Raw genomic sequence first — 72,089 nt, 5'->3', positions numbered from 1 at the left:
CAGCCAGACCAACAGTTCAGGAGCTTTAACCCCTTGTGAGCTGTCAGTATGGCTGAGGTCAGTGATATCAGCAGCAGTCACTTGTCTCACCATCTATAAATGTGTGCCCTCTTTTTCCTGCACTCTATATGGTGATATGTGACCCCCACCACTGCATATAGAGATCCGTGACCCGCTGTACACTGTTTAGAGTGATCCGTGCTAACAGTAGCCCACGAGTGCCTCCGGAAGTCCGCTCCGGCCTCATCCACTTTAATGGGAACACGTCGGAGATGCGGCCGCAGCATGGCAAACATGCCAAAAGGCGGCCGGACAAAAAACATAGCGTATTGGGCGTCAGTGTATGTGAATGGGGCCAGAGCGGACTTCCGGCGGCACTTGTGGTCTAGCGTTAGCACGGATCCGGCAGGAGAACAGACCCTGCTAACGCTAGTGTGAAAGTAGCCTTAGTCGTGTGATGATAGACAGGAGGCTCCTCTCTATGTCAGCAGATCGATTTGCACAAATTTATTCATCAGAGTTCTTGTGCAACAAAGATCTGTCCCCCCTCCCCCGCTCAACAGCCCTCCTCCTCCGGCAGTCCGTGCACCTAAACAGAAACCTATGACAGCTCAGAGCTGCCGTGGATTTCTGGCTTCATTTGAGTCAGAAAACTTGCGAAAATGAACATAAATTTGTTGGGGCGACTGGTCACGCTCCCCTTTTTTTTTTTTTTAACCACTTGCCATCCGGGCCCTTTGCCCCCTTCCTGACCAGGCCAAATTTTGCAAAACTGACATATCTCACTACTATCTCTTACTTTATGTGGTAATAACTTTGGAACACCTTTATTGTTCCAAGTCATTCAGAGATTGTTTTCTCGTGACACATTGTACTTCATGTTAATGGTAAATTTGAGTCAAAATATTTCACCTTTATTTATGAAAAAATCCCAAATTTACCAAAAAATTTGAAAAATTCGCAATTTTCTAAATTTCAATTTCTCTGCTTTTAAAACAGAAAGTGATACCTCATAAAATATTTATTATTTAACATTCCCCATATGTCTACTTTATGTTGGCATCATTTTGGAAATGTCATTTTATTTTTTTAGGACGTTAGAAGGCTTAGAAGTTTAGAAGCAATTCTTCAAATTTTTAAGAAAATTGCCAAAACCCACTTTTTAACCCCTTAAGGACCGGGCTCATTTTCACCTTAAGGACCAGGCCATTTTTTGGAAATCTGACCAGTGTCACTTTAAGTGCTAATAACTTTAAAACGCTTTGACTTATCCAGGCCATTCTGAGATAGTTTTTTCGTCACATATTGTACTTCATGACACTGGTAAAATGAAGTCAAAAAAATTATTATTTTTTGCACAAAAAAATACCTAATTTACCAAAAATTTGGAAAAATTTGCAAATTTCAAAGTTTCAGTTTCTCTACTTCTGTAATACATAGTAATACCCCAAAAGATTGTGATGACTTTACATTCCCCATATGTCTACTTCATGTTTGAATTATTTTGGGAATGATATTTTATTTTTTGGGGATGTTATAAGGCTTAGAAGTTTAGAAGCAAATCTTGAAATTTTTCAGAAATTTACAAAAACTCAATTTTTAGGGACCAGTTCAGGTCTGAAGTCGATTTGCGAGGCTTACATAATAGAAACCACCCAAAAATGACCCCATCTAAGAAACTACACCCCTCAAGGTATTCAAAACTGATTTTGCATACATTATTAACCCTTTAGGTGTTGCACAAGAGTTTTGGGGAGGAAATTTGAGAATTAAATTTTTTTGTCAAATTTTTCATTTTAACACATTTTTTCCACTAACAAAGCAAGGGTTAACAGCCAAACAAGATTGTATCTTTATTGCCCTGACTCTGCCGTTTACAGAAACACCCAATATGTGGCCGTAAACTACTGTACGGCCACACAGCGGGGCGTAGAGGGAAAGGTGCGCCGTATCGTTTTTGGAAGGCTGATTTTTATGGACTGGTTTTTTGACACCATGTCCCATTTGAAGCCCCCTGATGCACCCCTAGAGGAGAAACTCCCTAAAAGTGACCCCATCTAAGAAACTACACCCCTCAAGGTATTCAAAACTGATTTTACATACGTCGTTAACCCTTTAGGTGTTGCACAAGAGTTATTGGCAAATGGGGATGAAATTTGAGAATTTCATTTTTTTGCCTAATTTTCAATTTTAACCCATTTTTTCCACTAACAAAGCAAGGGTTAACAGCCAAACAAGACTGTATCTTTATTGCCCTGACTCTGCTGTTTACATAAACACCCCATATGTGGCCGTAAACTACTGTACGGCCACACAGCGGGGCGCAGAGTGAAAGGTGCGCCGTTTGGTTTTTGGAAGGCTGATTTTGCTGGACTGTTTTTTTGACACCATGTCCCATTTGAAGCCCCCCTGATGCACCCCTAGAGTAGAAACTCCATAAAAGTGACCCCATCTAAGAAACTACACCCTTCAAGGTATTCAAAACTGATTTTACAAACGTTGTTAACCCTTTAGGTGTTGCACAAGATTTAATGGAAAATAGAGACACAATTTCAAAATTTAAAATTTTTGGCAGATTTTCCATTTTAATATTTTTTTTCCAGTTACAAAGCAAGGGTTAACAGCCAAACAAAACTCATTATTTATGGCCCTGATTCTGTAGTTTACAGAAACACCCCATATGTGGTCGTAAACAGCTGTACGGGCACACGGCAGGGCGCAGAAGGAAAGGAATGCCATACGGTTTTTGGAAGGCAGATTTTGCTGGACTGTTTTTTTGACACCATGTCCCATTTGAAGCCCCCCTGATGCACCCCTAGAGTAGAAACTCCATAAAAGTGACCCCATTTTAGAAACTACGGGATAGGGTGGCAGTTTTGTTGGTACTAGTTTAGGGTACATATGATTTTTGGTTGCTCTATATTACACTTTTTGTGCAGCAAGGTAACAAGAAATAGCTTTTTTGGCACGTTTTTTTTTTTTGTTATTTACAACATTCATCTGACAGGTTAGATCATGTGGTAATTTTATAGAGCAGGTTGTCACGGACGCGGCGGTACCTAATATGTATACATTTTTTTTATTTATGTAAGTTTTATACAATAACTTCATTTTTAAAACCAAAAAAATGTTTTAGTGTCTCCATAGTCTAAGAGCCATAGTTTTTTCAGTTTTTGGGCGATTATCTTGAGTAGGGTCTCATTTTTTGCGGGATGAGATGACGGTTTGATTGGCACTATTTTGGGGTGCATATGACTTTTTGATCGCTTGCTATTACACTTTTTGTGACGTAAGATGGCAAAAAATGGCTTTTTTTTACACTGTTTTTATTTTTATTTTTTTACGGTGGTCATCTGAGGGGTTAGGTCATGTGATATTTTTATAGAGCCGGTCGATACGGACGCGGCGATACCTAATATGTATACTTTTTTTTTATTTATGTAAGTTTTACACAATGATTTCATTTTTGAAACAAAAAAAAATCATGTTTTAGTGTTTCCATAGTCTAAGAGCCATAGTTTTTTCAGCTTTTGGGCGATTATCTTGAGTAGGGTCTCATTTTTTGCGGGATGAGATGACGGTTTGATTGGTACTATTTTGGCGTACATGCGACTTTTTTGATCACTTTTATTACCTTTTTTGGGAAGTAAGGTGGGCAAAATTTCAATTTTCTCATAGTTTTTATTTTTTTATTTTTATGGCGTTCACCGTGCGGGGAAAGTAACATGACCATTTTATAGATCAGGTCGTTACGGACGCGGCGATACCTAATATGTGTAGTTTATTTTATTTTTTTAATTTTTATTCAGTGATAAATGTTTTTTTTTTTTATCTTAACTTTTTTCACTTTTTTTTACATTTTTTTGACCCAGACCCGCTTGGTTCTTGAAGATCCAGTGGGTCTGATGTCTGTATAATACAGTACAGTACAATATATATTGTTCTGTACTGTATTTTACTTACACTGAACAGATCTATGCTTTCAGCATAGATCTGTTCAGCACCATGGACAGCAGGACGCCTAAGCAGGCGTCCTGTTGCCATGGGAACCCTCCCCGTCTGCTCAGAACTTCGCAGACGGGGAAGGGTAAGCACAGGGCTGAGGGGGGCTCTCTCCCTCTCCATCGGGGGGCTGCAAAGGCACAGCAGCCCCCCGATGGAGAGGGAGGGAGCTCCCTGACCGATGACAGTTAACTTTTTCCATACAGCGGTCCGTACGGACCGCGGTATGGAAAGGGTTAAACGGCTGACATCTACACAGATGTCAGCCGTTTATACCAGGGTGCCAGCAATGTGCTGGCACCCTGGTATACCCACTAGAAGCCAACGATCATTCATGGGGAGGCGGGCGGGGGATCCCGCCTGCCGCACCGCCCGCCTCCCGCAACGCCCCCACCGCATGCGACACCCCCCCTGCACCACCCGCCGGCATCAAATCATGCAGGGGTGCAGGGGGGGGTGAAAAATATAGATTTTAGCCACTCTAAAGTTTCTGATCGCCGCGGTCAGGGACCGCGGGGATCAGAAACTGCAAAAAGCGCAGCAAACCGCAGGTCTGAATTGACCTGCGGTTTGCTGCGATCGCCGACACGGGGGGGTCACATGACCCCCCCTGGCGTTGTCACAGGATGCCGGCTGAAGGATTTCAGCCGAAATCCCGTTCCGTTTAACCCCTCGGGCGCCGGAATACAGATTTTAAGTCAGGACGTACCGGTACGTCCTGTGTCCTTAAGGACTCGGGAAATAGGGCGTACCGGTACGTCCTATGTCCTTAAGGGGTTAAGGACCAGTTTAGGTATGAAGTCACTTTGTGGGGCCTACATAGTGGATACCCCCATAAATGACCCCATTGTAGAAACTACACCCCTCAAGGTATTCAAAACCGATTTTACAAACTTTGTTAACCCTTTAGGCGTTCCACAAGAATGGAGATCAAATTTTTAAATTTCACTTTTTTGGCAGATTTTCCATTTTAATCAATTTTTTTCTTTAACACATCGATGGTTAACAGCCAAACAAAACTCAATATTTATTACCCAGATTCTGCGGTTTACAGAAACACCCCACATGTGGTCATAAACTGCTGTATGGGCACACGGCAGGGCGCAGAAGAAAAGGAACTCCACATGGTTTTTAGATGCCATGTCCCATTTGAAGCCCCCTGATGCACCCTTACAGTAGAAACTCCCAAGAAGTGACCCCATTTTGGAAACTAGGGGATAAGGTGCCAGTTTTATTAGTACTATTTTTGGGTACATATGATTTTTTGATCATTCATTATAACACTTTATGGGGCAAGGTGACCAAAAAATTGGTTGTTTTAGCACAGTTTCTATTTATTTATTTTTACAGCGTTCACCTGAGGGGTTCAGTCAAGTGACATTTTTATAGAGCAGATTGTTACGGACGTGGCGATACCTAATATGTATACTTTTTCTCATTTATTAAAGTTTTACACAATAATAGCATTTTTGAAACAAAAAAATTATGTTTTAATGTGTCCATGTTCTGAGAGCTATAGTTTTTTTTATTTTTTGAGAGATTTTCTTATGTAGGGGCTCATTTTTTGCGGGATGAGGTGACTGTTTTATTGGTACTATTTTGTGGGACATACGCATTTTTGATCACTTGGTGTTGCACCTTTTGTGATGCAAGGTGACAAAAATTGCTTGTTTTGACACAGTTTTTTTTTTTTTTTACGGTGTTCACCTGAGGGGTTAGGTCATGTGATATTTTTATAGAGCTGGTTTTTACGGACGCGGCAATACCTAATATGTATACTTTTTTTTATTTGTTTCACTTTAACACAATAATAGCATTTTTGAAACCAAAAAAAATATGTTTTAATGTGTCCATGTTCTGAGAGCTATAGTTTTTTTTATTTTTTAAGAGATTTTCTTATGTAGGGGCTCATTTTTTGCGGGATGAGGTGACTGTTTTATTGGTACTATTTTGTGGGACATACGCGTTTTTGATCACTTGGTGTTGCACCTTTTGTGATGCAAGGTGACAAAAATTGCTTGTTTTGACAGTTTTTTTTTTTTTTTACGGTGTTCACCCGAGGGGTTAGGTCATGTGATACTTTTATAGAGCTGGTTTTTACGGACACGGCGATACCTAATATGTCTATTTTTTTTTATTTTTTCTATTTTAAATTTTATTTTTTTTATTCCTTACTTGGAAACTTTTTTTTTTTTACATGTGAAACTTTATTTTATTTTATTTTTTCAACCCTTTATTTTTTTTTACACTTTTCGTCCCCCATAAGGTCATACAAGACCTCTGGGGGACATTTGCTTCACTTTTTCTTTTTTTTTTTCACTGTTGATTTCTCCTGTAACTGGGGCTGACATAGTAGCCCCAGTTACAGGACAAATGCACCCCTAGAGAGGCTGTACAGCAGCAATCCAGCGCTGTACAGCCTCAGAGCAGGGCTGATCGAGGTCTCTGAGAGACCTCACACAGCTCCTGCACACTCCGGTCACGGCGGTCACATGACCGCCGGGCCGGAACAGGAAGCGCACAGCGCTTCCTGCTCTGCAGACACAGCGCTCGGTGAGCGCTGTGTCTGCAGCGATCGTGAAGGCAGGGACACCTGGGAACTGTCCCTGCCTTGTCTTAGGGTTGCCCTGCTGTCACTGACAGCGGGCAACCCGATCAGCAGCTGCACGATTAGCGTGCAGCTGCTATTTCTGACAGGACGTTCTAAAACGTGCTGTCAGAAATAGACGTCCACCCATAGGACGTTTATAGTCTATGGGCGGACGTGAAGCGGTTAAGGCACAGTTAAAAAGTCGCAAACACATAATAAATCTCTCCCTCTTCATTCTGTTCATGCCTTACTTCCAATGGTGCAACTAGAAATGACTGGGCCCCACAGCAAAATTATGAACAGTTTACTGTTGGGACTGGGGCATACTTCCTATTGCTATGTCTGTACAGCAGGTGGGCGGGGATGTCATGTGACCACTCCTCTGGACATGCTTGCTGCAGTGCATGCTGGGATTTTTACTTTCACTTTACAGCTGCTCCGCCAACACAGCCTGTCTGAGGAGCTCCTCCAGGGAGGAATGTCATGGTGAACAGGTTAGAAAAAGGACATATAGCCAGTACACGTCACAGGATATAAATACTTCATGGTTTTGGGTATTGTCTGGATTTTTGATACTTAGGGTGGCCGACCCCTTTAAGCAGTTGATTCGGGATAGTCTGTTAGTTGCCCTGATACCTCTACAGCGATGTCTGGTCCCCCCTCCAGTGATCCCTCCGGTGCATGGATGAATGCACGCCGTTTTGTCTGACTGGAAAACAGGTGGATACCATTATGGTTAAAGGGGTCTGACGGTGAGCGGCTATGGGGAAATCCGGGAGTTCCTCTGATGTATTTAAAACTGACCTTAGTGACAAATACAGTTCATGTTTATTACTGTAAGTGGTGAACCAAAATGAGAGAAAATGGCTTGTGTTTCTATGTGCAGCCACTAGAGGGCAGCAGTATTCTGCAGGAGCTGTTTGGCTTATGTCCCAACAGACCTTTACTCACTTTTTTCCCTTCTCAATCACTTTACTGCTGCAGCCAATCACTGCTGTGTGCTCACGTAGCATTCTTTCACACATGATCTCTGAAGCCAGTGATGGACGAGATGGATTGCCCATTGACGATAAGCGTGAGCTGTCTGTATTTATCTCTGCAAGGACATTTTCAGAACACACTTGCAGAGTTAGGGCTCATGCACACAACCGTATGTATTTTGCAGTACGCAAAAAAATACGAATGACGTCCGTGTGCTTTCCGTATTTTGCGGAACGGAACAGCTGGCCCCTAATAGAACAGTCCTATCCTTGTCCGTAATGCGGACAATTATAGGACATGTTCTATTATTTTGCGGACTGGACATACGGAAACGTAATTCACACTGAGTCATTTCCGTTTTATTGGCGCTCACATTGAAGCGAATGGTTCCACATACGGGCCGCAAAAAAAAACGGAACTGACACGGAAACAAAATACATTCGTGTGCATGAGCCCCTAGTAGCTGCACAGGGGTTCTGCAGGAGCAGGGAAGCGGCTCCCCATAAAGAAGGCAGCGGTTTTTTTTTACCATCCCTGCCGTCTCCATACACAGCACTTTCTGTTCTAGTCCTAGCAATAATATGATTGCTGGAGGCAGTGTCACTGCTAGTGACAGGACCAGTTACAGTAGAATTTACATTTAAAAAAAAAAAAAGGTTTTATGGGGGGCACAAAAAATAAAAAATACTAGCTCACACTGCAGCTACCCGTATATCCTGTATATCAAAATGTGATGGAAAGGGGACCTAATTTAAAATAGAAATAAAACTAATAATAATACCTAAACATTATTTTCCTGGAAATAACCCCCCCCCCCCCAAAATAAATAAATAAATAATCTTTTATTAAAAAAAAAAGCTGCATAAATTATTTTAAATACCCATTAAGGGGTGATGGGGCATTGGAGATGTATGCACCGGTACTAAAAATAGAGGAAGATGTTTCTGGTAAGTAAAAGAAGAGGGGAGTATGACGCAGTCTTGAACCGGTTAAACATATTTTTTATGTTTTGGTCGGATAACCCCCTATGACCTATGCTGTACATTTACATGCCTTGGAATTATTGCAATATGGTGCTCAGCGTTAAGAGGTTACCGTGTTTAGGATGGCTGCTGTGCCTGATGTATATTGCTGATCTGCATCTTTGATCAATTTTTGGAAGTTTCTTTTTGTGTAAAAAATAAATAAATATAGGATTAGTTATATAAACATTTCAGCTAGTTTCAGTGCAGATTTTTTTTTTACTGTAGTATTATTTATTTTATGCATTTCTATAGCGCTACTATATTCCGCAGCACTTTACAGTAGAAGCTTTATACTACAGTCATGTGTATGCCCTGTGGCCGCTGACTAGTGATGTACTGCATTTTTCCCCCTATATGACGCATCTGCTCAAAAGACGCTACTAGGTTTTAGTGGAGGAGGTAAATAAGAAAAATAAAAAATAAATCATCAGACCTCAGATCAGACCCTTAATGTCAATCAGACCTCAGCTCAGACCCTCAATGTCAATTAGACCTCAGCTCAGACCCCCAATGCTCATTAGACTGCGGCTCAGAATCCCAATGTTAATAAGACCTCATTTCAGACCCCACAAACAGACCTCAGATCCCCAATGTCGCACTGGTCACAGAGCGCGGCGAGGTCTTCACGCTGTGTGCAGGTCACAGCACAGTATGCGACGCCTGCAGGAGAAGACCAGGGATTGGTGAGTACAGAGCCAGCACAGAGAGCGATGTATTCACGTCTCCCTGGTCCTACTGTACTAATGTGCGCTTCCATAATGACATGAGTGCATCTTATAGGGCGAAAAATACGATATATTGCTGATCAACATCTACCTCAATTTTTAGTGCAGGATTATTATTATTTTTTATTGTAGTAAATTATACTATTTTTTTCTGTACTAGATTTTTACTGCCTGAATTTTATTTCATTTAACATTTTTCTTATTTAAATGTTCCTTTCTCCAAGTGTGTAAAAGCACTACATACGTACTGCTGTGAATAAATACTATTTGTATGTATTATATAAAAATATTCATTTTCTCTCAAAGGTTGTATTCAGCTGAGGATGCATACATGCTTCCTGCCTCTGAAACTAATACGGGTAGCAATGGAGAAGAGGATATCTCCTTCCCCTTGTCCTCTTCCTCATCCAGTGATAAGGGACCCCAAAGAAGGACCCCAGGGCAACAGCTAAGGCAGCTCCCCCAGTCTAATGCCATGTAGACCCTGTTCCCTGAGAATTATCAGCATAAGATTCCTGAGTATGTGGGCAGCTCAGAAATACAGATTCACACTGCAGGCCTCACAGAAATCACCTTTTATTTCTGTGGGGATTTAATAAATTGAAAGGGGTTGGCCAATCTTGTTCTTCCGTGGCATATCGCTAGCATATGCCACCAATGTCCGACAGGTGCAGGTCCCACCACTGGGAGCCGCATCTACAGTTATTTCTAGAACAGGTCCCCTAAAGTGAACGAGGGCGCATTGCGCAAGTGCGGTCTCCCTCCATTCATTTCTGGGTGAAATGAGTGCCGAAAATAGCCAAGCATTGGCTCAGCTGTTTCAGGAATTAACCTATCGCACCTGGAAGCTACATGAATGCTGTCCGGTCCCACTTACTATAATGGAGATTCGGCCGCAGCCCACAAATATACCGGATGAAAACTGCTGGCAGGGAGCTGACAGATCTTGATGATTTGCATGCCCAAGTACATTCAGCATTGCAGAACATTGCTCCAGGCTACCATTGATAACCCCACTGATAGCATGCCAAGGGGTGTAAGTGCATGTATTATGCACGGTGCTTATACTCGACACTGAATAAATTGAAATATTTTTTACGATTTTGTTTCTATTTTTTTTAAACATTTGCATATAATTAACATGACACTAATGTCACTAAGTATAGTAGACAAATCATTCTAGAATATTTTTTTATTTTTATTTCCAACTATAGTGAATGCAAAGCGATCAATAAATAGTTAATACTTTTTTTTTTTGCCTTCCTCTGGATCAACTTGCAGGATAACAGGCCGAACTTGATGGACAGATGTCTTTTTTCGGCCTTATGTACTATGTTACTATGTAATACGGTTGAAAAAAGACATAAGTCCATCAAGTTCAACCAAGAGGGATAGGTGGGGACGCGAATCCCAGAAGGAAGTGAGACTCAGATTTCTACACGTTTTCATAAGCATTAATGTTGGTTACTTTTAAGAATTCATCAAAACCCTTTATAATATGCTGTGACCACGTCCTGAGGAATCTATTCCACAGATTCACAGTTCTTACAGTAAAGAAGCCTTGACACTTCCGGAGACTGAACTTTTTCTTCTCCAGTCGGAGGCAGCGCCCCCTTGTCTTTTGAGGGGATTTTACATGGAACAGTTTTTCACCGTATTTTTTGTATGGCCCATTTATATATTTGTATAGGTTAATCATGTCCACCCTTAGACGTCTCTTCTCAAGACTAAATAAATGTAATTCCTTTCATCTTTCTTCATAACTAAGACCCTCCATGCCCCTTATCAGTTTAGTCGCTCTCCTCTGTACTTTTTTCAGCTGCAGAGCCTCCTTTCTATGGACTGGTGCCCAGAACTGAACTGCATATTCCAGATGAGGCCGCACCAACGCTTTGTAAAGTGGTAATATTACATCCCTGCCCGCGAGTCCATGCCTTGTTTAATGCATGACAATATCCTTGTCTCAAAGAGACCATTATGGCGAAGGCTCGGTCTTTATGTAACTTTATGAATTTGATGGGGCCCCCGTGCAGCTCTTCCCTGACATCTCCTGGAAAAAGGAGACACCTACAACCTCTCCTCACACTGCTACGAGACCGTCAGATAGCGTACCGTTGGGGATTTACTTTTGCTCTGTCAGCACGTCAGCAAGGAAAGACAGCGACCCTTTGCTCCTTCCCAGACCTATATCCTTTCTGCAAAATCCTGGGACTTCCTACACCTGCAATGACGGACTGGGAGATTGAACCTCCTGTACCACCGCCACTCCGTGTCTGATCACAGGTGACAAAGAAGAGAAGAGCAGGTCCGAACGCAGGTCCATCCTCATCCCCACAGATCAATCCATCTCCAGGACATCGATCACCAGATTGATCTCTCTAAGCTAAGTTAAGGGTGACGATCCTGATCCTACCTCTGAGCTACCGACATAAGTAGGAGTCCCCTGTTGCTGCGGACATTCCGCCCACATATGCTTCTATTTGTAATGCCTATTTGCTATTTAGCCAGTTACATATATAATGTTTACTCTGTTTTTGCTTTTAATGGTGCAGCCCCCCCTGAGCACTGGTTGACCCTAGAAGGTCCTACTAGTTAATACTTGCTCCATAAGGAGCCTCGGTCCGTTGACCTCTGACACTGCAACCCCAGAAGAGGCACCGATGGTTGCCTCTAGCAGGGATATATATTCCTGGGAATTGTCATTTATTGATCGTTATATTTTTGAGTCTTGTCTTGTCTCCCCCTCCCTCTTGTTTCCATATCTCTTTCTAGCTACCTCACATTCCTCGATCAAGCCCTCCACAAACTCTGACCTCTTCGCCAGGCGTGGGGTTCTGTGACTACCGAACAAGGAACACGCAGAATTGCTTTTTGTGAATATTGGTGAGCTGTATTCTCTCTGCACTTCACTCCCTCCTACATCACTATGGTGCAGTGTATGACGCTAAATGTCAAGGGTCTCAATTCCAACGTCAAGAGGAGACTTTTGCTCTTGGAGTTGAAACTCACTTTGACGAAAACTCCTCCTTCCGCTTTGCATCTCACCTATATCCCACCGCATACTCGGCCACCCATTCTCGCCGGAATGAGGGAGTCGCAATCCTCATTTCAGCCCACTGTCCAATTAGAAGTGAATCTTCAATATTAGACCCACAGGGGCACTACATCATTATGAGGGGTAAACTTGCAGGTCAGGCAATCATGCCTTGTAATTTATATGCCCAGAACACATCCCAGATTAATTTTCTTAGTAGAGTTCTACGCAAGGTCTTTAGATTCCCCGATTCATTGGTCCTACTGGGAGGAGACTTTAATACCATTTTCTGACTCCATGGACAGGCTGGCTCTACCAGGCAGACCCTTACACCCCACACAACAGTGACTAGCTAGGGACTTTCGCAAATTAATCGGGCGATACTCCTCATACGTCCTTTGGTGACTTAATCACCCTACTGATAGGTCTTTCTCCTTTTATTCTGCCCCACATGGTACCCACACCCGAATAAATTTCTATTTTGGAACCATCTCCATGTGCTAAAGGGGTCTAATATGGGTCAAATCATCTAATCCGATCATGCCCCAGTTACGGTTGGAATAGACCTCTGGTCTGGTCACACTCGCCAATGTCATTGGCGTCTTAATGACACACTCTTTAAGAGAACATTATTACAGGACGAACTACGCGGTCACCTAAAATCCTATTTTGAGCTTAATGAAGGGTCAGTGGAGGATGTATGTTCCTTATGGGAGGCCCATAAGGCTGTAATGAGAGGACACTGTATCGCCCTGGGCACAAGATTAAAAAAAGACTCGATAGCCACAGTACGGTCCCTGAAATCTTGTTTGCATAAATTGGAGGAGACAATGTCTACCCATCCTACCCACCGCACGCTAAAGCAAATAGTTAACGTTAGAGCCATTTGCATAGGGTAGCCATGGGAAGGGTCGACAAACTAATGTTATAAACCCCACAACGGTATTATGCTTGGGGGAATAAGCCTCACACGCTGTTGGCCAGACAACTTAGGAATCGACCCCAGCAAACGGGCCCATGTGCAGTTAAAGCAGCAGATGGGATGGTTCACTATGACCCCAGGGAAGTTGCGTAGCGATTCTCAACCTACTATACTGCCCTCTATATTCTGCCTAATGACCTCCCTGCAAATGAAGTGACCAGAGACTGCTTACTGCAGTCATATTTGGCCTCATGCTACCTTCCCACCCTCTCGACTGCTGATACTACCGCCCTTAATAGACCTGTGATTGCGGAAGAGATAGAGGAGGTAATTGAACACTTACCGGATGGCAAGTCCCCAGGCCCCGATGGCTTCTCCTATAAATACTATAAGACCTTCAAGTCAGAACTGATCCCCCCATATGGCAAATCTATTTAATCGATTCCTATCAGGTGATATGGTACCTACTCCCATGGCCCACTCGTATCTTACATTGATTCCAAAACCCGGAAAGGACCCCCTCGATTGCCAAAATTACAGGCCCATCGCATTACTCAATTCGGACCTCAAGATTTTTACTAAAATACTGGCCTCCCGCCTAAACGCCTTCCTTCCTTGCTTGATTTATAAAGACCAGGTAGGTTTTGTCCCATGTCGACAGGGCAGTGATAACACAAGACGGAACATTGACTTGATGGAGGTGGTTGACTGCTCGGGGGAGGAGGCATTGCTTCTTAGCTTAGATGCTGAAAAAGCGTTTGACTGCTTAAGCTGGGCATTTTTGTTTGCAGCCTTGAAGGCATATGGTCTCTCTGGCCATTTTGTTCTGGCCATCCGAGGCTTATGCTCCTCCTCCACAGTGACAATCAAGCTTTACACGCTGAGCCTCGACCAATACACATAACTAATGGGACAAGACAGGGATGTTCCCTATCCTCCTTACAATTTGCGATGTGTATTTAACCTCTAGCAGCTAAATTCAGGGCTTGCCCAGATGTTAGGGGTATCATGGTCAGGGATAAAGAGTTTAAAGAGAACCTGTCACCTGGATTTTGTGCATAGAGCTGGGGACATGGGCTGCTAGATGGCCGCTAGCACATCCGCAATACCCAGTCCCCACAGCTCTCTGCTCTTTTATTGTGTTAAAAAACTGTTTTGATCCATATGCAAATGACCTGATATGAGTCCTGTGTCCGGAGATGAGTCAAGCGGAAAGGAGCCCAGCACCGCCCCACGTCCTCCGAATCTCCTCCTTGCTGGCTGACGTCACAGAGCTGGAGCGCCGAAATCTCGCGATGCGCGAGCTAGCGCATGCGCAGTGTTGGCATCATGTTCATTCCCTGTGCTGGCATCAGCACAGGGAACGAACTACGCATGCGCTAGCTCGTGCATCGCGAGATTTCGGCGCTCCAGCTCTGTGACGTCAGCCAGCAAGGAGGAGATTCGGAGGACGCGGGGCCGTGCTGCGCTCAGAAAATTGGACTCATCTCCGGACACAGGACTCATATCAGGTTCATTTGCATATGGATCAAAACGTTTTTTTAACACAATAAAAGCACAGAGAGCTATGGGGACTGGGTATTGCAGATGTGCTGGCAACCCATGTCCCCAGCTCTATGCACAAAATCCTGGTGACAGGTTCCCTTTAGGGCTCATTCAGACGGCCGTATGCTGTCCGCAAAAATACTGAATGCTATCCGTTTTTTTGCGGATCCGCAAAAAAAATGAAACATGTCCTATACTTGTCCGTGAAAATCAGGACATGGCCCCATTGAAGTCTATGGGTCCGCAAAAATACTGAATGCTATCCGTTTTTTTGCAGATCCGTTTTTTTGCGGATCCGCAAAAAAACGGATAGCATTCAGTATTTTTGCGGACAGCATACGGCCGTCTGAATGAGCCCTTAAGCTGTCACTATATGCGGATGATGTCCTCTTCACCCTCACTAAACTTCATGTCTCCCTCCCAAACCTCCACTCAATTTTGCAGGAATTTGGACGACTGTCTGGGTATAAGGTCAACACCCATAAAACTGAGGCTCTCCCACTCAATATACCTCAAGCAACTCTTGGCTTCCACCGGGCAAATTTTCCTTTCCACTGGAAGGAGGACTCCTTGCGATACTTGGTTGTTGACCTTACCCATCGTTACACAGACCTCTACAGAACTAATTTCCCTTGTATGTATAAAGAAATTAGAGATCTCCTTGCCAAATGGCACACACTCCCATTATCCTTCCTAGGTCGCATTGCGACGGTAAAAATGACAATTTTACCTAAGATCCTGTACCTGTTTGAGACCTTACCCGTTCTGGTCCCCCTTAAAGATCTGAGATCTATTCAGTCCCAGCTCCTCCAATTTATATGGGCCGAGAGACGACATAGGTTCCCTAGGTCCGTACTTCTGTCTAGCAAGTCTCAGGGTGGTCTGGGAGTAGCTGACCTGATCAATTATTATTGGGCAGCCCAGTTACTCTGCATCACGGCCTGGGCATCTCTGCAACCTTATTCTCTATGGATGCAGATAGAGAGACTCTGGCTGGCTCCTATACACCCTAACTCTTTGCTATGGTCTAGCCCATATAGGACGTCATCACCTAGGGAAATGTTGGGGCCCATTGCCTCCACTAAATCCATTTGGTGGACCTGTAGTAGTAGGTTTCTTTTGGTCTCCCGTCACTCTTCTATGACCTCCTTTCTATATCACCCTCTACTCCCAGCAAGTCTCACCACTTCAGCAATGAGACTAGGGTTTCAATGCAGCATCTTTCGCTATGCAGACATTGTAGACTTATTCACTAGGGACTTTTTACCCTTTCCAGCTATTCAGAAAAAATATGGCCTTCCACCTTCGACCAACTACTTCTACTTTCAGATTAGACACTTTGCCCAATCCATTTTCTCTGGTTCAATGTTTCCCTCCCGACGACATTGAGCGCCTTTGTAGAAGAGGGGTGCATACGAAGGGGCTCATCATCTAACCATACTCCATTTTTGCTGACCCCTTTCCCAGAAAAGATTCAAAGACATTCCTACATGTCCGATGGGAAGAATACTTGGGGAGAGTTCTACCAGATGCACTGTGGCGGAGGAGAGCAGCGAAATCTTCAATATCAGTTCTTTGCCAAGAAACCAGTATAAGATCCTGATGTACTGGTACCATACTCCTGATCTCCTCCATAGATTGAACCCGGCAGTTGCGAAGGTCTGTTGGAGATGTGGGACACATGGGGGGAGGGGGGTATGTTACACCATATTTTCTGGACTTGCCCTCTAATACGCCCTTTTGGACCACAGTCGGCACTCTCTTGAGTAACATTTTCGCCTCCAATTTACCATCTGACCCCATATCCTTCTTACTCAATATCACTCCAGCACATATAAGGAAACATTCACTTAAACTGTTAATTCAGGTACTGACTGCAGCCCGCTGCCTTATTGCCTGCTTCTGGAAACGCCCTGACCCCCAAAGGGCTCCGACCTATATGGCCAGGGTGACGGAGGTCCGACCTTGGAATACACGACTGCTATGTTCTAGGACAAAATAGATCTATTTCATGCTATTTGGGATGTTTAGGACAATTATTGGGCTAATAGACAACCCTAAGAAGAGCCCAAGAGAATAATGTAATCCCCCTCTCTCCCCCTTCATGTGTCGTCTGTATTGTCTACGTCTTTCTTTACTCTGTTGTTATAGTGTTATTCAAATAGGTTTCAGCCTAGATCATACGCACCCTACTATTTGACTAATATAGTTATTTCCTCATGAGCGTTCCTTATGTGTTGGGACGCCGTTGATAACTGCTTTTCTTTTTTCACTTTTCATTTTTCTTTTCTCAAATACCCATTTTTCTCAAAGAAATGAGTATGACAACATGCTGGATTCTCATGTAACCTTTATTATTATTTTTTCTTTGTCTGATTTATATTGCACATAATATGTGATCTTATAGTACATGCTCATCTGTTGACTATGCCGTGAATATTGCTTTGTTAACTTTACCTTGTACAATTGTGCATACAGTTGAAACAGAATTGTTTTGTTGTAATTAAATAAAAATATAATTACATACAGTACAGACCAAAAGTTTGGACACACCTTCTCATTCAAAGAGTTTTCTTTATTTTCATGACTATGAAGGCATCAAAACTATGAATTAACACATGTGGAATTATATACATAACAAACAAGTGTGAAACAACTGAAAATATGTCATATTCTAGGTTCTTCAACCTAGCCACCTTTTGCTTTGATTACTGCTTTGCACACTCTTGGCATTCTCTTGATGAGCTTCAAGAGGTAGTCCCCTGAAATGGTCTTCCAACAGTCTTGAAGGAGTTCCCAGAGATGCTTAGCACTTGTTGGCCCTTTTGCCCTTCACTCTGCGGTCCAGCTCACCCCAAACCATCTCGATTGGGTTCAGGTCTGGTGACTGTGGAGGCCAGGTCATCTGGCGCAGCACCCCATCACTCTCCTTCATGGTCAAATAGCCCTTACTTTCAAAGTTTCCCCAATTTTTCGGCTGACTGACCTTCATTTCTTAAAGTAATGATGGCCACTCGTTTTCTTTACTTAGCTGCTTTTTCTTGCCATAATACAAATTCTAACAGTCTATTCAGTAGGACTATCAGCTGTGTATCCACCTGACTTCTCCTCAACGCAACTGATGGTCCCAACCCCATTTATAAGGCAAGAAATCCCACTTATTAAACCTGACAGGGCACACCTGTGAAGTGAAAACCATTTCAGGGGACTACCTCTTGAAGCTCATCAAGAGAATGCCAAGAGTGTGCAAAGCAGTAATCAAAGCAAAAGGTGGCTACTTTGAAGAACCTAGAATATGACATATTTTCAGTTGTTTCACACTTGTTTGTTGTGTATATAATTCAACATGTGTTAATTCATAGTTTTGATGCCTTCAGTGGTGAATCTACAATTTTCATAGTCATGAAAATAAAGAAAACTCTTTGAATGAGAAGGTGTGTCCAAACTTTTGGTCTGTACTGTATATATATATATATATATATATAAAAAAAAAAAGAAGTCTGTGTATATTAAAGGGGTTTTCTCATCTCAGACAATGGGGGGCATATCGCTAGGATATGCCCCTGATGTCTTATAGGCACCGCTGGGACCCACACCTATATCAAGAACGGAGCCCCGAAAGTGAAGGAGAGCGCACTGCGCATGCGCAGCCGCCCTCCCTTCATTTCTATGGGGCCGACGAAAATAGCGGAGTGCTGGCTCGGCTATTGCCGTCTGCCCCATAGAAATGAATGGGAGCATTGGCCGCGCATTCACTTCTATGGGAGAGGCGGGGCGATATGCCCCCATTGTCTAAGATGGGAATACCCCTTTAAGGCCCCTTGCAGACGAGCGTTCCTCCCGCAGCGAGTCTGCATCGCAGCACCCGGCCTGACCTCCCAGCACTGACGGGGTTCACATAGCATCATAAATCAATATAATGCTATGTAACCCTTACAGTTCTGGAATGTATTGGATAACACTGGCATAATGTAACCCCCGGCAGCGCTGGGAGGTCAGGCCAGGAGCTGCGTTGCGGACTCTCTGCGGGAGGAACGCTTGTCTGCAAGGGGCCTAAGTAATGTTGTATCTGAGCCTTCTTATGGATCTTCACAGTCATAGACGTGTCTGTGCCTAAATCCTCTGGAGTACATGCGCTGGTCTTCTGTACATCCCCATGGCTCTGTAATAAAGCGTCCAAAGGAGCATGCTACGGTATTACCTGTGTGCCTCCCTGATACTTACGAATGTCCTGGCCTGACCACAAGCCTTACCAAGGGTTAGTAAGCTCCTTAGGCCCTGTTCACATGTTCAGGTTTGATGCGATTTAGGAGCAGATTTTATACCTAACATCTCATTACATCCGCTAACACTCTGCACCCAATTTGGTTGTGATATGTTATAGTCTATTCACATGCTCTATCATCTGGAGCTACTTGTACTCATATACTACTCAAACACATGAACATTGGCCTGTCCTGCCAAAAACAGCGGGTTCAGACTAATGTGCATGGGTCCTTAAAGCCTTCCTTTTGGCGATGTCCATCATCCTCTTTTATGATTGACGTCAATAGAAAATTTTAATATTTTATCAGAAGCAATGTCCTCTCTATCTACGTCATCTGATGTAAAGAGCCATTCATGAGGGGTTCCAACACCCTGACGTACACCCCTCGATACAACCCTGCAATCAGCTTGTTAGTGACCAGGGACTTCTCTATCATAGGGACCGGGCATCCTTATTCTGTGGATTGATGGAGGTCCTCACTCAGACGGTCATAATGTGGTCACAATGTAGCTTTTGTACTATGTCCTCAACACTGGGACATCCCATGGTTCAAATTAACTTAGATCACCATAGGGGACTTAGCCAACTGACTGGACCTTATCCACTTTGTTCACCCACATTTAATAGATGCCCCTTGTTCTCAGGGCCACAGAGGATGTATATGACGACCAGGGCTGGTTTTAGACAAAATGTGGCCCTGGGCAAAATCAAAAGTGGGGCCCCAAATGTTGCAATAATGTACTAACAACACAGTTACATTCTGTCGATTCCGGCGCTCCCTCACAGATTTACACCCCATAAAGCTCCTCACACAGATCTGCACCCTTATGGCCTTAGAATACGCCACATGCCCCCTCCCCTCACAGCAATGAGTTCCCCTCATCCACGGTATCTGAGTGTTAAAAAACGGAAACCTGGGATTCCTCTTCAGGCGCGCTTTCCCCCAGCGGAGATCGGGGAAAGCACCCTGTTCTATAAAAAAGCCACAGCCTGTACTAGGCTTCCAAGCTCATTGTTAGTATATCCCAGTTCAGGCCACTAGATGGCAGCACTGAACTGTGATATAGTGATTTCTATACAGACTAAGGGCTCATGCACACGACCGTCTGCCCTCAGAGACATACGGTCCGTGAGCGGGCCATATGTCCCGTAGTAGCATACATCGTGCGCACGGGAGCGCACAGCATCATAGGTTACTATGATGCTGTGCACATCGGGCCGCCTGCCGGACTATTGTCCTGCACTCATATCATATTATGAATGCGGGATAATAGCCCTGCGGGCGGCCCAATGCGCACAGCATCATAGTAACCTATGATGCTGTGGGTCACGTGTGCATGATGTATGCCACTACGGGACATATGGCCCTCTCACGGACCCTATGTCTCTGAGGGCAGACGGTCGTGTGCATGAGCCCTAATGGAGCAATTTACATCTGATGATTGTAAATTGTTTGGTCCACTTGGGGGAATTAACAAAAAGAAAACAAAAGTAAAAAACAAAAAGTTTTGAAAATATAAAAAAAATAACTTAGGTGAAAAGCAACCCCCATTCCCCAAAATAAAAAGAAAGAAAAAAAAATAGCATTATGGGCATCGCCGCATGCGAAAACACCCATACTATTAAAATATTTTTAAAAAGTTAGCCCATATGGTGAATGGCGTAACAGAATTTTTTTTTTAAAAAAGGCCGATTCGACATTTTTTCATCACTTTATCTCCCAAGAAAATTTTATAAAAAGTGATCAAGTCATACACATCCCAAAATGGTATTGTCAAAAATGACAGATCGTCCCGCAAAAAATGAGCCCCCACACATCTCCGTAGACATAACTATAAAAAAGTTATTAGGGTCAGAATAGCGTGATGGAAAAAAAAAAGGTTTTTTACGAAGTGAGTCCTAATGAGGCTTGCTGTAATGAGTGGGCCTATAGACGTCCTGAGGGGGGCTGTTAGGGTTGCCACCTTTCCCAACCAAAAATACTGGTTACACAAGTTAAAAAGGTTGGTGTGGGTTAATACGGGTGTTATTTGATAATATTTTACGTTTTGCTCCAATATCAAACTTTTCACTGTTGGGGGACACCCTGTGTATTTAAGTTTTATTTAGCCTCTATTTTTAAAATGTTTCTGTGGAGATTCAAACTCACAACCTTCTATATTAAAGGCAAGAACCTTAAAGGGGCTGTCTCATGACAGACAATGGGGGCATATCTCTAGGATATGCCCCCATTGTCTGATAGGTGCAGGTCCCACCGCTGGGACCTACACCTATATCGCGAACGGCGCCCCGAAAGTGAAGGAGGGTGCACTACGTGTGCACAGCTGCCCTCCATTAATTTTCTAGGGGACTGGTGAAAATAGCCGAGCGCTGGTTCGGCTATTTCTGTCGAGCCCATAGAAGTGAATGGGAACGGTGACCGGTCATGCGCAGTGCGCTCCCATTCACTTCTATGGGGAGCCTGCTTGGTGGTGAGCTATAGAGCTCCATGTTAAACTATTGAAAATATATTATGGCTAAAAACCTGAGTAGTAGTTCCCCCTGAATTATTCATTTATATATATCAGAGGTATTATTTTATATATATATTTTTTAGTAATTACATATTTATTTTGTGCCATCCATTTTTTTTTTTACAATTACAAAAAAAATATATGAAATGATACTTCTGCTGTATATACATACCTAGGGCTCTTTCACACTTGCGTTGTCCGGATCCGGCGTGTACTCCACTTGCCGGAATTACACTCCGGATCCGGAAAAACGCAAGTGTACTAAAAGCATTTGAAGACGGAACCGTCTTCAAAATGCGTTCAGTGTTACTATGGCACCCAGGACGCTATTAAAGTCCTGGTTGCCATAGTAGTAGTGGGGAGCGGGGGAGCGGTATACTTAGTCCGTGCGGCTCCCGGGGCGCTCCAGAATGACGTCAGAGCGCCCCATGCACATGGATGACGTGTCCAATGCGATCACATGATCCATGCGCTTGGGGCGCCCTGACGTCACTCTGGAGCGCCCGGGGAGCCGCACGGACGGTAAGTATGCTGCTCCCCCGCTACACTTTACCATGGCTGCCAGGACTTTAGCGTCCCGGCAGCCATGGTAACCATTCAGAAAATGCTAAATGTCGGCTCCGGCAATGCGCCGAAACGACGTTTAGCTTAAGGCCGGATCCGGATCAATGCCTTTCAATGGGCATTAATTCCGGATCCGGCCTTGCGCAAGTCTTCCGGATTTTTGGCCGGAGCAAAAAGCGCAGCATGCTGCGGTATTTTCTCCGGCCAAAAAACGTTCCGTTTTTTTTTTCGGAACTGAAGACATCCTGAACGGATTTCACTCCATTCAGAATGCATGGGGATAATCCTGATCAGGATTCTTCCGGCATAGAGCCCCGACGACGGAACTCTATGCCGGAAGAAAAGAACGCAAGTGTGAAAGAGCCCTAATACAAGAGAAACTTCTATGGGGTTTTTCAGCAATGACTTAGGGTACTTTCACACTAGCGTTTTTCTTTTCCGGCATAGAGTTCCGTCACAGGGGCTCTATACCGGAAAAGAACTGATCAGGTATATCCCCAGGCTTTCTGAATGGAGAGCAATCCGTTCAGGATGTCTTCAGTTCAGTCATTTTGACTGATCAGGCAAAAGAGAAAACCGTAGCATGCTACGGTTTTCTCATCTCCGGCGAAAAAAAACTGAAGACTTGCCTGAAAGCCGGATCCGGCATTTTTTTTCCATAGGAATGTATTAGTGCGCAGACCTTTAAAAATGAGAAAAAAATAGATACCGGATCCGTTTTGCCTGATGACACCGGAAAACAGATCCGTTATTGCAATGCATTTTTCTGACTGATCAGGCATTTTTCTGACTGATTAGGATCCTGATCAGTCAGAAAAATGCCTGATCAGTCAGAAAAAATTATATCCGTTTGCATACAGTTTGCCTGATCAGGCAGTCAGTTTAGGCAACGGAACTGCCTGCCGGAATCAAACAACGCAAGTGTGAAAGTACCCTTAGCATTGAGCTTCATAGCTCAGTGGTTAAGGTTCTTGCCTTTAATGTAGATGGTTGTGAGTTGGAATCCCCACAGAAACATTTCAAAAATAGAGTCTAAGGCCTCCTGCACACGACCGTTTATTTTTGCGGTCCGCAAAAACGGGTTCTGTTTTTCCGTGATCCGTGACCGTTATTTCGTCCGTGGGTCTTCCTTGATTTTTGGAGGATCCACGGACATGAAAAAAAAAGTCGTTTTGGTGTCCGCCTGGCCGTGCGGAGCCAAACGGATCCGTCCTGACTTACAATGCAAGTCAATGGGGACGGATCCGTTTGACGTTGACACAATATGGTGCAGTTGCAAACAGATCCGTCCCCCATTGACTTTCAATGTAAAGTCAGGAGTTAATATACCATAGGATCGGAGTTTTCTCCAATCAGATGGTATATTTTAACTTGAAGCGTCCCCATCACCATGGGAACGCCTCTATGTTAGAATATACCATCGGATTTGAGTTAGATCGTGAAACTCATATCCAACAGTATATTCTAACACAGAGGCGTTCCCATGGTGATGGGGACGCTTCAAGTTAGAATATACTACGAACTGTGTACATGACTGCCCCCTGCTGCCTGGCAGCACCCGATCTCTTACAGGGGGCTGTGATCAGCACAATTAACCCCTCAGGTGCCACACCTGAAGGGGTTAATTGTGCGTATCATAGCCCCCTGTAAGAGATCAGGGGCTGCCAGGCAGCAGGGGGCAGACCCCCCTCCCTCCCCAGTTTGAATATCATTGGTGGCCAGTGTGCGCCCCCCCCTCCCTCTATTGTATTATCATTGGTGGCCAGTGTGCGGCCTCCCCCGGCCCCCCCTCCATCCCTCTATTGTATTATAATTGGTGGCCAGTGTGCGGCCCCCCCTCTATTGTAGTAATATCATTGGTGGCCAGTGTGCGGCCCCCCCCCCCCCCCCCTCTATTGTGTTAATATCATTGGTGAACAGTGTGCGGCCTCCCCTCCCCCGATCATTGGTGGCAGCGGAGAGTTCCGATCGGAGTCCCAGTTTAATCGCTGGGGCTCCGATCGGTAACCATGGCAACCAGGACGCTACTGCAGGCCTGGTTGCCATGGTTACTTAGCAATATTACAATATTAGAAGAATCATACTTACCTGCTGCGCTGTCTGTGTCCGGCCGGGAGCTCCTCCTACTGGTAAGTGACAGGTCTGTGCGGCGCATTGCTTAATGATCTGTCACTTACCAGTAGGAGGAGCTCCCGGCCGGTCACAGACAGCGCAGCAGATAAGTATGATGCTTCTAATATTGTAATATTGCTAAGTAACCATGGCAACCAGGCCTGCAGTAGCGTCCTGGTTGCCATGGTTACCGATCGGAGCCCCAGCGATTAAACTGGGACTCTGATCGGAACTCTCCGCTGCCACCAATGATCGGGGGGGGGGGGGGGGAGAGGGGAGGCTGCACACTGGCCACCAATGATATTAACACAATACAGGGGGGGCCGGGGGTGTCGCACACTGGCCACCAATGATATTACAATAGAGGGAGGGAGGGGGCCGCACACTGGCCACCAATGATAATACAATAAAGGGAGGGAGGGGGGGCCTGGGGAGGCCGCACACTGGCCACCAATGATATTACAATAGAGGGTGGGGGGGCCGCACTGGCCACCAATGAAATTAAAACTGGGGAGGGAGGGCGGGTCTGCCCCCTCCTGCCTGGCAGCACCTGATCTCTTACAGGGGGCTAAGATACGCACAATTAACCCCTCAGGTGTGTAACCTGAGGGGTTAATTGTGCGGATCACAGCCCCCTGTAAGAGATCGGGTGCTGCCAGGCAGCAGGGGGCAGTCATGTACACAGTTCGTAGTATATTCTAACTAGAAGCGTCCCCATCACTATGGGAACGCCTCTGTGTTAGAATATACTGTCGGATTTGAGTTTTCACGAAGTGAAAACTCAGCTCTGAAAAAGCTTTTATGCAGACGGATCTTCGGATCCGTCTGCATGAAAGTAGCCTACGGCCACGGACCACGGACACGGATGCCAATCTTGTGTGCTTCCATGTTTTTTCACGGACCCATTGACTTGAATGGGTCCGTGAACCGTTGGCCGTGAAAAAAATAGGACAGGTCATATTTTTTTCACGGCCAGGAAACACGGATCACGGATGCGGCTGCCAAACGGTGCATTTTCCGATTTTTCCACGGACCCATTGAAAGTCAATGGGTCCGCGAAAAAAAAAACTGAAAGCGGCACAACGGCCACGGGTGCACACAACGGTCGTGTGCAGGAGGCCTAAATTAGACTTAGGTACACAGGGTGCTATGCTTGGGGATATCTATTTCATGTTCATAACACTGACTCCATATATGAAATGATACTTCTTCTGTACATATCTAATACAAAAGAAGCTTCTATGAGGTTTTTCAGCAATGTGGTCCACTTGGGGGACTTAAGAAAGAAAAAAAGTAAAAAACTAAAAGTTTTGAAAACATAAAAAAAACTTAAAAATGAAAATAGTCCCCATTTCCCAAAATAAAAATAAACAAAAACAATAGCAGAGTGAGAGCAAGCTGTGAAATTTCCCACTCTTCAATAACATTGGAGTCCTGACTGTTCAAGGATCTGCCAGGACTGAAGCAGGGGGCCCCTTAGAGGATTGGAGCCCTGGGCAATTGCCCAGTTTGCCCCCACCTAATGCTGTCTCTGATGACGACAAGCAGGATGGTAACACTCCATCTATTAGATGCATGAATTGGTGATGGGTGGACACCTGTTGTACTATCAGGGAGACATCTTGGTGTCATCGTGAACCTGTAATCATGGCGTCTCTGACTGTAAAGTAACCTCTGAGTTTGTCTGGTAGAAAAAAAAAAAAAAAATGATTCAGGAGACTTCAAGAATGGCAGAGCATACCCTGGAGACATCTTAGTTGCTCTTACAGGGCACACAGAGCATCGGTTGCGGGAAGCAGTCTATGTGAGGAAAGAAGAGAAAGGATGGGGAACAGTCTGTGAGGAGGGAAGGGCAGGAGGAGCAGTAGTCTATGAGAAAGAGGTGTCCCGGGAGAAGTCTGTGAGAAAGAGGTGTCCCGGGAGAAGTCTGTGAGAAAGAGGTGTCCCGGGGAGAAGTCTGTGAGAAAGAGGTGTCCCGGGGAGAAGTCTGTGAGAAAGAGGTGTCCCGGGGAGAAGTCTGTGAGAAAGAGGTGTCCCGGGGAGAAGTCTGTGAGAAAGAGGTGTCCCGGGGAGAAGTCTGTGAGAAAGAGGTGTCCCGGGGAGAAGTCTGTGAGAAAGAGGTGTCCCGGGGAGAAGTCTGTGAGAAAGAGGTGTCCCGGGGAGAAGTCTGTGAGAAAGAGGTGTCCCGGGGAGAAGTCTGTGAGAAAGAGGTGTCCCGGGGAGAAGTCTGTGAGAAAGAGGTGTCCCGGGAGAAGTCTGTGAGAAAGAGGTGTCCCGGGGAGAAGTCTGTGAGAAAGAGGTGTCCCGGGGAGAAGTCTGTGAGAAAGAGGTGTCCCGGGGAGAGGTCTGTGAGAAAGAGGTGTCCCGCGCACAGGGGCGTCGTTAGGTCAAAACATTCAGGGCTTGAGCCCCGGATGGTTCTGTCCAGTGCCCCGAATGTTATGCTGGCCTGGTAGCATTTTTATTTTTTTATTTGGCTATTTCAGGGCCCTTTAATATTGATTGGACCTGGGCAACCCACCACAGATTATCCCCCCTTGTTACGTGTTCTGCTAATCCGCTACTTGTGGGCTGCGCGGGCATGAGTTCAGTCACTTCGGTGCGCAATCCCGTCTTGCGGCGCGTGATCCCGCGAGACCTGTGACCTCCCGCGGCGGGTCTCGCGGGATCACACGCCGCAGGACGGGATTGCGCACCGAAGTGACTGAACTCATGCCCCCGCAGGTAGCGGAACAAGTACAAGGGGGGTCGGGGATGATCTGTGGGGTTGCCCAGGGTCCACTCCCATCAATATAAAAGGGCCCAAGCAAAGATTTCTGCAGTGGTGAGGAAATGTAACATAACAGATATTGGAAAGTTACCGAATGTTGTATTATATAATGACTGCAGTCTGCACTTCATTTGCGTAAACCAGAACACCCCTTTAAGCATGCCTTTAATGTGCAATTTCAACACAGTGGGCTTGTGCCCCGGAGGTTTTCAGACCCTAGCAACGCCCCTGCCCTCGGAGCAGTTTGTGTGAGAGTGGGGTGTACTGGTGCCATCTGTGTCTACACATAAACTAGTAATAGAAATAATCAGGAGACTTTAGGATCCATGTTTTCTTTACTTCTCTCTATAGCAGGGGTACTCAACTGGCGGACCGTGGTGGCCAGCTGTCCGGATCCCTCCTCTCAACTGAATCTGTGTCCTTGGGGAAGACATACAGTGGAATAAACTGGTGAAGCAGGAAGCCGTGGGCTCTCTGCTTCACTGTTCACCTGCCACCAGTGATTCGGTGCCGACACGTGCGATGCGATGATGTCATCATGCCTGCTGCACTAAACCACAGGCAACACAGCACAGAGCGAGGGTCTGCTCCGCACTGTGCTGTCTGTGGCTCAGTGTGGTGGGCATGATGACATCATCACATTGCGCGCATCATTCTATGGGGGGTCAGAAAAGGATCTTACTGCATGGGGACATTAAGCAAGGCATTATATTGTGAGAGGAGGCACTAAGGGAGCATCATAATGTGAGGAGGCACAAAGGGGGCATCATACCCTGTGGGGACACTAAGGAGGCATCATGCTGTCAGAGGAGGCACTAAAAGAGGCATTAAACGGTTAGGGGAGGTACTAAGGGGATATCATATTGTGAGAGGAGGCACTAAAGGGGGCATCATACTGTGAAGGGAGGTACTAAGAGGACATCAAATTCTGCAAGGAGGCACTATGGAGGCATCATACTCTGTGGGGGAAACTAAAAGGGGCAATAAGGGGGCATCATTAGTGCACTAAGGGGACATTCTTTTCGTGTTGGGGCCTTAAGGGGATTGGGTGGGATTAAGGGTATTGCTATTTTTCAGAAAATAAATAGCCGTAGAGCAGTACACACCAGTGTTTTCCCGCCTTAAATTATTTTTTTTGTGTCTTGGACCTTCACCCAGAGGCAGACCTAGGTGTGTGGACCTTTACAAAAGGTACTTGAGTACCCCTGCTCTATAGTATAGAAATGTAATATCTGTCTCTATAGACATCCAAACGCCTGAACCGTTGGACACCAAATTTGGCAGATAGGTACATCAGGTCTCGAAGACCGCACCGTTCCTGAGATATTTCCCAAAAATATATTAGCCAATAGGCACCCGTAGGTCCTTCACTCATATTGAAACGGACATATACACTGTCACATGACCCTTATTGACCAATAGAAGCTCACATGTCCTTCAGTCTCAACATACACACAGTTTTACACTCAGTCATTTTTCTTCACCGGTATAGGTCCGTTCCGCACCCATTCAGCATCCGCATTTGCGGAGCGTGGCCTTAATCTCCGGGTCCGCAGCTCCACAAAAGATAGCTGCGGACAAGAATAGGCATTTCTCTAGGGGTGCCCGGCGGGTGTGTTGCGGATCCGCAATACACCACGGATGTGTGAATGGAGCCTTAAGGGGAAGGGTGCTGTGGAGGTCAGTGTTAAGGGGACGGGCGCTGTGGAGGTCAGTGTTAAGGGGACGGGCGCTGTGGAGGTCAGTGTTAAGGGGACGGGCGCTGTGGAGGTCAGTGTTAAGGGGACGGGCGCTGTGGAGGTCAGTGTTAAGCAGGGTTGTCAAGCAGAATTTTTCTTTTTTTCTGGACAACTTATGCCAAAATCAGTCAGCCAACATTTTTATGGACAAATTGGAAAACCATAGTAGCTCAATATACTGAAGAACTCATCACCAGCATTTGCTGTGCGCTGTAAAACAATTATAATAACATAATAATTACCACCAAAATAATCTAGTCAACTGTTAAAGGGGGGAGGGTGCTGTGGAGGTCACTGTTGAGGTGGTGAGAGCTCCGGAGGTCACTGGCTGGGAGCACTGCGCGACAGCTCTCCTTGTGGTAGCCTCGCCCCTGCTAAAGGCACCAAAACTTACGACAGTGATGTTCCTATGGAGCTCTGACGATCGCATGTTCAAGTCACCTAGAGGGACTTTAAAAAAAAGTTTTAAAAATACAATAAAATATAGAAATTCAAGTCACTCCAAATAAAAAATATATATATAAAAGTTCAAATCACCACCCTTTCCCTATATTAAAAAGAAATAAACAATAAAAAATAACAATTTTTTTCAATTCTTCACCTCCCCCCAAAAAAAATCCTAAAAAATAAAATCATGCACCTTAAAACGGTATTGATAAAAAGTGCAGATCGTACTGCAAAAAAATACGTGCTCACGCAGCTCCGCAGACATAAATATAAAAAACCTATGGGGGTCAGAATATGGTGATGGAATAAAAATATATTTTTTATCCGTTTTTTTTATGTATTAAAACTGGAAGAAAGCAATATAAATGTGGTATTGCTGTAATCGCGCTGATGCAGAGAATAACGGTAACAGGCCAGTTTTAGCGCATAGGGAACGTAAAAAGTGGAAAACCACAAGGTCCTGAAGGGGTTAAAGGGAAAATTTCAGATAGTAATATAGGAAGAAATTGTTGTTTCCACTCATATTAAGGAGAATTTTCCTCACATTAATCCCAAATAACGTTATTTCACAGTGAGGACCCCACCACAGCCTCCGGCCACTCTGGTTAGAGGGTCGCAGCTGCTAGGCAACAAGCAGGCGCCATCTTTCCCCTTCCCTCTGTAGGGTCGCTGACGCGTTTCCGCTTCCTTTCCACTCTCCGCCCGCCGGAGCCACCGGAAGCGGAGGGAGCCGGGCGGAAAGGAGCGGAAAGCCCGTGACAGCCACCAGAGCCGCCACCTCCCTCCTGTCACCCGGGTCACACCCCCGCCAGACCGCCGGGACACCCGCGCTGTCACCCCGTCCAGTGTCACACCCCCGTAGGTGTCCGGCCATGGCCAAGAACACACTGTCGTCGCGTTTCCGCAAGGTGGACATCGATGAGTACGACGAGAACAAGTTCGTGGACGAGCAGCTACAGGAGGAGCCGGCGGAGCTCCAGGGGCCGGACGAGGGCGAAGTGGACGGGCTCATCAGGCAATATCCTTGTGGTCCGGCAGGATCAGGTTTGGGGGGGCGGCAGACTCCATTCATCTGCAGTGGTATTGAGGGGGTTAATACTGGTGACCCCATTGTGGGGTCTGCTCAGAACGGTCTTTGGTCACCCCCTTTGGCCCGGCTCAGAGGAGATCTACCTAATCAATGACAGGGTGATGGAGAGTCTCGCTGGTGCCGAAGGGGTTAACTCTCTTGGCTGCAGAAACGTCCCCCTCCTCCCTCAGATTTCCCCAGTACATGAGGTGATCAGAAGCAGCACACGGGGGCCCCGATGACCAGATATTACCTGCTGTGGCACTACAGATCCCAGCAAGTTGTCGCCTGGATTTCTCTCCAGTCTGGTTGTGGCCGCTGTTCGGTTTCTTACTGGTTTTATTACATGTTGTGTCCATGTATTGGGTGTCCATGTATTGGGTGTCCATGTATTGGGTGTCCATGTATTGGGTGTCCATGTATTGGGTGTCCATGTATTGGGTGTCCATGTATAGGGTGTCCATGTATAGGGTGTCCATGTATTGGGTGTCCATGTATTGGGTGTCCATGTATTGGGTGTCCATGTATTGGGTGTCCATGTATAGGGTGTCCATGTATAGGGTGTCCATGTATTGGGTGTCCATGTATTGGGTCGTTTGTCCAGGAGGGTACGGCATGGAAGCAGACAGACCGGTGGGCACTACCGCAGCGCCGGACAAAACCTTTAAAACAGAGTTTTATTTTTCATTGGTTACGTCTGATTTTGGGTGACAACCAATATGTCCTCTGAATTGGTTGTCACCCTGCTTTCCTTAGCCCTCGGGCTACCAGATTATTTAGGGTTCATGCACCTAACAGCAACCGTTTACTGCCAACAGCCCCCCCCCTTGTGCCAACAGCTCCCCCCCCCTTGTGCCAACAGCTCCCCCCCCCTTGTGCCAACAGCTCCCCCCCCCTTGTGCCAACAGCTCCCCCCCCTTGTGCCAGCAGCTCCCCCCTTGTGCCAGCAGCTTCCCCCCCCCTTGTGCCAGCAGCTTCCCCCCCCCTTGTGCCAGCAGCTTCCCCCCCCCTTGTGCCAGCAGCTTCCCCCCCCCTTGTGCCAGCAGCTTCCCCCCCTTGTGCCAGCAGCTTCCCCCCCCCTTGTGCCAGCAGCTTCCCCCCCTTGTGCCAGCAGCTTCCCCCCCCCCCCTTGTGCCAGCAGCTTCCCCCCCCCTTGTGCCAGCAGCTTCCCCCCCCCTTGTGCCAGCAGCTCTCCCCCCCCTTGTGCCAGCAGCTTCCCCCCCCCTTGTGCCAGCAGCTCCCCCCCCCTTGTGCCAACAGCTCCCCCCCCTTGTGCCAGCAGCTCCCCCCCTTGTGCCAGCAGCTTCCCCCCCCCTTGTGCCAGCAGCTTCCCCCCCCCCCTTGTGCCAGCAGCTTCCCCCCCCCTTGTGCCAGCAGCTTCCCCCCCTTGTGCCAGCAGCTTCCCCCCCCCTTGTGCCAGCAGCTTCCCCCCCTTGTGCCAGCAGCTTCCCCCCCCCCCCCTTGTGCCAGCAGCTCCCCCCCCCCTTGTGCCAGCAGCTTCCCCCCCCCTTGTGCCAGCAGCTCTCCCCCCCTTGTGCCAGCAGCTCTCCCCCCCCCCTTGTGCCAGCAGCTCTCCCCCCTCCTTGTGCCAGCAGCTCTCCCCCCTCCTTGTGCCAGCAGCTCTCCCCCCTCCTTGTGCCAGCAGCTCTCCCCCCTCCTTGTGCCAGCAGCTCTCCCCCCTCCTTGTGCCAGCAGCTCTCCCCCCTCCTTGTGCCAGCAGCTCTCCCCCCTCCTTGTGCCAGCAGCTCTCCCCCCTCCTTGTGCCAGCAGCTCTCCCCCCTCCTTGTGCCAGCAGCTCTCCCCCCTCCTTGTGCCAGCAGCTCTCCCCCCTCCTTGTGCCAGCAGCTCTCCCCCCTCCTTGTGCCAGCAGCTCTCCCCCCTCCTTGTGCCAGCAGCTCTCCCCCCTCCTTGTGCCAGCAGCTCTCCCCCCTCCTTGTGCCAGCAGCTCTCCCCCCGGCATGCGTACGTCAGGAGGTCAGTGCAGCCCGGGACCATGGACATGCTGTGGAGTGTCTGGAGGCCCCCTGCTGGAAGGGTGAGTATTGCGGGCCAGCGGGAGACCACGGAGCGGGAGTAATAGCAAGCGCTTCACTCCCGCTCCGTGGTCACGTGACACAAACGAATCTTAGATGCCAAAAATTTGCATCAAGGATTTTTTTGTGTCGAATTACTCTATTCAATTACTCAGTTGACTGTGTTTGGACGTCTCCTAGAAGGCAGTGCAGCATGCTGGAAGTTGTAGTTCAGGGGGAACTGCACACAATGTGGATCAGGTGTGGTTTTTTTTTTCTTCAGCGCGGATTTTCATGCAGAAAACAAACACAACATAATGCAGCACCAGGAAAGCGGGGGAGATTTGCTGGATTTGCGTATTTTGTGCTCGCGGAAACAAAAAAAAAATAATAAAACCCTGCAGGAGGATTCCACACCTTTGATAGAGCGGTTGTCCCCATAGACCTCAATGGAGTTGTTAAAGGAGTTCTCCGGGCCGAGCGGTGGCCAGGCGCGAGTCTGAATCTCTCGGTAGCGCTATGGCGAGCGATTCAGATTCAAGCATGCGCTGTAGATAATATCGCCAGGCTAGGATCATATGCCCAATGGACAACATGTGATCCCAGAAGTGGCCACCGCCGCGCAACCGGGAGAGGACTTCTTTAACATAAACAGAAAACCAAAAAGGGCAACAAAAACCACATAAAAACACAAACACTGCAATAACTAGTTTGGATTTATGTGTTGTTTTTATATGGTTTTCTGTGCTCTTATAACAGCGGGAGTCCCCTTTACTATGCATTACGTTTTATACAGGGCCCGACAGAATATTTTTATTTATTTTTTTATTTATTTATTTTGAATCTGTTTTTGCACAAATTTGTGACTGTGTTGTCAATGGCCGCGCGGCACGGTGTGGTCGTATCCTTACGGAGGTGAGAAGCAGTAGGGCACACGCCATAGTACGGAGCATTGAGACCCCTGTGTGCCCATGTGAATGCTGGGAACATAACGCCTGCGGTATTGTTGTCGTAGTCAGACCTGGGAAAGCTGAGTGACGGGAGCCCTCATGGCCGTGGCCTATATTTTCTAAAAACCTCATGGAGGACACGTCCGATTCTTCTGTCTTCAGGGGTGATTGTGGTGTCTTTGTAGGGAATTTGTAGGTGCTGCACCTTTAATAAGCGCCCCCCCACCTCACACACACTTTATAGGTACACGTGCCACTGAATGGACGTCTTTGTAACCCACTGGCATGGGCGTGACTTCGGTAATGAAGGGCTCTCGCCCGCCACACCCTGATTATGTTTGACTTGAATGGGTTGTAAAAAAGCCGGGCTTGTTCAGTAATGAGCGCTGCATTCCTCACCACAACCTGAGAAAGGTACTTGTAAAGGGCATCTGTCAGCAGTTTTGTACCCTTTGGCACTGGCTGACCTGTTACATGTGCGCTTGGCAGCTGAAGGCATCTGTGTTGGTCCCATGTTCATATGTGCCCACATTGCGGTTTTCATGTATGCGAACAAGCCCCTAGGAGCAATGGGGGCGTTGCCATTACACCTAGAGGCTCTGCTCTCTCTGCAACTACTGCGCCACTGCACTTTGATTGACAGGGCCAGGCAGTGTAAATGCCATCACACCTGGCCCTGTCAATCAAAGTGCAGTGGGTCCGGCAGTTGCAGAGAGAGCAGAGCCTCTAGGTGTAACAGCAACGCCCCCGTTTTGCATATAATAAAACATCATTTTTCTCAGCAGTGTGGGCACATATGAACATGGGACCAACACAGATGCCGTCAGCTGCCAAGTGCACACGTAACAGGTCAGACAGTGTCATAGGGACAAGTCTGCCCTTTAAAGGGAACCTGTCATCAACATTGTGCTGCCCATACTAACGGCAGAATATAGTAGAGACAGGTGAGATGATTTCAGCGGTCTGTCGTTTAAAAGTTAAAAGTAGTTGCTGAGAACCAACATCACAATCCTTGCAGACCGGGCCTGGAGAAGAGTCACGGCCACCTGAGAAGAGTCCTGGTTATTAATAAACTCCTGCTGATGACTGACAGTCTGAAGCCCCATTCACACGTCCGCAGTTTCGTTCCGCAAAATGCGGACCCATTCATTTCTATGGGGCAGCACGATGTACTGCCCGGATACGGAATTGTGGACCTGCACTTCCGGGTCCGCCATTCCGTTCCCCCAAAAAATAGAACATGTCCTATTCTTGTCCGGGCAAGCATAGGCATATTCTATTAGTGCCGGCGATGTGCAGAACGCACATTGCCGTGTCCGTGTTTTGCGGATCTGTGTATCCACAAAACACGTTACGGACGTGTAAATGGACCCGAATGCCTAGTTTTCTCCCTTTCTCTCTAGGAGAGAACGGCCAATCATCAGCAGATGGGCGAAAGAGCAGGAGATTATAATAACCAGGACTCTTCTCAGGTAGATTTGACTCTTTTTTAAGGCCTGGGCTGCAATGATTATGAGGCTGGTTCTCAGCAACCACTGACTTTTAGCTGATGAGTGACACACCGCTGAGATCAGCATTTCTGTCACTAGTTCATACGGCCCTCAGTGAGGTCAGCATAACGTTGATGACAGGTTCCCTTTAAGGACACTTCCAGCATAAGTAACCTCCCGGAGACTTCATCTTCTCTGAAACGTTTTTCACTGATTTCTTCCTTATACTTCTGCTTTGCGGCCATGTTGGTTGTTGGCAACTGAATTGTCAAGAGTTTGATAGAACCGAACAACTCGGTTCTCGCTCCCTTTTGTCAGCCATTTAAAGGAGAGGTCCACCAGTATTCTCCAGTGGGATCAGCGGTGGTACCTTCAGGGGAAATATCTGCTCCCTGATCATTGCTTTACCTCCATTTAGGATATCCCAGCGGTTTCTTCTGTTTGCACGTGTGGCGTGCGGCCTCTTTGCTCAGTAACTTTTCACACAGTTCCTTGTCTGTAAGCGTCTAGATTGGTAGCAGCCAGCATGCGGTGAGAGGCAGAACCGGATATTCCTGTCTGGGATGCTGCGCTAGGAGATCCCGAGACGTCCAGGCATATTGTAATATAACTTCTTACAGAAAACCTCCTCTTTCTTCACTTATCAGCTGCTTCTTTTCGTAATGGTAAAAATCCTGTGGAGATTCCCTGAGAGATTGGGTTACAGTTGCCGCCCATAGAAGTCTGTGGAGGAGGGAGGTACAACAAGAAGGCTGCCTTCATCCATTGATGAGATTCGACAAATCGTTGCGTAGCTTTTATGTGCGGAAATGGATCTGCTGTGCGGATTTTAATATCAAGTCAATTGTTTGTGCGACTCGTAGGTTTTGGGGTCCGCAAATTGCAGATCCCGGCTGTGTGCACGCCACTTTTTTTTTTTTTCATTTTTATAGTATTTTTTTCAAACTGCTCTCGAAATGTTCTATCCTTGTCCACAAAACGGACAAGAATAGGACATACGGACGCGGACAGCACACTGGTGCTGTCCGAATCTTTTGCGGCCCCGTTGAAGTGAACAAGTCCGAATCCCACCTGCAAAAAATACAGAGCGAACATACGGTCATGTCCATGAGCTCTTAGAGGTAGTGGTTTTCCCCATAGACTTCAATGGGGTTGTTAACGGAAACAGAAAATCAACAAAAAGCGGATTAAAAACCGCACATGGATTTACGTGTATTTTATTTCATGTGGGTTATCTGTATACAGATCCGCACTGTGAGCGGGTAGCCTAAAGGGAAAAACAGGCACAGAGCGCTTCGTAGGGCAAATAGTTTGGATCCGTGCGAAAATGTCTGATAACAGGGAACACTAGCCTGTGCATCGTCACATCTCTCTCTCTCCATATAGTGTGCGGTAGCAGTCTGGTGATCTACCAATCATCAGCTGTAAAAAAAAAAAAAGAGACTGCTCTCCATCCAAAGAACAGATGTAGACAGCGAGGGCCCAGGATAATTAATTCAATCCTGTAAATGAAGCCAGTAATTGGTATGGAGAGGGAAGGGGAGGTGGAGTGAGCTGCAGCAGAGAGGCACTGTACATATAAAAAGGGGCGTACATACCCCAGTGCCGGATTCGCGGCCACACTGCTCAGTACTGCTGTGCTACAGAGAAATAGGGGTGCAGGGTCCCCTCTGTGTGCATTGTATGAGAAATATTATAGCGGGAAAACTAGTGAATAATGCTGGAAATTCCATAAATCGCCCCAACAAGTGCGCCCATAAACATAACTCTGATATGCTGAAGACATTTCTGTGACTGTCTGCCTGATGGGGGGCTTGCCGAAATCCATGTATGTGCTACAGAAACAACCCTCTTCATATGTGTGGAACTTATCAGTCACAGAAATTTCTGCAATAAATCTGCACTGTGCGAATTTACCCTTAAAGGTGTTTTCTGTGATTCATATTGATGATGTATCCTCAGGACCTGGTCATCACCATCTGATCTATGTGGGTCCGGCAATCCCCCCCCCCCCCCGCAGCTTGAAGAGGCCCCAGCGCTCAGGTGCAGTCTAGGGACTCCTCCTAGGCCAGCGACGTCACATTCATCCGTCACGTGGCCTCTGGCTCAATACCAAGCGCGGGCGCTATACAATGTACAGCGCCACACAGGAGTCCCGGAAAACCACTTTATGGCCGTTGCCATTTTGTGGTCTGCAAACCGCAGATGTGCAAAATATGGACACCGCACTTTTCTTGGTCCCTTTTTATAGAAATGCTGCTTCTTCTTCTTCCGCAAAACGGACAAGAATAAGACATGTTCTATAATGTGCGGAGAGCACACAGATGAGATCCGCATTTTTTTAGTAGATCGCACATGGACCCATTCAGCAAAAAATGCGGATCAGCTGTTGACCCAAAATCCAGTCGTGTGCATGAATGTTTAACAGCTCCCTCTATCTCAGCTGTGCCGGCAGCCGTCTGATGCTGTCACTTTGCATGGCTCTGCCTTGTGTCCCGCAGCTCTGGTTTACACAGACCTGCTGCACCGTCACATCCAAGTCGTGCTCCCATTGCCTATTTTAGAAATGCGCGGGCCCCGGCTTTCAGTACAGCATTGTGACTGTATGAAGTAACATCTGTATTCCTGGAGAGTGAGCCGGCCGGGGGTGGGGGACTGCTGCCAGAGGATTAGGATTTCATTTCTCATTTACTTAATAGAGCCTCGCCATTAAAATTATTACAATTATATATATTTTTTAACCACCTCAGCCCCCAGAGCTTAAACACCCTGAAAGACCAGGCCACTTTTTACACTTCTGACCTACACTACTTTCACCGTTTATTGCTCGGTCATGCAACTTACCACCCAAATGAATTTTACCTCCTTTTCTTCTCACTAATAGAGCTTTCATTTGGTGGTATTTCATTGCTGCTGACATTTTTACTTTTTTTGTTATTAATCGAAATTTAACGATTTTTTTGCAAAAAAATGACATTTTTCACTTTCAGTTGTAAAATTTTGCAAAAAAAACGAGATCCATATATAAATTTTGCTCTAAATTTATTGTTCTACATGTCTTTGATAAAAAAAAAATGTTTGGGTAAAAAAAAAATGGTTTGGGTAAAAGTTATAGCGTTTACAAACTATGGTACAAAAATGTGAATTTCTGCTTTTTGAAGCAGCTCTGACTTTCTGAGCACCTGTCATGTTTCCTGAGGTTCTACAATGGCCAGACAGTACAAACACCCCACAAATGACCCCATTTCTGAAAGTACACACCCTAAGGTATTCGCTGATGGGCATAGTGAGTTCGTAGAACTTTTTATTTTTTGTCACAAGTTAGCGGAAAATGATGATTTTTTTTATTTATTTTTTTCTCACAAAGTCTCATATTCCACTAACTTGTGACAAAAAATAAAAACTTCTATGAACTCACTATGCCCATCAGCGAATACCTTGGGGTGTCTTCTTTCCAAAATGGGGTCACTTGTGGGGTAGTTATACTGCCCTGGCATTCTAGGGGCCCAAATGTGTGGTAAGTAGTTTGAAATCAAATTCTGTAAAAAATGACGAGTGAAATCCTAAAGGTGCTCTTTGGAATGTGGGCCCCTTTGCCCACCTAGGCTGCAAAAAAGTGTCACACATGTGGTATCTCCGTACTCAGGAGAAGTTGGGGAATGTGTTTTGGGGTGTCTTTTTACATATACCCATGCTGGGTGAGATAAATATCTTGGTCAAATGCCAACTTTGTATAAAGAAATTGGAAAAGTTGTCTTTTGCCAAGATATTTCTCTCACCCAGCATGGGTATATGTAAAATGACACCCCAAAACACATTCCCCAATTTCTCCTGAGTACGGAGATACCACATGTGTGACACTTTTTTGCAGCCTAGGTGGGCAAAGGGGCCCACATTCCAAAGAGCACCTTTCGGATTTCACCGGCCATTTTTTTCAGAATTTGATTTCAAACTACTTACCACACATTTGGGCCCCTAGAATGCCAGGGCAGTATAACTACCCCACAAGTGACCCCATTTTGGAAAGAAGACACCCCAAGGTATTTCGTGATGGGCATAGTGAGTTCATGGAAGTTTTTATTTTTTGTCACAAGTTAGTGGAATATGAGACTTTGTATGAAAAAAATAAATAATAATAATCATTTTCCACTAACTTGTGACAAAAAATAAAAAATTCTAGGAACTCGCCATGCCCCTCACGGAATACATTGGGGTGTCTTCTTTCCAAAATGGGGTCACTTGTGGGGTAGTTATACTGCCCTGGCATTTTCCAGGGGCCCTAATGTGTGGTAAGTAGGTAAATGACCTGTGAAATCCTAAAGGTGCTCTTTGGAATGTGGGCCCCTTTGCCCACCTAGGCTGCAAAAAAGTGTCACACATGTGGTATCGCCGTATTCAGGAGAAGTTGGGGAATGTGTTTTGGGGTGTCTTTTTACATATACTCATGCTGGGTGAGAGAAATATCTCGGCAAAAGACAACTTTTCCCATTTTTTTTATACAAAGTTGGCATTTGACCAAGCTATTTATCTCACCCAGCATGGGTATATGTAAAATGACACCCCAAAACACATTGCCCAACTTCTCCTGAGTACGGCGATACCACATGTGTGACACTTTTTTGCAGCCTAGATGCGCAAAGGGGCCCACATTCATTTTATGAGGGCATTTTTAGACATTTGGATCCCAGACTTCTTCTCACGCTTTAGGGCCCCTAGAATGCCAGGGCAGTATAAATACCCCACATGTGACCCCATTTTGGAAAGAAGACACCCCAAGGTATTCAATGAGGGGCATGGCGAGTTCATAGAAATTTTTTTTTTTTGGCACAAGTTAGCGGAAATTGATATTTTTTTTTTTTCTCACAAAGTCTCCCTTTCCGCTAACTTGAAACAAAAATTAAAATCTTTCATGGACTCAATATGCCCCTCACGGAATACCTGGGGGTGTCTTCTTTCCGAAATGGGGTCACATGTGGGGTATTTATACTGCCCTGGCATTCCAGGGGCCCTAAAGCGTGAGAAGAAGTCTGGAATATAAATGTCAAAAAATTTTTATGCATTTGGATTCCGTGAGGGGTATGGTGAGTTCATGTGAGATTTTATTTTTTGACACAAGTTAGTGGAATATGAGACTTTGTAAGAAAAAAAATAATAATTTCCGCTAACTTGGGCCAAAAAAATGTCTGAATGGAGCCTTACAGGGGGGTGATCAATGACAGGGGGATGATCAGGGAGTCTATATGGGGTGATCACCCCCCTGTAAGGCTCCATTCAGATGTCCGGATGTGTTTTGCGGATCTGATCCATGTATCAGTGGATCCGTAAAAATCATACGGACATCTGAATGCAGCCTTACAGGGGGGTGATCAATGACAGGGGGTGATCAGGGAGTCTATATGGGGTGATCACCTCCGTCATTGATCACTCCCCTGTAAGGCTCCATTCAGACGTCCGTATGCGTTTTGCGGATCCGATTATCCATCTATCAGTGGATCCGTAAAATTCATACGGACCTCTGAATGGAGCCATACAGGGGGGTGATCAATGACAGGGGGGTGATCAATGACAGGGGGGTGATCAGGGAGTCTATATGGGGTGATCAGGGGCTAATAAGGGGTTAATAAGTGACGGTGGGGGGGTGTAGTGTAGTGTAGTGGTGCTTGGTGCTACTTTACTGAGCTACCTGTGTCCTCTGGTGGTCGATCCAAACAAAGGGGACCACCAGAGGACCAGGTAGCAGGTATATTAGACGCTGTTATCATAACAGCGTCTAATATACCTGTTAGGGGTTAAAAAAATCACATCTCCAGCCTGCCAGCGAACGATCGCCGCTGGCAGGCTGGAGATCAACTCGCTTACCTGTGTGCGCGCGTTCACAGGAAATCTCGGCCATCGCGAGATGACGCATATATGCGTGACTCTGCGCAGGGCTGCCGCCTCCGGAACGCGATCCTGCGTTAGGCGGTCTAGGGGTGGTTAAAGCACTGTTCAGATGAAAGGGGGTGCACAATATACCGTACAACAGCAGCGACCTACCTACCCAGCATAGGGTTCGAATGATTGTTGATCCGAGGCTTCGTTCCTGAGTTATGATGCTTTTTCTTAACATGCAAATGAGGCCTTTGGTGCAATGAGGGCGTCACCATTGCTCCTGCTGCACCCAAGCTCCGCTCCTCTCTGTGGCCAGCCCCTCCCTCGCTGCTTTGCCACTGCCTGGCCCTGTCAATCATAGCAGCAATAGAGGGGCCGGCCACAGAAAGGGCGCTGGTGTAGATTTTGGGTTTAATTTTACGTCAGTTTTTACTGATATAAATTATAATAAATGACAGCCCGCTGAGCCCTGCACCCCCCACTCCCTGACCCTCTCCTCCCACTTTTTGATGAGTGGGGTACAGAATGCCCCAAAAAGTGAAGATTTTTGTGTAGTGTGCACTAAAATTTGCAGCTTTTTGATGCAAGAACAATAAATGCCCCCCGTTGTGCCTAGAAGACGATGAGTTGTGGGCACTCCATATGACGCCATGTACAGGGCAATTATTCTCACTCAGAAGTATGAATGCTGGAGGAAAAGCCTTCTTAAAGGGGTTGTCTCACTCCAGCAAATGTATCCTGCAGAGGAAGTTAATACAAGCCACTTACTAATGTATTGTGATTGTCCATATTGCCTCCTTTGCTGGCTGGATTCATTTTTCCATCACATTATACACTGCTTGTTTCCATGGTTACGACCACCCTGCAATCCACCAGCAGTGGACATGCTTGCACACTATAGAAAAAAAGCGCCATCCTATGTGCGCTCCCGCGGTCTCTGCCACCAGAGAGACCAGCACTTTTCCTATAATGTGCAAGCACGACCATCGCTGAATGAATTACAGGGTGGTCGTAACCATGGAAACAAGCAGTATATAATGTGACGGAAAAATTAATCCAGCCAGCAAAGGAGGCAATATGGACAATGGCAATACATTAGTAAGTGTCTTGTATTAACTTTCTCTACATGATAAATGCCACTCACTGAAGTGAGACGACCCCTTTAAAGGGTTTCTGTCACCAGATTTAACCCTATTAATCTAGCTGACATTAGCGATGTGCTGATGTCAGCTAAACCTAACTAGCCTGTTCCTACTTTTATCTATGCCCCCGTTACGCCAGAAATCTAACTTGTATAATATGCTAATTAGCCTCTAGGAGCAGGGTGGGGGGGGGGGTTGCCCCTGCTCCTAGAGGCTCCGTTCTCCCACCTCTGTCCACTCCCTGCTACACTAGATTGAAAGGGCCAGGCAGCGTTGGTCTCCTACCTTCAGCCCTGTCTGCAGTGTAAGTCTCGCTCCGTTCAGTGTGCGCAGGCGCAGTGAGTGAAGGGCGCTCGCCAGCTGCCTCACTGCGCCAAATACTGAACGGCGCAAGATTTCCCCAGCGCACAGGGCCGGCATTTGGAGGTGAAGGCTGCCTGGCCCTTTCAATCTGGTGGGAGAACGGAGCCCCCCCCCCCGCGCCTAGAGGCTAATTAGCATATTATAAAAGTTCGATTTCTGGCGTAACGGGGGCATAGATAAAAGTAGGAACAGGCTAGTTAGGTTTAGCTGACATCAGCACATCGCTAATGTCAGCTAGCTTCGTAGGGTTAAATCTGGTGACAGAAACCCTTTAATGCTTTATTCCAGCCACATTAACACAGATACGGTCTTCTATAGCTTATGCGTTTTGATCAACGATCTTAGTCATAGCACGCGTGTGTGTCCAGTGGAACATGCTGCGATCTTTGAGATATTGGATGCATATAGTTCAAGAGGTTGCACAGAGCCATATTATGCTCATGTGCATGAGGCCTTAAAGGGGTTGTCCAATAGATAAAGGAATCCCCGCCATTGCCCTGGTTTTATTTACTGGCGGGCAGCTGATCATGTGATTGCTGTGGCCCAAAACTGGCCTCACCGCCAACCATTGCTGTGTCCCAACCCACCGAGCATCTACTGTGTGTGGTCATGCCCCGACTCTCATAGCAAATGATGGGGAAGAGCGGAGTCAGGTGTGTGAGAAGTTACCTCTATTCTCAGGGGAGATAGGCCTCCGTCAGATGTCTGGCAGCAGCTTCCCCCCGTGAACACAGGCACTCTCGGCCAGGCAGCAGCTTCCCCCCGTGAACACAGGCACTCTCGGCCAGGCAGCAGCTTCCCCCCCGTGAACACATGCACTCTCGGCCAGGCAGCAGCTTCCCCCCCGTGAACACAGGCACTCTCGGCCAGGCAGCAGCTTCCTACCCGTGAACACAGGCACTCTCGGCCAGGCAGCAGCTTCCTACCCGTGAACACAGGCACTCTCGGCCAGGCAGCAGCTTCCTACCCGTGAACACAGGCACTCTCGGTCAGGCAGCAGCTTCCTACCCGTGAACACAGGCACTCTCGGCCAGGCAGCAGCTTCCTACCCGTGAACACAGGCACTCTCGGCCAGGCAGCAGCTTCCTACCCGTGAACACAGGCACTCTCGGCCAGACAGCAGCTTCCTACCCGTGAACACAGGCACTCTCGGCCAGGCAGCAGCTTCCTACCCGTGAACACAGGCACTCTCGGCCAGGCAGCAGCTTCCTACCCGTGAACACAGGCACTCTCGGCCAGGCAGCAGCTTCCTACCCGTGAACACAGGCACTCTCGGCCAGGCAGCAGCTTCCTACCCGTGAACACAGGCACTCTCGGCCAGGCAGCAGCTTCCTACCCGTGAACACAGGCACTCTTGGCCAGGCAGCAGCTTCCTACCCGTGAACACAGGCACTCTCGGCCAGGCAGCAGCTTCCTACCCGTGAACACAGGCACTCTCGGCCAGGCAGCAGCTTCCTACCCGTGAACACAGGCACTCTCGGCCAGGCAGCAGCTTCCTCCCCGTGAACACATGCACTCTCGGCCAGGCAGCAGCTTCCCCCCGTGAACACATGCACTCTGGGCCAGGCAGCAGCTTCCCCCCGTGAACACATGCACTCTGGGCCAGGCAGCAGCTTCCCCCCGTGAACACATGCACTCTCGGCCAGGCTGAGTGTCCAAGTGTATGAAGGGAGGTTGGAAGGAATAGCTGCTGGCCGACCGAGCTGTCTGAATGTCCAACCTCATCGGGAAACCAAACTCCACCGTATGTCCTGTACATTTGGAGAAGACCATAGTCCACCCGTTGTGGTTCTGAGGTTTTGGGTGACGGATGCGTTGGTGTTCTTACATGGGCTCTGCTCAGTATTACACTTTTGGCCCTTGCCAGTCTCTAGCTTGTGATGTCAGTGCTGTGCACCCATGGGTGGCTCTCTCCGGGGGCTTTGTGCATGTTGGGGCAGGTGCTGTGACACAGTCCGGGGAGGAGAGCGGCTCTTGTGCTTTGCACTGCACATACCTGACCGTCTGCTTATTTAAATGTTTTTTTTTTTATTTGCAGCAGGAAGGATTGTTTGCATGAAAGGGGTTTGTCCCACGAAAAATATTCCGCATGTTTCATACCAGCACCTGGATCTGAATACTTTTGTAATTACAGGTTTAGTTTAGCCACTGACTTATTCACTGAAATCGTTTTCTAATTGTTGTGTCCACCAAGCTAAGGTGGTTGCACATGCTCAGTTCCATCTTTCAGCTCCAGTAGAAAGGACACTCCCCGTGAGCTTGAATTAAAGGGAACCTGTCACCGGGATTTTGTGCATAGAGCTGAGGACATGGGTTGCTAGATGGCCGCTAGCACATCCGCAATACCCAGTCCCCATAGCTCTGTGTGCTTTTATTGTGTAAAAAAAACAGATTTGATACATATGCAAATTAACCTGAGATGAGTCCTGTACGTGAGAGGAGTCAGGGACAGGACTCATCTCAGGTATATTTGCATATGTTTCAAATCGTTTTTTTTTTACACAATAAAAGCACACAGAGCTATGGGGACTGGGTATTGCGGATGTGCTAGTGGCCATCTAGCAACCCATGTCCTCAGCTCTATACCCAAAATCCCGGTGACAGGTTCCCTTTAAGTCTAGCCGAACAATTGGAGCAAGGAATGGGGAGATCTCTGGACCCATGGGAGGTGCAGGGCTGGTTCTAGCGTTATTAGAAAAAGACTGTCATACTATATGATGACTGATTTCCATTTTTCACAATAATCATGGGGTGATCCCTTTAAGGGTTGGGTTACAAGGCGATCTTGGTTCGGTTGTCACGCCCTAGGCTTGGAGTGAGGTGGTGCTAGCATGGAAATGAATGGGGTCACATCTCTAGTCACATGTTTACCCTGACCGAAGAATTGCAAAAATTCCAGCAATTCTGGGGTCTTAGTCGCGACACGCTTGTGAGTCAGTCTGCGACTAGCAGTGTAATTACAAGAAGCCGCCCCATTCACTTTAATAGGACGGTTCTGTAGTAAGCACTTAGGAATAGTAAGGAGCCGTCGCATAGAAGTGAATGGGACGGCTTGTAATTACACTGCCCACCGCAGGCAAACAATGAAGGGAAGGCAGCACTCGCACGGAGGGTGGCCTTTACCTTCCACCAGCTGATCGGTGGGGGGGCCGGACCCCCGCCAATCTGATATTGGTGACCTTACCCGAGGATAGGTCTTCAGTATTAAAATCCCGGAAAACCCCTTTAAAGGAGTTCTCCGAGATTTTGATATCAATGGCCGGTCCTCAGGTTAGATCATCAGTATGTGATTGGTTGCGGTCCAACTCCCTGCACCCCGCCGATCAGCTGTGTGAAGCAGCCATGGCATTCTGGTGTGTGCTGCATAGGCCAGTGACATCACGTTCATCGGTCACATGGCCGAGGCGCAACTCTGCCCCATTCATGTGTATAGGGCTGAGCTGCAATACTAAGCACTGCCACTCTACAATGGGCGGCACTGTGCTTGGTAAGCTGCAGTGCTCACCGGAGCGTTGTGGTCTCAAAATATCAATTTGATATTTATAACTTATCCTGAGGATAGGACATCAATATTAAAGGGGTTGTCCCATGACTAATGTAAAAAATGAAAATCAGACATCATATAGTACATGGCAACCTCTTTCTAGAACCAGCCCTGCACCTCACATGGATCCAGAGATCTCCCCATTCATTGCTCTGCTAGATTTATATCAAGCTGAAGGGGAGTGTCTTTTCTGCTGCAGCTCAGGGGGCGTGTCTCATCTCCTCCCTCTCACAGCTCGCGGGGGCGTGTCTCATCTCCTCCCTCTCACAGCTCGCGGGGGCGTGTCTCATCTGCTTCCTCTCTCAGCTCGGGGGGCGTGTCTCATCTGCCTCCTCTCACAGCTCGGGGGGCGTGTCTCATCTGCCTCCTCTCACAGCTCGGGGGGCGTGTCTCATCTGCCTCCTCTCACAGCTCGGGGGGCGTGTCTCATCTGCCTCCTCTCACAGCTCGGGGGGCGTGTCTCATCTGCCTCCTCTCTCAGCTCGGGGGGCGTGTCTCATCTGCCTCCTCTCTCAGCTCGGGGGGCGTGTCTCATCTGCCTCCTCTCTCAGCTCGGGGGGCGTGTCTCATCTGCCTCCTCTCTCAGCTCGGGGGGCGTGTCTCATCTGCCTCCTCTCTCAGCTCGGGGGGCGTGTCTCATCTGCCTCCTCTCTCAGCTCGGGGGGCGTGTCTCATCTGCCTCCTCTCTCAGCTCGGGGGGCGTGTCTCATCTGCCTCCTCTCTCAGCTCGGGGGGCGTGTCTCATCTGCCTCCTCTCTCAGCTCGGGGGGCGTGTCTCATCTGCCTCCTCTCTCAGCTCGGGGGGCGTGTCTCATCTGCCTCCTCTCTCAGCTCGGGGGGCGTGTCTCATCTGCCTCCTCTCTCAGCTCGGGGGGCGTGTCTCATCTGCCTCCTCTCTCAACTCGGGGGGCGTGTCTCATCTGCCTCCTCTCTCAGCTCGGGGGGCGTGTCTCATCTGCCTCCTCTCTCAGCTCGGGGGGCGTGTCTCATCTGCCTCCTCTCTCAGCTCGGGGGGGCAGATGTAGGATGAAACTGAGCATGTGCGGCCTTCTCAGTGAGCAGGACAAAGAAATAAAATAAAAAACAGCAGGTGGCGCTATACAGATATATTTTATTCAATAACTCAGTGGCTATGATGCAATTTTAATGACATGCAATTACAAAAGTATTCAGATCCAGGTGCTGGTGTGAAAACTGTAGAATGTTTTTCGTGGGACAACCCCTTTAAACACACGGAGAACCCCTTTAATTTCCCCTGTGATGGCGCTGCAGGGAACTTTGTACACTTACAGCCTGAAAGATCTTGGTGGTCATTTAGCCAGATGCACACAACGGTTAGTTTGTATTAGGGCGTCTTTCCCGGTAGCGGGGTGATGAGGAAGGTTTCTCTGTCGGCTCGCCTTGCACATACAGCCGCCGCCTCTCTAGAACTGCGCACAGCTGTGCTCTTATTTTTACTTTCTGGGTGTGAATGGTGCCTTGTGGTTAAGAGGTGGTTGGAAATTTCCCCTCGTCTTGTAACGTCACAATGATTCTAGTGTATCGCGTCTCTTTCTGATTATGTATGCTGCCACATGTGTATACAGCCGATCACCTATATACCTGTGCCTTTGGGTTGGCTTCTACTCTATCCCCTTCTTTTCCATCCCAATTTCAGGTGTGCGCTAGAGACACCCAGAAGTTTCCGCTAGGATACTTCCATAAGCTGATGGGGCAGCTACCGATCATGGGAATTAGAGGTCATGTTCCCTGTCCTAAGGCCTCATTCACACGACCGTACTTTTGGTCCGTGTCCGATCCACATTTTTTTGCAGATTGCACAAGGTCTCATTTATTTCTATGGGTCCCAAAAAAAAATAAAAAAATAAACGGACCAGAATAGGCTACACATCTGTATTCTGCAGATCCGTGATTTGCGGACTGAAAAACGGATACAGTCGTATGCAGGAGGCCTAAAGGAGAGCTTGCAGTGAAATGAATGGCAGTGAGGTTTCCGTAATTTCGAGTCATTTCAATGGTAGTGGACTATGTCTGCGGCCATAACGTCACATTGCGCTTTTATGTTAGGTGTAAACAGCGATACGACAGAATCCGTAAAAGATTCTTTATTGTGCCAAACCGTGCACTTCATGAAGACCCAGTGTTGGGGGGGAAGGGGGCGAAACATCACTATCTGGTACCATAAAGAGCATTATTTAATGGATTCTGTCGCAGGGCTGGTTACGTCTAATCTGGAGGAGGTGGGCTTCCCGTGCGATCGGTGCATCCCTCCCGCCAGGAACGTTTGAGTTCCTCCTTAGATCTTTGCAATATTTGTCTGTATCACGGTTGTGGACCCATTCACTTGCATGCACTACTTTTTTGCAATGCGGACGGACCACAGACCCATTCAAGTTGAATAGGTCGGGGTCCGTCTGCAGAATCCGCGCAGATTTTGCCTGTGCATTGGGTACCGTTAATTGCGATGAGGCCTTACAAGTGGTCTAGTAAACTTCTTGAAGGGGTTGACCAGCTCCAAGAGAAAACCAGACAGCCCATGGGATCTGCCTGCACTAAAGAACTGACCGATCTCCGACTGCAGCAGTCACATCACATTGACAACACTTGATTGCTGCAGCCAATCACTGGTCTCAGTGACGCACCAAAGAGGCCAGTGACTGTTTGTAGCAGTCACGTGTTGTGGACGTGATGTAACCGCTGCTGCCAGGAGAAACAGAGTGTAGGCATGGGATCTGCCATGTTCTGTTCTTTATTGCAGGCGGATCCCGACTGCTGTCAGGTTTGCTCCTGAAACTGGACAATCCCTCTAATCACCTGATACCGCATCAGTTAAAGCACTTGTACATGATTGCAATAAGACTGCGTTTGCACGAAAATATCCGTGCTTTGTCCGCAAATTTTTTGCAGACCTGTTTACTTTAATGGGTCCGCCGACAAGTTTAGGATATGTTCTGTTTTTTTGCAGAAAGGACATACGGATGCGAAAAGCACACGTTTGACCGCTCTGTAGAATATGTCCGTAAAATGCAGACCGGTGCCCCATTGAAGTCAATGGGTAAGTGGACGCCACACAGGTCGCGTCCGTATTTTGCAGTCGTGTGAATGTAGCCTAAAAGCTCTGCTCCTTTCCAGAAATAGCACCACCCTCACACACAGGCTGCGTCTGGTATTTCAGATCCTCCCCATTCACCTGAAAGGTGACGAGCTGCAATACCAGACGTTGCCTATTGTCAAGAGGAGCGCTGTTTCTGCAAAACAGAAGATGCCTTTTTCTAATCTCTCGACCTCTTTGATGCCTTTATTAGGTCAGATATAGCTTCCAGTTGTCTGCAAAAAGTGTCAGTGCTGCTTTCAATTCCTGTAATGGAAAGCTGGGATCATTACTGTCAGGAGTTGTAGTCTTCCAAATCTTGCTTCTCCCGGCTAGTCACTGTGGTGTTGCTGCTAGTCACTGTGGTGTTGCTGCTAGTCACTGTGGTGTTGCTGCTAGTCACTGTGGTGTTGCTGCTAGTCACTGTGGTGTTGCTGCTAGTCACTGTGGTGTTGCTGCTAGTCACTGTGGTGTTGCTGCTAGTCACTGTGGTGTTGCTGCTAGTCACTGTGGTGTTGCTGCTAGTCACTGTGGTGTTGCTGCTAGTCACTGTGGTGTTGCTGCTAGTCACTGTGGTGTTGCTGCTAGTCACTGTGGTGTTGCTGCTAGTCACTGTGGTGTTGCTGGAAGCAATTATTAAGACTGTAGATGCTCCAGTAGAGGTTTCATGGTAACCAAATCAGGTTTTATTAGGATAATGTGCCGTTATTTTCTGCCTTCAGAAACCAGACCCTATGTGTAGCCTTAGTCATTTGATACATGGAGGCATGTGCGGTATGTGCTCCTGCTCAGTGGTCGTATAACTGGGCCACAATCCATTCTGAAAATATCATGGGCCTCAAACCCACAAGAACAACTGCCAAGTCCTCCTTCAGTGTCTGTGCCAAGACATGTAAAGAGCATGGAAACTTTTTTTTAGCACACCGTGTCACCTTTGTGCAGCTCTCACTTCCTCTCTACCAGCAGGAAGTCTCAGCACAGAGTCAATCAGTAAGCTGCTATATTGCAGTCAGCCAATCCACTGGACTTAAAGGGATTGTCTCACTTCAGCAAATGGCATTTATCCTGTAGAAAGAGTTAATACAAGCCTCCGATCGATGGGGTCCGACTGTTGGCACCCCCATTGATGCCTGTGATATCACATTCATTGGTTCCATGACCTTCCTGCAGCTCAGTCCCTTACATGGGAATAGTCCTTACCCACCCCTTCAGTAATGCCTGTTATTTCATTCCTCTCAGAAATGCTGTGCAAAGGTTTTCTGGTATTCCAGTTATTTCAGAGCCATTAGTTTTTCCGTCGCCTCCCGTCGTATTTCTGGTTTAGCTTTGATGACCTCATTCTTCGATGAAGAGGAAGATACGGACGTCTGGAAGATCTCTAGAAGAACCTGTTGCATCTCTAAGACCTGATGGTGAAGATTGTAGTATTGTGCACCTGTACGTGGCAGTGATGGTTAATGGCTGATGCATATACATGGGCGCAGCGCTTGCTCTGTGGAGAAACGTGTGGTGAACAAATTAGTCCCGTTTTAACGAAACTTCCAAAATGATCGCGTTTCCCAATATCCCTGTGTAAGAGGAAGGTACAAATACACGTAAGAGGTGGGAGATGTGAAGCAGCAAGGAAACAGGTTGTGAAGTTACTGGGGGTGATCACACACTGCATTGATACGTTATCCAACCCCTATAATGACCCCCCCCCCCCCCCATGCCCGTGCCCCTCATGCAGGTTATACTTACACCGCTCCCCGTCACTTCTGATCTCCGCACGGCGGCTAATGCATCTCCCCGTCGCGCGGATCAAAACATACGGCGACACGGGTGGGGAGGCAGCCATTGGTTAGACCCCCTGCCCAACACCCCACCACCCTTGTTTTGATTTGCGCGACGGGGAGATGCAGCGGCGGCCGTACGGGGATCAGAAGCGATGTGGGTGCAGGGGAGTGGGGTAAGTATAACCTGCATGAGGGGCTTGGGCATTAGGGAGGGTCATTACAGGGGTTGGATAACCTCTTAAAATACCAGGTCATCTTAAGGCTATGTTCACAGCTGCATTCGTGGCTTCCGTCACAGAATTAGGTGAAAATGGCACGCAGGACTTTATTTTTGTCTGCGCCAAAAAAGTGTTCTCCCCCAACGGAAACAGAACGGATCTCTGTATGGTCAATGGGGTCTGTTCGGCTCTGTTTGCTACATTATGTTCAGAATCCGGCACTAACGGTATTTTCATTGTTTTGCTCCTATAATGGAGCAGAATAGCGAAAATAAAAGCCGATGTGAAAGATGTCAGTATTAAAAAAAGAAAAAAAAACTGAGAACCCCTTTAATTTTAAAATCTAATTATATTCCACGGAAATAGGATCACATATATAAGGAAACTAAATATATATTATATTATAAACAAAAAACAATGCCCCCTGCGTTTGTTACAAAATATAGTGTAGAATTCAATCAAATAAAAATCCTAGTTCTGACGTCTTCCATTGCTCGGACAAGATGACATTTTGGAGCAGATTATCAAAGAAGGTATTAAAGTAATTCCTAACATCACCAAGTTTATATAATATAAAAAAACCGTAATGGCAATTGGTTGCCAATTAAAAGGCCTCTATAAATGCGGCGACCATGTTTGCAAAACTTGAAAGCTGTTTTTTTTAGATGTGAGTTGTTGTTTCTCTTCACGTTCTGGTGGGAATTCTTATAAGATGCAACACTGATTGCAACTCGACTCCATGCAGGGTGCAGTACGTTGGATGTAGAACTCGGCCCCTCCAAGAAAGGATCTGAAGACGTTTGTGGGATAGCTCCGTCAGGAATCCTTCCTCGGTCTCCAAACCCTTTTCAGCGTCACGACCGTAATGCTGCGTCTTTTAAATGTATAGGCATTGAAAGAGTTAATGTTCACAGCAGAGGCGGAGATCGCAAACGAAAGTTGCCAGGACAGGAGGCTTATTGAATTTTGGTTTTAAAAACAAGACGTCCCACTGGTCTGAATAAGGCTACTTTCACACTTGCGTTCGGAGCGGATCTGTCTGGTGTCTGTACAGACGGATCCGCTCCTATAATGCAAACGTTGGGATCCGTTCAGAACGGATCCGTCTGCATTATAGTTCAGAAAAAATTCTAAGTGTAAAAGTTAGTCAGACGGATCCGTCCAGACTTTACATTGAAAGTCAATAGGGGACGGATCCGTTTGCAATTGCACCATATTGTGTTAACTTCAAACGGATCCGTTTGTCTCCGCACGGCCAGGCAGACACCCGAACGCTGCAAGCTGCGTTTGGATGTCCGCTTGCTGAGCGGAACGGAGGTCAAACGGTGCCAGATTGATGCATTCTGAGCGGATCCGCATCCACTCAGAATGCATTGGGGCAGTACGGATCCGTTCGGGGCCGCTTGTGAGACCCTTCAAACGGAACTCCCAAGCGGAACCCCAAATGCTAGTGTGAAAGTAGCCTGATAGACGTGAATATTTGTTTAAGGCTCCATTCACACGACCCTCTAATGGGTCCGAATCCGTTCCGCAATGTTGCGGAACGAATCCGGACCCATTCATTCTCCATGGGGCCGGATGAGATGCGGACAGCACACAGTGTGCTATCCGCATTTTTCGAAGCGCAGCCATGATCTTCTGGTCTGCGGCTCCCGAAAAAAATAGAATATGTTCTATTCTTGTCCGCAATTGGGGGTTCGCAATACACTACGGACGAGTGAATGGACCCTTATTCTTAGTATTTGATATATATATATATTTATATTTTGGGGGGTCAATTTGCGGCAGTTATACATTTTAAAAACATTAATTAAATTCCACAGACATAGGATCACATTTGTAAAGAAACAAAGGGATATGAGAATTACTGACGCACGTGTCTACCACGCAGGCGCAACTTTCACAACTGTAGCCTGAAACACATTAAGATGAGGTGGTATTTAAAGGGGTTGTCCAGGATGGCCTGTCCTCAGGATAGGTCATCACAATCATTTCCCAAATAAGCCCTTTTAAGAATGAATTGATGATTTATTTTTTTTTATCGAAATCAAAAAAGAGACGTCTAAGGGGGACATGATTAACCTATAAAAATATATAAATGGGTTGTACAAAAAAATACGGTGAAATGTGTAGGCCAGAGATTACTAGGATCTACTACTGCAGTGATGGCTAACCTCCGGCACTCCAGCTGTGGTGAAACTACGACTCCCAGCATGCTCCATTCATTTCTATGCATCTTGGGAGTTGTAGTTCACAGCTGGAGTGCCGGAGGTTAGCCATCACAGCACTAGGGGAATAACGGCTGCCAGACGAGCACGTGTGATGCTCTGGGCAATGTCCTTCTGGAAATCCTCAGGTCCTGGCATTCATGAGGATATTAAATTTGGCACATACCACCTACCTGAACATTGTTGGAGACCAAGTACATGGCAGAGGAATCCCCTAATGGTAGTGACCTCTTTCAGCAGGATAGTAACATAGTACATAAGGCCGAAAAATGACATCTGTCCATCCAGTTCGGCCTGTTATCCTGCAAGTTGATCCAGAAGAAGGCAAAAATCCTCTGTGAGGTAGAAGCCAATTTTCCCCACTTTAGGGAATAAAAAATTCCTTCCCGACTCCAATCAGGCAATCAGAATAATTCCCTGGATCAGGGTGGATTTGATTTAAATCACGATTTAAATCACTAGTCAGTAAGGCTTGATTTAAATCATAGTTTTCTACATAAAGACTAATTCTTGCTGGTATAACTTATAATATGCAAGTAGATGAAGATTTAAACAACTTTTCATATTAGATTGATTAGGTTAATTCTGCATTCATAGGTTTGTAGAAGTTAGGATTAAGGTCTTTTTCTCAACTCTGTTCATGTTATAACATTTTTGCTGTGAAGAAGAGGCCTGTGATCTCTGCTGAGTCCAATTCAGTTTTGAGAACTGCAAAAGTAAACCAAGCATCTGTGATAATATCTTGTAGGCAGAGAAACTGCCCAATAATCTTACAAAAACCTCTGGAAGAGCATGACATTGTGAATGGATACATGGAATTTATTTACCAAAAAAATTACACATATAGAAACATAGAATGTGTCGGCAGATAAGAACCATTTGGCCCATCTAGTCTGCCCAATATACTGAATACTATGGATAGTCCCTGGCCCTATCTTATATGAAGGATGGCCTTATGCCTATCCCATGCATGCTTAAACTCCTTCACTGTATTTGCAGCTACCACTTCTGCAGGAAGGCTATTCCATGCATCCACTACTCTCTCAGTAAAGTAATACTTCCTGATATTACTTTTAAACCTTTGCCCCTCTAATTTAAAACTATGTCCTCTTGTAGCAGTTTTTCTTCTTTTACATTTTCTCTCCTCTTTTACCTTGTTGATTCCCTTTATGTATTTAAGAGTTTCTATCATATCCCCTCTGTCTCGTCTTTCTTCCAAGCTATACATGTTAAGGTCCTTTAATCTTTCCTGGTAAGTTTTATCCTGCAATCCATGTACTAGTTTAGTAGCTCTTCTCTGAACTCTCTCCAAAGTATCAATATCCTTCTGGAGATATGGTCTCCAGTACTGAGCACAATACTCCAAATGAGGTCTCACCAGTGTTCTGTACAGAGGCATAAGCACTTCACTCTTTCTACTGCTTATACCTCTCCCTATACATCCAAGCATTCTGCTGGCATTTCGTGCTGCTCTTTTACATTGTCTTCCCACCTTTAAGTCTTCTGGAATAATTACTCCTAAATCCCTTTCCTCAGATACTGAGGTCAGGACTGTGTCAAATATTCTATATTATGCTCTTGGGTTTTTACGCCCCAGGTGCATTATCTTGCACTTATCAACATTAAATTTTAGTTGCCAGATTTTTGACCATTCCTCTAGTTTTCCTAAATCCTTTTCCATTTGGTGTACCTCTCCAGGAACATCAACCCTGTTACAAATCTTTGTGTCATCAGCAAAAAGACACACCTTACCATCGAGGCCTTCTGCAATATATATTAAACAATATGGGTCCCAGAACAGATCCCTGAGGTACCCCACTGGTAACAAGACCATGGTCTGAATATACTCCATTGACTACAACCCTCTGTTGTCTGTCCCTCAGCCACTGCCTAATCCATTCAACAATATGGGAGTCTACGTACAGCCTTATTCTACATAATTTAAAAAAATCAGATTTAAATAAAAAAAATCGGATTTTTTTTTTTTTTTTTTTTTAAATCATTGATTTTTATCCACCCTGCCCTGGATCAACGACCCCTCTCTAGTAGCTATAGCCTGTAATATTATTACGCTCTAGAAATACATCCAGGCCCCTCTTGAATTCCTTTATTGTACTCACCCTCACCACCTCCTCAGGCAGAGAGTTCCATAGTCTCACTGCTCTTACCGTAAAGAATCCTCTTCTATGTTTGTGTAGAAACCTTCTTTCCTCCAGACGCAGAGGATGTCGCCTCGTCACAGTCACAGTCCTGGGGATAAATAGATGATGGGAGAGATCTCTGTACTGACCCCTGATATATTTATACATAGTAATTAGATCTCCCCTCAGTCGTCTTTTTTCTAAAGTGAATAACCCTAATGTTGATAATCTTTCAGGGTACTGTAGTCCCCCCATTCCAGTTATTACTTTAGTTAGTGATTTGAGGGTTTCAAAATGTTGACTTGACCTCCAAAGTCTTCTGCTCTCTATCCAGTGGAGAATAATGTGGACATGGTCAGTATTCTGGTAGTAGGATAGGGGACAAATATTAAATCAATGGGTCTGGGACTGAGAGTTAGTAGATACGGTGGAAGATTCGGGTTTTTACCGTTACCCTTTTTACCATCAGCCCTCAGTCCAAGATGTAGTAAAAATCGTAGCTTCGGTATAAGCCTATGAATGCTCACTTCCATAAATGATCTAGTCCTTCTGTACATGGTCCTCTGTGTTTATGATGGTTCTCTCTGCTCGATCCTTCAGTGACTGGAGTTATGGCACCTGCAGTGAAGATGTGCTGTGATTTATGTGCAGCAAGTGCGTACAAGCTCTGGTTATTGGCATGCCGACAGTCATATTTGGTCATGGAAACTGGAATAACATAAACTAGAACCGGCTCCAAGACAAAACTCCTTATTTTGCCTCATTAAATCATTCATGTCGTTCCTCTGTTTAGGAAGAAGGAATCATTTATGCACATGTATAAGACACGTATGTCAGTTGCAGTTACATGAGACCAGGATATGGCCTATAGCAGAAAATGTATTAAAACCCATATACTTTATTATGACTCTTTTGTCCATGGTTTGTGTCTGCTATTGCAGGTCAGTTGTTTAAATCTCATAACATGCCTCCAGTACAGAATTACTTTATCGACGTTGTGCATCAGTCAAACTAATTACTTCCGCAGTGATCATTTTGCATTTTCTGGCAGCGGGAAGAATGGCGGAACATGTGGCAGTGGTCATGTGATTAATTCCTTCCAGATCTCCACCGTACATGTATGGCAGAAGTCCAGACTTGAAACATGTTTTACGCAGCAGAGCTAATGTCTGAGATCGGCGATCACACCGAGCGTGGACTTGTGACCACTCATGCCGCTGTCAATTGTGACCACGGCATATGAGCAGTCTTTCTTCGGTAACTCTGCACACCTGTGGCCCAAACAGCCTCCTCATGCTGAGATTGAGGGAGTCATTCGGTTGCTGTGGCAGCCACGGGCCTTCTGAATTGGAGGCCTGCCACAGCAATGGTCCCATGGAGCCCTGTTTGTGGCGGGGTTCCATAGGGACCTAATGAAACTCCCACAGGTAGCAGTGTTAAACCATTGCAGTCTATGGGAGATATTGAAGTACCCAAGGGGAACATAACAAAGTAAAAAAAAAAGTTTTAAAAAATATGTATAAAATATAAACATTTAAATTATCCCCAAACTGCGTCCCCAAACTTAAGCCATAACAGGGAAAAATCAAAAAGGCAGATTTTCAGTTTTTTTATTACTTCACCTCCCAATAAAATTTCTGATCAAAAAGTCATACACACTCCAAAATTCACAGAAAATACACACTGCAAAAAATGAGCCATCACTCAGCTCTGTAGACAAAAACACAAAATAGTTATGGGGGTCGGAATATGGCGATGCAAATTAAATATCATATATTTTTAATTTTTTTTAAGTATTAAAGTGCAAGAAAAACTATAAATGTAGTATTGCTGTAATCGTACCGACCTGGAGAATGAAGGGAACCAGTCAGTTTTTCTGCATATGGAACGCTGTAAAACCGAAACCCATAAAACTGTAGCAGAACAGCGTTGTGTGTTTTTTTTTTTTTTTTTTTTTTTAATTTTATCCAATTTGGATTTTTTTCCACTAGATCATATGCAATATGAAATGGTGTCATTAGAAAGTGCAACTTGTCCCACAAAAAACAGGCCCTCATACGGCTATGTGAACGGAAAAATAAAAAAATTAGGGGGGTGAAAACAGAAAATTGCGGAGTCCTGAAGGGGTTAATAGATGATTAGATCTGCTTGTGGCGTTGATCTCAATAATTGAGATTTTTATTAAACTGCCTGGTGTTGTCGGTGTATGTTACCTGCTGGGGCTGGTAAAGGAGAGACATGGGGGGAAACTGGCTTAGACGTCCATAGCAACCAATCAGATTCCACCTTTCATTTTTCAGAGCTACTTTGGAAAATGAAAGGATCAATCTGATTGGTCACTATGGGCACAAGTTTTGATAAATGTCCCCATATTATCCCTGACCTTTGTGTTGCATACAGTAGATAAGGGAGGAATGTTTGGTGGTGACGCCGTTGACTAGTGCTTAGTCTTCCCGCAAGCACCCAGCTATACAGGTATGATATATGTGCCTAGGACAGGGTCGCTCACCTATATACTCTAGCACAGGGATCAGCGACCTCGAGCAGCTCCCACAATGCTCCTATCAGTTCTGTGGGAGTTACAAGAGTATCCGATCCAGTGTGCATGCTGGGAGTTGTAGTTTCACAGCAGACTCAGGATATAGGAGCAGGGCAATGGCTAAATCCCATGCGCCCTGCTAATAATGATTAGTAATGTACAAATAATGGTAACTAACCCTAATGATGCTGTGCTTGTGAGGAGCTTGGTGACTGCAGGGCTGAGGCTTTGACGTGCATCGGACTTAGCCACTACCATGGTTTGTGTGCTGCGTTTGATGGGTGCGTGCCACTGCATGTGTCCTGTGCGTGATCAGTACTGTGTCCTGCCTGTGAGTGGTGCGCGCGCGCAGCTTGTGTCCTGCCTGTGAGTGGTGCGCGCGCGCAGCTGGTGTCCTGCCTGTGAGCGGTGCGCGCGCGCAGCTGGTGTCCTGCCTGTGAGCGGTGCGCGCGCGCAGCTGGTGTGCTGCCTGTGAGCGGTGCGCGCGCGCGCGCGCAGCTGGTGTCCTGCCTGTGAGCGGTGCGCGCGCGCAGCTGGTGTCCTACCTGTGAGCGGTGCGCGCGCGCAGTTTGTGTCCTGCCTGTGAGCGGTGCGCACAGCTGCCTTTTTTGGGTGGGGGGGTGTTCTTTCAAATTCCAGTGCTGTAATTCAGTCCCAGTCCGGCACTAGTCGGTAGCTTTCGCTTCTTTACCGTATCTTCCTTAACAGCGATGTGTACAGGGGACCTGCTCCGAGCTTTCCACGCTGCCTTCCGGAACTCTCCTGTCAACTCCAAAAACCAAATAGTAAAGGTGAGTGTTCCCCCCTCCCCGGGTGTCTCTGCTACTGCAGCCGTTCCATGGTGAAAAACCCACAATACAAACTGGTAGGTAGGTGCTCACCAGAAGGAAGAGAGTGGGCCCATTGCACCTATATGTGCCCCCATCTTCTCAGGGTGCCGGATGGTTAGAAAGTGGCTGCTGCTCCCTCTGCTTGATCCCGGATCCAATTGAAATGAATGACAAGTGCAAAAGGAAAAAACTACAATAAAAAATGAGATAAAACAATAAAAGCGATAATTCAGTCATACATGCACTCGTTCATTCTTCTCTTTGATCGATATGATCACCACTACAGGTCATCTCCCCAGCTTTAGCGGAGTGCTCTTTTAATCTAGCGCAGCCTCTGTGCGAGCGGTGGTCCTCTAGAATACAGATGTCCATGAATGTACTAATATCTTCCACTGAATTACGGTACATGTTCCGTAATGATCGTGCACACAGGCTCCACTGGCATTGCACAGAGGAATGCACTGGGATTAAAGGGATTGTCCAGTTTTATGTAACTGAATGTATTCCTTGTCTACAGGCAGGTTATGCAATGTTAGGCCTCATGCACACAACCGTGTCTGTACTGCGGTCCGCAAACCAGGGATCCGCAAAATACGGACACCTTCAATGTGCAAATAAAAAAAACTCCTGATGTCTCCATAAAAAGATTCATTGAAAGCTTGTGCTGTTCGCATCCGTAGTTCCGTTCCGTGGCCCTGCAAAAAAATATAGAGCATGTCCTATTGTCCACAAATGCGGACAAGAATAGGCATTTTCTATGATGGTGGCGGCCATGTGCGGTCTGCAAATTGCGGAACGCACATGAGCTGGTTACGGTCGTGTGAATGCGCCCTAAACATGATTCTCCGTGTGCAATCTCCATGTTTCTTACTCCTATTACTAGAAATTTCCCGTTCGGTTCCAGGACATGGATGACATCATTTATATGGGTCCTCAAAAAAACTAACGGACAGCGCACGGATGTCAATCATGTCCTGTCCGCAAATTATAGAACAGGACATTTCTAGTAATAAATGTGTCCATGTGAGGCTTTATGCCTCCTGTACACGGCCGTATGCGTTCTGCAAATTGAGGATCCACAAAACACGGATATCGGCTGTCTGCCTGCCGCCATTTTGTTTTTCCCTTCTATATAAATGTCCTATACTCGATCACAAAACGGACAAGTATAGGGCATATTCCATCTTTTTTGCGACCCGATGGCACAGACATACTGATGCTGTCCGCATTTTTTTGTGGCCCCATTGAAATGAAGGGTTCCGCATCCGATCTGCAAAAAATGCAGATCAGACGTGGAACCAAAATCCGGTTGTGTGAATGAGGCCTTAATCCTTTAACCTCCGTGTCAGTATAGTTTGTCAGTAAACAGATCCAGTAAAAAAAAACGGAAACCTGTCAAGATCATATCCCCCTGACACACGTGAAGGGCTCCTATAAACCTAAAGGGGTATTCTTATCTCAAACATCTGTTCCACCTCTGGACCAACACCTACTACTAGAAAAGAGGTCCTCCGACCCTGTCCCACTGGCCGCAGCATCCAGGCTTCAGGAGGTGGTCAGGTTTTTGGAAACGGCTGAGCTCGCTGTTCTACGCTGTTCCTGTGGGAATATGGAGACGGCGTAGCACAGGGAGCAGCCTGGAACGTTTGGAGGGACCCTGTTCTAGAGTGGGATGTGACCCGGACCAATCAGACATTTGCAGCGTATTATGTGGATATGCCATAACTGTCCGTGTTTAGGATAACCCCTTTAATTGTCACTCTCTCTGGTACGGAGCCCTGGACCTGCCTCAGGTACACAAGCAGGACAGGTTTACAACCTCTGCATATAGACGGGTATGTTTCTGTTCACTGACAGTAAGAAATGGAACAAAAGATATGCTGCTCTGTTATTCCTCCTGGAAGTGTAAGCATTGACAACTGGGTGTTACCATACCCCTTAGGAAATGAGCCATGTCTCTATGGGGTCTGACACTGTAAGCATTGATTAGTATGGGCACCCCACTGACTATGGAGACGGTAAGGCCAGGTTGTCAGTTTAATCACTATTTTCCAGTGGGAATACCAGAGGAGCGGTGCATTGCAAAGTACAATGAAAGTGGCCATGCTTACTGTTTACTGCTTTCTGACCGCAGGAACGTACCCAGGCAATTGTACTGAAGGTCCTGACATCGTTTAAAAGCAACGAGATTGAGCAAGCGGTAAAAACACTGGATCGAAACGGGATCGACCTGCTAATGAAATACATCTACAAGGGGTTTGAAAAGCCCACAGAGAACAGCAGCGCGATATTGCTACAGTGGCACGAAAAGGTACGAGCGAGAAACCAGCTTCTGCAATGTCATTCCTTTTGGAACCGCACTCATTACATGACTTCAGTGAATATTGAGTCCGGTATATTAGATTGCTGCAAATCTGTTATCAGAATTTCACTGCCCCACCTAGGGGGCTGCATAAAGGGGAGACAAACGCCCTGATCGCAGCAGAGGGTTACCTAATTTTTTTGTCTTTCTTTCTGCACTTTTCATAAAGTCGTTGCCCCGACTATTTTGCTGCCCATTGACAGCTTGTGTATAGTGAGAAGGCGGTCAATCGGCAGCGGGCAGCTCATGACTATCAAGGGGTCCGGCCTTGGTTCCTGCCGCATCAGATAAACAGTGATTTCGTGAAAAGTACAGCAGGGGAAAAAACACTGGAATTGGGGTCTCTTATCGCTATTCAGATGGGGCGGCATAAACCTCCCTTTAACCCTTTCATGACCGGGCCTGAACGTCCAGGCAATTTTTTGTGATTTTTGTGCACGTGGTAGTTTAGTGACTCTTAACTTTTTAATTTGTTTGACTACCAAAATAATTTTTGCTATGTTTATTTTACTTGACACTTAGGACTTTTTATTAGCATGGTTTTTTTTTTTTTTCAGTTTGGGGGAAAACCGCTAATTCTTATTGAAAGTTTTTTTTTTTTTTATTGCAGCTCTTTATTTCTTAAATATTAAAACTGACACAACAAATGAATATATTTCAATGGGTTCCCTATTTTGTGCCGATCGTTTTGATATACACCTTGTATAGGTTTGAGTGAACGGGGCGACTATGGTGACTGTTTCCGTTAGCGATGGTATTTAAAAAAAAAAAGAATTCTATTTGTATTTTTCATTTTTTTTTTACTTATTATGTGCCAAAAATAAATTACATTATATGTCCCCCAGGAGGTCATTAAAAGACCTCCTTTTTCCCCCACCGTTTCCACTGTAACTGGCAGGGCTGTGGAGTCGGTAAGCCAAACTCCCACTCCCTCATACATGGCGCATGTTTAAGCGATAACTTAATTTAATCTTTTTTGTATTTAGTGTTTCTGTATTTCTGAATGTGAGATGTTAGAATATAAGGGGATAACCGTTTTCTATGTATCGGGTATAGAAGCCATCAGAGCAGCTCTCCAAACAGGAGCTCCGAAAACATAACGCATACAGAGAGGGCATGCGCCGGACAATGGATTTATGCACAGTTTATTGAACGTTTCGATATACTAAGAAGTACTTGCCTTAACCCTTTGGCTACCGGAGTTTTTTCGTTTTTGCGTTTTCATTTTTCTTCCCTATTTTCCGTGAGCCATAACTTTTTTATTTACCGGTCACATAGCTGTATGAGGGCTTATTTTTTGCGGGACAAGTTGTACTTTCTAATGCCACCATTAATTATGGCATAAAATGTTGTGGGAAGCGGTAAACAAAATTCCAAATAGGGTGGAATTGGAAAATAAAAACGCAATCCCTTCACCGTTTTTTACGGGTTTTGTTCCCACAGCGTTTTGTTTACGGCAAAACTGACCCATGCCCTTCATTCTCTGGGTCAGTACGATTATAACGATACCCCATATGTATAGGTTTTTTATGTCTAAATAGTGTAAAAATACATTTAAACTTTGAGAAAAACATATATTTTTTTTATATTGCCATATTCTGACCCCCATAACTTTTTTTATACTTAGGTGTTTAGGGGCTAATTTTTTGCGGAACAATCTGTACTTTTAATTGATACCATTTTGGAGTGTGCGTGACTTTTTGATCACATTTTATAAAAAAAAAATTGGGTAATAGAAGCAATGAAAAAATGGCAAATTGGCCATTTTGAGCCTTTTTTCCGTTATGCCATTCACCGTATTGGATTTGTTTTTCTCTATTTCAATAGTATGGGCATTTTCAGTCGCTGTGATACCCATAATGTTTATATTTATTGTTATATGGGTATTTATTTTTTAATTTTACGGAAAGGGGGGTGATTTAAACTTTTTTTTGTGATCATTATGTGCCTCATATGTGAGCTTATTACATTTTTATTATTTTTATTTTGGTTTATCAGGAATTTATTATTAGCTTATTTTGCTCACTTTTGCTCATTTCTTATCCTGGCCTGCCATCAGGTGGCCAAAACAAGAATTGCAGTTTGAATACTGTTAGCCTACTCCAGGGATGGCCAACCTGAGGCTGTTGCAAAACTACAACTCCCATCATGCCCGGACAGTCTACAGCTATCAGCCTACAGCAGGGCATGATGGGAGTTGTAGTTTTACAACAGCTGGAGAGCCGCAGGTTGGCCATGCCTGGCCTACTTAATAAGGCTTACAGTATTCAGCGCAACTACCTATGCCCGGATTGGACACACGGGGCATAGATAGGACGCTTCCGGGTTTTTGCGCATTTAGGTGCCATGATCTCACTTGATCACGGCATCTAAAGCATTTAATTGCCGCGATCGGCGTTATTGCTGGTCACGGTAATTAGCCGCAGGTCTCTGCTGTATGAAACAGCCATGACGCTCGCTGCACGTGCGAGCGGGCGTCATGTTTGCACATCGCACCAGCGCCGTACATGTAAGGCGCTGGTAGCCTACGGGTTAAAGGGGTTTTCTCAGCACATTGATGCACTGGCTGACAGGCAGTTTGCACTCACGCGGTCTCCAGCACTTATTCTTGTGATCTCTAACACAGTTTGGACCTTTTGCTTACTGCAGGTAATCTTGCTAAACCTTCTAAGTTCCTTCAGAGCGCCGTCCCATCACTCTGCGGGGGCGAGATCAGGTCGGCAGGTTACCATAGAAACCTGTGCGCAGTGGGAGACCTGCTGGACTGTTCATGACTAAAGTAAAATCTACTGACCAATGGGTTTAGAAAATGTCCCTTTATGTTGGAAGCTAATCTTTGTAACTAGTGAGAAAACCTCTTTTAATCCTGTTTTCTCTGGCAGATCTGAGAGGAGTGCAGCCATGCCTTCCCAGTGCGGAGGAGCTTCACTGCGGAGCGTCTACACCATGGGTGTCAAACATGCGGCCCGCGGGCCGCATGCCGCCCGCAATGAATATCTTTGCGGCCCGGCAGTCTAGTATCTCTGAACATGAGCGCTGCTATCGGCGCGCTCATGTTCTCTCAGCAGCACGGGGAGAAGGAAGCTGTCCTCCCTCCCCCCTGTGCTGCTGCCGCTGCCACCAATGAGAAGAGAGGGGGGGAGGAGGGGCGGGCGCACTGCGCCACCAATGAGGAGAGAGGGGCGGAGGAGGGGCGGGCGCACTGAGCCACCAATGATAGGACTATTCCCATTTCCCACACAGAGCGGCGCCCAGCGATGTCTCAGCACTCACCATTAGTCCTGGGCGCCGCTCCGTTCGCCCGCAGTGCCCCATTACTGTCTCCTCTCCTGCTCCACATACTGCTGATTACTATCGGAGCGATGGGAGGAGACATCAGCTTCACTAGTGGGCGTTCCTTCTCCCTGCACTGCGATTGGACAGCGCTACAGCCAGGAAGAAGGAACGCCCACTAGTGAAGCTGATGTCTCCTCCCATCGCTCCGATAGTAATCAGCAGCATGTGGAGCAGGAGAGGAGACAGTAATGGAGCACTGCAGGCGAACGGCGCGGCGAACAGAACTAATGGTGAGTGCTGAGACATCGCTGGGCGCCGCTCTGTGTGGCCTGATAGTAAGAGTCCGTCTTTAACACAATACAGGAGGCGGGTGCCGGCAGCAGAATCGCATTGCCGGCACCCTGCCGCTGACAGGGAGCTGCGATCAGAGGCAGTTAACCCCTTAGGTGCCGCACCTGAGGGGTTAACTGCTGATCTGCCAGTACCAGCCTCCTGTATAAAGGGGAAATTTATCATTGGTGGTGCAGTGTGCCCCCCTCAACCCCCCATCCCATTAAAATCATTGGTGGCACAGTGCGCCAGCCCCTCTCAACCCCCCCAGTATTAAAATCATTGGTGGCAGTGGCCACAGGACCTCTCCCCTCCCCCTCATTGGTGGTGCAGTGGCAGCTTCTGATCGGAGCCCCAGCTGTGTAAGGGTCCATTCACACGTCCGTTTTTTCTTTCCTGATCTGTTCCGTTTTTTCAGGAACAGATCAGGACCAGATCTGGACCCATTCATTTTCAATGGGTCCTGGAAAAAATCGGACAGCACAATGTGTGCTGTCCGTTTCCGTTGTTCCGTTCCGCATGTCCGTTTAAATATAAAACATGTCCTATTCTTGTCCTGAAAAATCGGATCCTGGACCAATACAAAGTCAATGGGTCCGCAAAAAACGGAAGACATTCGTATGTCATTACGTATGTCATCCGTTTTATGCGGATTCCGTTCCTGGAAATTAGGCTTCCTCCCCAGTATTAAATGTGCCCCCCTCCCTCTATATTCATTGGTGGCCAGTGCGGCAGTGCGGATTCCCAGTAAGTTTTCTACAGATCTGATTTTTCACTTCGTGAAAAACTCAGATCCGACAGTATATTCTAACACAGAGGCGTTCCCATGGTGATGGGGACGCTTCTAGTTAGAATATACTGAGAACGGTGTACATGACTGCCCCCTGCTGCCTGGCAGCACCCGATCTCTTACAGGGGGCTGTGATCTGCACAATTAACCCCTCAGGTGCTGCGCCTGAGGGGTTAATTGTGCATATCATAGCCCCCTATAAGAGATCAGGGGCTGCCAGGCAGCAGGGGGCAGACCCCCCTCCCTCCCCAGTATTAAATGTGCCCAGTGCGGCCTCCCCCCCCCCCCCCCCCCCCCATCATCGGTGGCCAGTGCGGATTCCCAGTAATAATAAATGTGCCCAGTGCGGTCTCACCTCATTCCCCCCCCCCCCCCCATCATTGGTGGCAGTGCGGATTCCCAGTATTAATAAATGTGCCCAGTGCGGCCTCACCTCCCCCCCCCCCCCCCATCATTGGTGGCAGCGGAGAATACCGATCGGAGTCCCAGTTTAAAACGCTATTGCAGTCTTGGCTGCCATGGTTACTTAGCAATAAATACAAGCATTATACTTACCTGCGACTGCGAGCTGCGATGTGTGTCCGGCCGGGAGCTCCTCCTACTTGTAAGTGACAGGTCTGTGCTAAAAGCAATGCGCCGCACAGACCTTTCACTTACAAGTAGGAGGAGCTCCCGGCCGGTCAGACATCGCAGCTCGCAGTCGCAGGTAAGTATAATGCTTGTATTTATTGCTAAGTAACCATGGCAGCCAAGACTGCAATAGCGTCTTTGCTGCCATGGTAACCGATCGGAGCCCCAGCGATTTAAACTGGGACTCCGATCGGTATTCTCCGCTGCCACCAATGATGGGGGGGGGGGGGGGGGGAGGTGAGGCCGCACTGGGCACATTTATTAATACTGGGAATCCGCACTGCCACCAATGATGGGGGGGGGGGAGAGGTGAGACCGCACTGGGCACATTTATTAATACTGGGAATCCGCACTGGCCACCGATGATGGGGGGGGGAGAGGTGAGGCCGCACTGGGCACATTTAATACTGGGGAGGGAGGGGGGTCTGCCCCCTCCTGCCTGGCAGCACCTGATCTCTCACAGGGGGCTATGATTCGCACAATAATTGTGCGGATCACAGCCCCCCTGTAAGAGATCGGGTGCTGCCAGGCAGCAGGGGGCAGTCATGGACACCGTTCTCAGTATAGTCTAACTAGAAGCGTCCCCATCACCATGGGAACGCCTCTGTGTTAGAATATACTGTCGGATTTGAGTTTTCACATGTTTCCGTAAAAAATGTTTCCGGATCCGCAAAAAACGGATGACATACGGAAACATTTTCAGGAACAACGGATCCGCAAAAAACGGACCGAAAATCGGGATGTAGAAAAATACGGACGTGTGAATGTAGCCTAAGCCTGGGGCTCCGATCAGTTACCATGGCAGCCAGGACGCTACAGAAGCCCTGGTTGCCATGGTAACATCCCTGATGCTGTGTGCACAAGGCACAGAGCAGCAGGGACAGTGTGAAGTCCTATTCACCCTAATAGAGCTGAATAGGACAAGGGATGAAAGATCCCAGGTTCTCGCCCCTAGGCTACTTTCACACTTGCGTTCAGAGCGGATCCGTCTGAGACGGATCCGCTCATATAATGCAGACGGTGGATCCGTTCAGAACGGATCCGTCTGCATTATATTGTAAAAAAATTTTTTTTTTTTTGATGCGGCCCACATAAACTTTAAATTTTTTTTTTTTTGGCCCATGTTAGCCTTTGAGTTTCACATGCTTGGTCTACACAAAGGGCAGCGCACATTCATCTCAAATCAAAGCCGAGATCCTTAGTTCAGGAATAGAACAGACCTTTATAGGACACTTCATCATTTTCCCAAATTCTTATGAAAATATATTTAGCACATACTGCATTGAACTAACTGTACCAATTTATTATATATGAAGGGGGTCGGTCCATTTTATAACGACTCTGACTCCACAGCCCTGGTAACTGGGGCATCCCCAGGAGCTCCAGTTACAGGGGAAAACAGCCCCCTGTGGGGGCATGACACACAGGCAGAGCTGATCAGGCTCTCCTTAGACCCTGCAGCGCTGCTCCTGCCCTGAGACAACCGGCGGTCATGTGACCAGCGGGACCAGTAGAGGAAGCTGCTCGGATCTCCTCCCGGCACCGGAGAAGGCCGAAGCGGTAATAAACCTGTACAGCGATGGGATCAAAGCGCTGCCTGAATGTTTACACACATGCTATGTGCTATATAGCCAATGGGCAGTCTGGAAGGGGTTAAAGAGGACCTTTCACCGCTCCTGACATGCCTGTTGTAATCGCTTCATGCATTCCCCATGGGATAACAATTCTGGAGCATCTATTCTAATGTCTGTATGTTGTGCCATTCCTCTATTATTTCTACCAGAAGTTATAACTGAATTGCTATTAGTCTTCAGTAAGGGTACAGAGGGGAGGTAACCAGTTGGGGGGGGGGGGGGGGGGGGTACCTGCACAGAGTGACTCTATCCAATCAGTGCTGCCATGTTCAGACTGTGCAGATACACCCCCCAACTGGTTACCTCCCCTCTGTACCCTTACTGAAGGCTAATAGCAATTCATTCAGAACTTCTAGTAGAAATAATAGAGGAATGGCACAACATAGAGCCATAAGAATAGATGCTCCAGAATTGTTTTTACATGGGGAATGCATGAAGCGATTAATACAGACATGTCAGGAGCGGGGAGAGGCCCCCTATATAATGCATGTCTGTTTCACTCAAAATTCTTACCCTTCTCAAACTGGCGAGCCCCTAAAGACTGATGATGTCAGCACTGATTGGACAATGTCGGTGTGCGGGGACACCTCTCTGGTAACACCGAGTTGTCAATTTGTTCCTACGTTTCTCCGAGGAATAATAGAGGAATGGCGCAATGCAGAGCTATAAGAAAGGGTGCTTATGCTTTGTTTCGTGGGGAATAGAAGTATTTGTATTTGGATCCAAAATGTGGCTGCCATTCAAATGGTGGATGCATATTGGACCATTTTCTTCCCATTTTCTTCCCTTTTTCAGTATTTTGGACCCCGATGCCTCCACTGATGTGAACGAGGTGTTGGCTGACAACCCTATCAGTTCTGTCGCCTTTACCGTATCTGTGGAGCCCGGAGGCTCTGACATTAATCGCCACATTTGTCTTTTCTACCCCTTGTCTGTAATTCTGGATTTCTTGAATGTAATGGAGCCATCATGTCTCCTCTGGTGCTGCCATATGGGTTGTCATTAGACTTCATCTTATAGAAAGGAGACTACTTTTTTCTTCTTCTTTGGTTTAAAGGGGCTATCCAAGACTAAAATGCCCCCCCATATGCCAGGCCCCTCGCAATGAATCTACTTACCTGGCTCCCCATGACGCTCCTTGTCCCTGCGTCGCCGCTGCTGTTTCTCCTGGTGCGTGGGTGAAAACATCCGGAGGCGAGGGGTTGGGTGGAGCAGCCAATAGCAGGCGGGGACGAGGAGCCTCCTTAGTGTCACCCGTGATGCTAGGGACGCTAGTCTCCGCCTGCCATTGGCTGCTGCCCCCCGACACCGGATGTTTTCATCTGTGCACGGGGGGAAGCAGCAGCGGCGGCGGTGCAGGGACCAGGAGCGGCGCTTGGAGCCACGTAAGTATATTCATTGTGAGGGGCCTGGTATATGGGAGGGGGGGGGGGGGCATTTTATAGTCTTGGAAAACCCCTTTAAGATTTATTCTCTCACCCACTCTGTCCCCGAAAACCTTAGCTGGGTTCCCTCCATCCTGTTTCCACCATATGTATCAGAATTGACACCTCGGCAGAATAGTGTGATCCTGTGATGGCCAGCAGAGGGAGTGTTTCCGTATACAGAGGACAGGGCAGTGAGAATCCTTCACATTATGGGGTACAAAAGTTCAGTTCTAAAGGCCTCCATACACTTCCATGTGTCTGATGTTCCTGCCAGATGATGTCGGAGGAAAGAAGGATCCTTTTGTCCTCCCGGGAGACAAGCCGGTGTGTATGGTTGAGTCGTGAGAGATAGCTGTTGGCCGACAGCTATTGAATGTATATGGCTGCCCTTAGCCTAGCAAAAGAGATCACAGTTCCAGCAAGTATAGTGTTTTTTTTTGTACACTGAAAGTCGTACAATTACTCCTACAGTATGAATTCCTAATGGTTTTCAAGATCAGTTTTGCAGGTCCGCAAAAGCCATACGGTCGTGTGTATGCCCCCCTTAAAGTGGTTATCCAACCCCTCAAATGCCCAGACCCCTCACACAGGTTATACTTGCTTTGCTCCCCGGCACCCTTGTCGCTTCTGATGCCCGTTTCATGTCCTGGTCACGCGGATCAAGACACCCAGCAACGGGGGTGGGGGGGAGATGGCAGCCAATAGCAGGCCACGACGGGAACTAGTCTTCCTAAAATCACCCGCAAAGCTAGGGAGCCTCGTTCCCGTCGCGGCCTGCTATTGGCTGCCCCCCAGTCGCTGGATGTTTTGATCCACGTGACAGGGAGATGCAGCGGCGTCCATACGAGCATCAGAAGTGACGTGGGTGCCGGGGGTCAAGGTAAGTAGAACCTGCATGCGGTGCCCAGGCGTTAGAGGGGGCATTATAGGGGTTGGATAAACCATTTAAAAGGATCTTAGGGCAAAGCTGGTAGTTCAATTTAGAACTGACCTCTCCTACCCCATAATCCAGGGATGCTCAACCTGGGGCCTTCCAGCTGTTGCAAAACTACAACTCCCAGCATGCTCTAATAGCTGTCGGCTGTTCAGGCGTGTTGGGAGTTGTAGTTTTGTAACAGCTTCATTAGTTCATTGGGCATTCCTGGCACCCCTCACTGCCAGTATTGGGTGCCAGTATCATGATCACAGGGTCACACAGATCGCACTGTAGGAAAGCGGGAAAGACTCCCTGGTTTGTGTAAACTTTCATTGCACTCGGGATGTAAATTGGTGGCTTGTTGTAGCAGCTTGGCTTGTATTCCGCTCCAGCAGAGCGTTATAACGTTGTCTTTCTTCTCCCCCCTCACAGGCATTAGTAATAGGAGGCATTGGCTCCATAGTCCGAGTTCTGACCTCACGGAAAACGGTGTAAGAGACTGTATTAGCTGAATGGAGAAGTTTATGTTCCGGGGCTCCAGCGCAGTGAAGGAAGAGTGGACGCAGAGGCCCGTCTGTCTGCAGAGAGCTATATATTAAACTGTTTTGGAAAATTCAATTGGGAATGCTTCTTATTACCGACTGTGGACGAGACATGAATGTATGTTTGTTTAATGGGGTATATTTTGTTCCAAGCACCAGTCCTCCTTAGCAAGGCAATGTAAACTGACAAAAAAGACGAGGAATTTTGTTTAAGATGGGCGAGCAGCAATCAACTAAAAACCTCCACGAAGCACCTCCAAAATCTGGCCACGCCGAGAGGTGCAGCTTCTGTAGCCAAGGCTGCGCCAGGTTCCCAGATTTCTGCGTGCCCTCCCACTACGCCAAGTAGAATTCCCACGCTAAAAACGCCACCCGTAAAGAGCCCGGGTCATAGGACTGGTGGCTTTTTATTTTGTTAATGTGTACATACAGGATTTTAGGAGTTCCTTGAGTTTTTGGTCTTACTTGAAAATACCGGCTTTAACCCTTTCCTCCGCCCCGGGAGGAGGAGGAGGAGGAGGAGGGCAGCACGGCGTTCTTCCTCCACGGGAGGCGCCAGAAAGGGTTAACGCCTCATAGTGATTGGGGAAAATACGATATGTGTTTGTGATGTTTCTAAGTTAAAGCTGCAGTTTCGCTGGAGGGCGGTCTGGTGTCCTTCCCCCCCCCGGCCACTCTCCTACAGTGCCCACTGCTCTACTGAAACCTGTAAACTTTATTAAACTGACAACTTCCATGAGTGAAGTGATGGAATAATTTTGTTTTATCTTTGTGTTTATTGGTTGATACTTTGTATTTTTATTTTTTTTGCCTTTTAGAAGCAACATTGCATGTTTCACCCTTGAACACTGAATATTTATTTAGTTATGCCTAGCAACGTACATTGGCACGGGCAGGATCGTCCTGCGCGGGGGGTCAGTGTGCTGCGCTTGGGAGCCGGCGAAGGCGGAGGCTCGACTGGTAGGTTGTTCTGAGCCATTTTACCTACATCCAACCACCCTTCCCACAGAACATGCAATGTTGCTCTTTATAGTAGCAGCGGTTTAGACTTTGGGATATTCCTGAAGAGCAGTGTTGTCTAATGTGCGGTGTGTGCACCAGTGACAACTGGGGGCCACAGGCTGCATTGGGGCCCACACCATCCATTGGACGGACCTGCTTCCTACAATACTGAATGTGGGTTTGCTGTGCGGAGAGGGATTATCTGTAAAGTGCCTGCTACATCAATAAATCTCTTCGATCACTAATCGCAAATGGTTTTGTTTATAGTCAAAATGGAGGATTTCTCTGACGGGTCACGGTGAGCTTTACAATACCTGAGATAGTAGTAGAAAAACTGTGTCGGTAAGGGCTCAGGCAGACGAGCGTAAGGACGCTGTGCTGCGGACCGCTATTTGCACGGGCACCGGTCCTGTGCAGTCTGTTTGTCGATGTGGACGCATTGACTTGAACGGGTCTGCGATCCGCAAATTACCGGTAAAGACATGTTCTTTCTTTTTGTGGTGCAGAGACACAGACCTGAAAGCCCACGGAAATGCTTCGTAGTGCGTCCGATCCGTGCTTCTGCTGCACGTAACATAAGTCCTATCTTCAGTCGTATCTTGCGGATTGCGGACCTATTCAAGTCAATGGGTCCGCATTCTCACTACGGAGTGCAAACAGCTAGTTCCCTTATATTGTGCA

The 72,089-nt window shown here is 46.8% G+C and overlaps 1 protein-coding gene across 1 annotated transcript; it reads left to right on the top strand.

The window, feature by feature from the left end:
* The first annotated feature begins 29,918 nt into the window (after positions 1 to 29,918).
* ARPC5L (actin related protein 2/3 complex subunit 5 like) lies at positions 29,919 to 70,482 on the top strand. Its single transcript, XM_040442562.1, has 4 exons — positions 29,919 to 30,254; positions 58,388 to 58,460; positions 60,634 to 60,810; positions 70,297 to 70,482. Exons 1-4 carry the CDS (start codon positions 30,109 to 30,111, stop codon positions 70,357 to 70,359), a joined length of 459 nt encoding a protein of 152 aa, XP_040298496.1. The 5' UTR covers positions 29,919 to 30,108; the 3' UTR covers positions 70,360 to 70,482.
* The last annotated feature ends 1,607 nt before the right edge of the window (positions 70,483 to 72,089 follow it).

The sequence above is a fragment of the Bufo bufo genome, chromosome 8, assembly GCF_905171765.1.
Source record: "Bufo bufo chromosome 8, aBufBuf1.1, whole genome shotgun sequence".
NCBI classification, from domain to species: domain Eukaryota; kingdom Metazoa; phylum Chordata; class Amphibia; order Anura; family Bufonidae; genus Bufo; species Bufo bufo.
This window is presented reverse-complemented; position numbering and strand designations above follow the sequence as displayed.

Bases quoted from the DNA above. Each gene is read 5' to 3' on its own strand.
- ARPC5L (XM_040442562.1), top strand. From the start codon at position 30,109: ATGGCCAAGAACACACTGTCGTCGCGTTTCCGCAAGGTGGACATCGAT. The intron at 58,461-60,633 runs GTGAGTGTTCCC...TTCTGACCGCAG, and splicing joins CCAAAAACCAAATAGTAAAG to GAACGTACCCAGGCAATTGT. The intron at 60,811-70,296 runs GTACGAGCGAGA...CCCCCCTCACAG, and splicing joins TGCTACAGTGGCACGAAAAG to GCATTAGTAATAGGAGGCAT.